Source organism: Medicago sativa, chromosome 6, assembly GCF_051527215.1.
Source record: "Medicago sativa cultivar Bolivia chromosome 6, Bolivia_mono, whole genome shotgun sequence".
NCBI classification, from domain to species: Eukaryota; Viridiplantae; Streptophyta; class Magnoliopsida; order Fabales; family Fabaceae; genus Medicago; species Medicago sativa.
The window spans coordinates 19,223,328-19,295,416 of NC_140754.1; the positions used below are offsets into that span (position 1 = coordinate 19,223,328).

At 32.2% G+C, this 72,089-nt stretch overlaps 2 protein-coding genes, 1 long non-coding RNA gene and 2 pseudogenes across 4 annotated transcripts; 2 read left to right on the forward strand and 3 right to left on the reverse strand.

The window, feature by feature from the left end:
• The first annotated feature begins 5,271 nt into the window (after positions 1-5,271).
• On the forward strand, positions 5,272-6,210 carry LOC146913472 (uncharacterized; annotated as a pseudogene). Its single transcript, XR_015016560.1, has 4 exons — positions 5,272-5,380; positions 5,435-5,520; positions 5,604-5,702; positions 5,800-6,210. The product of XR_015016560.1 is annotated as an uncharacterized LOC146913472 (transcript).
• Positions 6,211-27,814: 21,604 nt separating this feature from the next.
• On the reverse strand, positions 27,815-28,267 carry LOC146913473 (putative defensin-like protein 243). The gene is made up of 2 exons (XM_085719818.1): positions 28,191-28,267; positions 27,815-28,090 (listed from the first exon to the last, which is right to left on the reverse strand). Exons 1-2 carry the CDS (start codon positions 28,261-28,263, stop codon positions 27,849-27,851), a joined length of 315 nt encoding a protein of 104 aa, XP_085575944.1. The 5' UTR covers positions 28,264-28,267; the 3' UTR covers positions 27,815-27,848.
• A 7,459-nt stretch (positions 28,268-35,726) lies between these two features.
• On the reverse strand, positions 35,727-36,742 carry LOC146913474 (uncharacterized). Its single transcript, XR_015013599.1, has 2 exons — positions 36,392-36,742; positions 35,727-36,249 (listed from the first exon to the last, which is right to left on the reverse strand). It is a non-coding gene; the product is annotated as an uncharacterized LOC146913474 (long non-coding RNA).
• Positions 36,743-42,593: 5,851 nt separating this feature from the next.
• On the forward strand, positions 42,594-48,024 carry LOC146913475 (FAD-dependent oxidoreductase family protein). Its single transcript, XM_085716694.1, has 5 exons — positions 42,594-43,256; positions 44,342-44,623; positions 45,103-45,539; positions 46,481-46,640; positions 47,720-48,024. Exons 1-5 carry the CDS (start codon positions 42,873-42,875, stop codon positions 47,828-47,830), a joined length of 1,374 nt encoding a protein of 457 aa, XP_085572820.1. The 5' UTR covers positions 42,594-42,872; the 3' UTR covers positions 47,831-48,024.
• A 13,658-nt stretch (positions 48,025-61,682) lies between these two features.
• LOC146913476 (uncharacterized) lies at positions 61,683-67,907 on the reverse strand (annotated as a pseudogene).
• Positions 67,908-72,089: the final 4,182 nt, after the last annotated feature.

The window sequence follows — 72,089 nt, forward strand, 5'->3', positions numbered from 1 at the left end:
TTTAGTTATCAATATGGGCGATATGGAAATCCAACGACAATAGTTTTAGAGGAGAAGATGAGGTTTGTCTTTGCTTTCGTCCTTCATAAATATTTAATTGTTCTTTACGTAAAAGAAAGAACTTCGTTTCTCATATTGAACCTAGGAATTTCTCATTCAAAATAAACGTTTAACAACCATAATTGGACGAGCTTCACAAATTTTTCATATACATCTACACATCTTATCATAGTATAAACTGATTTTATAAATAATACTAAGATGTGAAATCTACTTAGGAAGTTTTAAGAAGAGGGTATTGTAGGTTCTAATTTGTGTCATAACATATCAAATGTATTTGCACTCATTTACGATTTGAGCTTTACATGACACGATTTTTATTGCTAATATAAACATTTTAACTTGGGTAAAAAAAAAAAATTAACTTTAATTTTTACACATCTTCTTTGGATTGGGTAATATGTAAAATAGTTTTGATAGAAATATTATTTTACAATAATATTAAATAAGTTAGCCCACATGTTTTTCCAAAAAAATAAAAAAAATAGCACAAATTTATAGTTGTTTATATTTTTACCAATGTGATTTTATATATTATAAATATATTCATGCTACAAATGTTTTTTTGTTTAAAGTCAGTGCATTGGAGAGTGATGAGTCAAGTCCATTTCTTGCATCTGGGATGTGTACTAGCTGTCATGTTCTTGGCACTAGTTCCAACTGGGGGACATATTGTTACCACTTCAGATTGCTATAGGAGGACTAGAATATATGGCTCCTTTTTTTTCATTAACTTGAGGATTTTTGCCTCCACTTTTGTTCCTAACACGTGTCAAATTCCTATTCGGATTTGGGACTTTGTAGTGTCATCAATATGCACATGTGTAAATCTATCACAAGGCCCGCTTTTTTGAAACCTTCATAGTCATAATTCAAAACAAGCCCTAACGCATTGACAGTGACTTCTGAAGTCATTGATTCCAAATCAATTTCAACGCATATTCGAGCAAAAAATGCATGTTTATGATATTCCCTCATGTAAAGTGAACCCCAAAGTTCTTCAAAAAAGTGAACCAGAAAGTGACCATGGTGCACACCAAGATTAAACTCATTTGCTGAGTTTAATATCCGGTAATCCATTCTTCTCAACTTTTTGGCTACCTAAGCCGACATCAAGTTCAAAGATTGTTGAACCTGTGACACGGACGCAGACACAGAACACAACACCGACACTCTAATACCGATGATAGTTTGAGAAAATGACATAATTCAGTATAATTATAGATGTTGGTGTCCATGTCGATGTCGGACATTGACGCATGTCTAACACCAAGGTCCACATCAAGATTAAACTCACATTTGGTGACTTTAATATCCCCGGTCATCCATTCTTCTCGATTTTTTGGCTACATATGCCAACATTCATGTTCAAAGATTGGTGAACCTACAATACGGACACAGACACATAACACGACCCCGACACTCTGATATCAATGATAATTTGAGAAAATGATATAATTTAGTGTAAATATAGGTGTTGGTGTCCATGTCGGTGTCGGAAACGAACGTATGTCTGACACCTGGACGCACCTACTCCAAAGATTGTCTGTGCTTCATACACATCACCAAGAAAAGCTCCCTCAATATCTTTGTATTGCATTCCTTCCACCTCCAACAGCTTATCCATATAGGATACACCTCTTGTACGTCGCCTATAACGTTTACCCCTCCCAAGGTCTTATTTTAACTTTCTTGGTACTCCTAGCCTCATTGTCGTCCTCATCCATGGAAACCCTAGCAGAGTTGTTTTCCATGCCCTTAGTTTTTCTTGATTTTTCAAATTTTGTTAAAATCCTAAAATCGTGATTCCATGTAGGATAGTTACAGTAAAATGAGCTAATCTTTCAATTATGGCAAGCAAATTGATCATGTAACCAACTGGGTTGAAGATGAGGTTTAAAAAATATATAAATATAACTAAAAACAACGATTTCAAGTCACAAAGGTGTAGAAACCAAATGACCTATAGGTTGCATGTTTGCTTTGGCACTACATTGCACTTGTCTTTTATAAAACTGAGGCACTTTGATATATTTCTTGCTTATTTACGGGTTTTAATTTATGATATGTATCCTTCTTGTGATTTTAATTGCCTAATTGTGTAGATGTTGAAGATAATATTTATGACATTCATTGTTAATTGACTGTATCGAAGAATGAAGATAGTAGTAATTCTTATTTTTTTTAATATAAAAAATATGAAATGCTAAGAGCAACTCCAATGCATGTTCTACACTATGTTCTTAAGAGACAAGAACAGAGAATTTTGTTCTAGCTATTGGAGAAGAATGACATGGAAGTACAAACTGGAGAACTGTTCTCCTAGAGGAACACGTTCTTGCACTGTTCTGTCAGAGAAAACAAAAGCAAGGAGAGAGAAGAGGAAAGGAAATGAATATATAATACTATGTGAAGTTCATGGTGGACCCCATATAAAACAAACTAAGAACTTAAATGCATTGGAGTGAAAATGATAAAAGTTCTTGAATTCTATGTGGCAATTATTGGCCCACAAAAATTACCTTGAGAACATCAATATTGTTCTACCGCTGGAGATGCTCTAACAAGTACCCGACACATGTTAGTATACTGAACATAAAAATTATTTATCGAAAATTGTGTTAATTTATTTTTCAAAATTTTAAAAAAAAAAATCTTCAAAAAATACTTACTAGCTAGTTGTAGATTTCTTAACATATGCCTCACGTGTTAACATGACCCATATAAAATTTATGGTAAGGATGGTCCCGGGTTAAAAGTAAGAAAGACAATAAGGTTTAAAGAGCATTTAGAAAAGTATTTACATTACTTACAATTGTATTTATATTTACTTACAAATGTATTTATATTTACCTCAATCCAAATATCCAATGGCATTGACAGATCTCAAAACTAGGATCTCTCGAATTCAAGACTTCCTTTTTTTTACCACCAATCGTGCCTTTGGAGTAGAACTTAGTAACCTTTTAAGAAATTTTATTATTTTTGTATAATTTTTTTTAGGGGAACAACCTTATAACATTTCATTGGAAATCAAGGTACAAAATACATGATGGTACATCAACAAATAAGTGGGAGCAAGCATAAAATGATGATACCTTCGCTTAGGCTGAGCGACCCACTGACATGTCTCCGGTTAAACTCGACATGAGAGTTTTGAATACTAAAATTAAACAAATGTTCACAAACATTCATAATACTACCAAATTCAGTAATGTCTCTACTTCCTTCACGAAAATAATCTACAATCTTTTTCGACTCGAGAGTGAAATCCATATTATATACAGTAGAAACTCTTTAATTTAATACTCGGTAAATTACACTACTAGAAAAACGCAAATTAGAGACGGATTTTAGGGAAGGACAAAAATCCCTCACTAATTGTGACGGATTTAGAGACGGATTCTTCTGTTAACCACAAAAATTGAATTGCCAAATATTAGTGAGGGAATGGTTTAAACATCCCTCACAAAATATCCCTCACAAAATATCCGTCACTAAATCCATCCCTAAACTGATTAGCAGAATATTTGTTACGGACTTTGACACGGAATTGATCCTTCTCCAATGTTTCCCTCACTAAATCCATCACTAATGTCAACTAAATAGTTGGTGAGGAAATTAATCCCTCACAAACAATTTTCATAAATTAATTATTATCGATAATAATAATGAAAAACTGAATTATTCCCCCCAATTATTTCAGATTTTGGCTTTCGCTCCTCTCATACTAAAACATTCCCCCTCTTTTATTTTCTCACAAACCCTAAAATAAATTTTTCCCCCAAAAATTTGCCTCTGAACGCAGAACCCACGCAGAGTTGAATTTTCCCCCAAATTCACTGAACCCACAAATTGAACCCTTCCTTCAAAATTGAATCCTTCCTTCTAAAAACTTCAAATCGAATCTCAAAGATGAAAATTGAATCCTTCCTTAGTAACATTCTTCTCTGAACCTCTCTCAAATCAACTCGTAAACCACAAATCTTTGCTGAATCTCACTCCGAAAATCGAATCTTCACTGAATCCTTCCTTCTCCCAATATCGTTTCTTCAAATCTTCGCTGAATCTCAAATCTTCAGTGAAACTCAGAATTTCCTTCACTAAAATCTTTCCTTCTCATCGATGAACTCACAGTAACCTCTCTCTCTCTCTCAATCTAAGAATTTATATTTATTTATTAATTTTTTATATTTATTGTAATCTGATTTGGGTTTTGTGGGGGATACAGTGAACTCACTCTCCTTTCAGAATCCAAAAGTGAATCAGTGAACTTGCTCACTCACTTTCTCTGAAACAGGTGAATCCAAACTCTTCCTTCTGTTTGTTATTAATTTTGATTTTGATTTTCAATTTTGGATTTTGACTGATTGTTGAAGACTGGATTATATAACTTTTGATTTTGTTGAAGATTGGTAGTATGAGACTTGTTTTAGATTAGATTATTGTATAGGTCCTGCAATTTGGTTGTTTATAATGATATTTCATTGGATTTTTGTTTAAAAAAATGAAGAAAGTGTGTTTGAAAACCAATTGAAAGAGAAGAAACCATCTGATAATCTAATAAATTCTCAAACTAAAATTAGAGATAAATATTTCACATTCTATAGTCCATAGAGAAAAATGAAAATATAAACAATGGTCAAACTTTATAGTTATGTAAACAGACATTCAACAATCTCTGTGTGTGTCTGTATTGTATACTTATAGTTATGTATATAGATATATAGATTTTTTTTTGAGGAAATGATATATAGATATAAACAACTTAGCTTTGGTGGCTGAGTTTTGTAGGTGTGTGGCTGGTAGTTGTCTGTGCCTTGGCCTACGGTTTTTCTGGTGGGCAGCAGCATCTATTTTGGCAATCTGTCGCGGCTGTTGTCGCTGTTGGATGTTTGTTTGTGGTTGTCAGCCTTGTGTTGTTGCTGCAGTCTGCTTGTTGGTGCTCAGTTCTAGGTTTATTTCATTGTTTTTGTGCTGCGGCTGCTGTATGTTTAGTGTGTATCTATTCTGGTTTCTGAAATAATAATTGATGATTGCATGAAAAAGGGTTCTGAATATGTGAGGTAATTATGAATCTTGCGAAGCTTAGTTGGGGGTACCATTTTTTGCATATCCCAACTTGAACCTATCATCTGTAAGTCTATAACTCAGCATTGTCTCTCCTAGAGTCTTGTGTTCTTATCTGCATTTGAGCTCTTATTTTGATGTATTCAGGAAAAATGGAGCCCACTGCACTCTCTTGCCTTATCATTTCAGATTTTTAGTATGGACAAGCTTCTTGAAAGTGGTCATGATATTGATTTCCTGAATAAGATGCGTTTTTTTATATTATATGTATGTCAATTTTTACATAATATTTGCCTAGCTGTAGATAAGATAATTTGATCGACAGGAAGGTCTCACTGCACTTATAGCCATCTTTTTCCGAAAGGTGCAAGTCCTCATGTCAAGGATAAGGTGTGGATAAATTACTTATGTACATATACTGTTGACTGCGTTCTGCAAGTGTGAGTATGTGTTTATATTTATTGATATGGCAGGATGGAGCTACTCCACTTCATTATGCAGTTCAAATTGGTGCAAAGCAAACTATGAAATTATTGATCAAATACAACGTTGGTGTCAATGTGGCAGATAATGTGAGCGTTTTTATAAACACAAGCATTTTCTAACTATAAATAAGTTCTTCAGTTTTACTTGTTGTATATTGGTTATTTACTATTAATAATCTCTCAGGAAGGTTGGACCCCATAGCACGTTGCCGTTCAAAGCCAGAATAGAGATATAGCAAAAATTGTTAGTCAATGGCGCAGATAGGTTGATAAAAAATAAGGTATTTCTTTGTACATTCCACTACAGAGCTCAATAATTTATATGCAACATGGTGAACATGTATAATTAATTGATGATGATTTTTTTTATTCTTGTGTTAGATCTCTTATTAGAAAGAAAAAAAAACATTAGATGAGGGCCAGGCCCAATAGGGCGAATTAATTAGACAATCAAAATTGAATTAATATTGCAGTTAATCATTTGGATGAATTGTAGTCGGTGCAGAACATTTTTTCACGTAGAGCTATCAGTAGTGGTTATTGTGGCAGAGAGGCTAAGATCAGTAATCCATTCTAACCAGTTTGAATGTGTGAATTCTGTTTTCTTAGGGAGGAAATGACTAAATTGGAAATGGTCTCTCAACGTCATCTACATCCACATCCATCTACTTGATATATAGATATATAATATGTATAATATATGGTTATTTTGATAGCTTGGTTGCTACTTGTAGTACCATTAAAAATGTTGGAAGTGTTTCTTATGAAACTTATTTTGAGAGGTTCCTTATGACTCATGTATTTTGAGAGTGTTGAACAATGGTTGTAAACGGTGATGAATGTATGTGATGGGCATGAAGACAATTTATCAAGTGTTTTTAATTGTATTTCATATGGTTTAATATAGTAAATGCATTTGCATTATTAATATAATTAATTAATGAAATCTGGTAGGAAATTGAATATTAAATCAATAATACAATTTTCTGTTTGAATTTCCTCACTAATTAGTTATGGAATCAAATTTGTTTGTAGTTTGTGAGGGAATTCAGTTTCATTACAATTAGTGATGAAATATACCCTCACAATTTGAGAGGGAAAACCAATCCATCATTAATTAGTGACGGAAATATTGGTAAAAAGGGTTGGAATGATCCCTCACTATTAGAGAGGGAACAAGAATCCCTCACTAATTACTGACGGATTTGTCCAAGTTTTAGAACATTTATAGTTCATATTTTAGTAACGGATTTATATAATTAGTGAGGGATTTTATCCGTGTCAATTAGGGACGGAAACCAAAATCCCTCACTAATATTTAGCAAGGCCAATATTCTTAAGGGATTACCGGTCGTCACTAAATCCGTCACTAAATTCATTAGTGAGGGAATAATGGTAGTTTAGTGACGGATTGCTACCCTCTCTAAAATCGATTTTTCTAGTAGTGTTAATAAACTCTCTAAAATAATAAATTTGTCCGGTCCCGACTTGGGCCAATGTAAAAAATTGAAAAACTCGATAAAATAATAAGATAATAATTTTTCGGAAGATCCCTTTATAATTTTCGGTCCCAAGAAAATCATAAATTAATAATTCATAGAAACTGGAAAAAAAAATATTAAGAATACATTGAACACATTTGTTCCTTTGTTTACATTTACTGTACTTCAAAAGTCATTATTGATTTCCAATGCATATGAACACAGTAGTTACTAATTTATGTTGAGTCCCAAGGTTCGCTGCAACGTAATTCTAAGAGGCATAGACTAATTTACCTTTTTGTTTGGTATGTACAATATAATTACTTAAAAACTCTTTAAATTAATAATTATTAATTTATCGATAAATTAATAACTCTCTAAATTAATAAATTTCTCCGGTCCTGACATTATTAATTTATAGAGTTTTAACTGTAGTTGAAGGTCAACTCCACTCTTCCTAACTGGTTGTTCACCACTCCACTACCTGTCTAAATCACATTCTTCATCCTCCAATCTTCTTCGAATGAATGAGCAGATCTTTCCAAAATCATGGAGCCCTGTGTAACCAAGATGATATGCTATTCTCTAATCTTGTTTGATTAACTTAACAAATTGTTCTGGAGCGTGTTTAGTACTAACCTCCTTTTTCTTCATTAGGTTTTTTTTAGTTACTTTTTCTTCACTAGGTTGTGATTGGACACTTTATAAACGTATTTAATGTGTTGTAAATTTTGGAATTTTTAACACCACTAAAGTTGCAATTTTTTTAAAGGCAAATGTTAACTTGTGCCCTCAAGGGCACATGTTAAGGAACTCATTATAGAAATATATGTATTAAAAGTCGTGCTGTCAACTTCTTAAAAGTTAAATTATCATGTTTTTCAATGCAAACTTGCTTATTTTAGGTTCCTTAACATGTGCCCGTAAGGCACAAGTTAACAAGATCTTTTTTTAAAAAAAAATTGTTAACTTGTATCCGAAAGACACATGTTCAGAAATTTAAAAGTAAAATTTAATATTAAAAAAATATTTTTATACTTTTAAAAATTTGAACACGAAACAAAATTACCACATACTACATTTGTTGCATATATTAATTCTTTCTCCTAAATGCATATTTTTTTCCCTTTCCCATTTGTTGCATTTTCACATGTGGAACGGTTTTGCCAGTGCTAGGATGTGTAAGGTTTGACTTTTCAACAGCTTCTTATTTATGTATTTTTTTAAGCCAAAGAAATTTTGGAGAATGTTTAATACTAACTCATTTTTTCATCATGAGGTTGTGATTGGCCACCTTATAAATGTGTATTGTAACTTTTGGGAATTTTTTACTTCATTTGTTGCCACTGCCAGCATGTGTAAGGTTTGACTTTTCAACTGTTTCTTTAATATCCTCACTTGTTGTGCTACTTCTACTTCATCAATTTCCTATTCTTAAGTGTAAACAGCATTATAGGTACATTATAATCTATTTTTTAACACAGTTCCTTCAACATAACAACCACCTATATTACAATGCAATGAAACGAAAAATGAAAACACCATTATAGTATATCATAAATAAATAAAATCACGATAAAATGATGGACACCACTTGTTACAGGACCAACAATTGTAACAACTTGTAAAATTTATATATATATATATATATATATATATATATATATATATATATATATATATAAAGGTATGGTAACAAGTTGCAATGATGAAAGGAATAGAGCATTTTTTCTTGGCTCTTTTTGGTTATGTAACAGTAATAAGGTAAAACATAAAGTAAGACTAAAACTTGATGTATACCTGGATATCTAAATAAATAAATAATTTGTATTCAATCACTCAATAAATAAATAAAGGCTAAAAGTAGAGGAAAATATAATTCATTGTGTGCAGGGAGAGTCTTTACAACCTGATGTCACTTGAATCCAGAATCCAGAATTAGAGATGCCAACACCATCAGGAAGGCATGAACTGTAGCGGTTACATTATACGTCAGTGACAACAGCCTCAGAGGTCCCATTATTAATGTATGAAATGAACCAGATTGTAAAGTTGAAATCTAAAAATAAATAGCATGCAGACGCATGTCTACGGAATTCTGATATAATTATTAAAATATGTAGCTCAAGTGAGAGATTGTTGGAATATTTTATTATTTAATTATATTCCAATATTATTTAATTATATTTTATTTAATTATTAAAGTTAACTATTTTGATATCAAATAATCATGTCACCATATATATATATATATATATATATATATATATATATATATATATATATATATATATATATATATATATATGTGGGTGTGTGCGCGCGCACGCGCTCTCACTTATTTATTGAAAATATATGGTAAAGTAAAAGTTTAGATATAATGAAAAATAAACTTTGGCTTTGTTATTAACATACACTCCCCTCAATCTTGTGATGTGTTCATAATTAGCATAAAAGAAAACTCACCTTATGTGATATAATTGCAGGTGAAGGAAATGAAAATGAAAGAAATTGTGCTAGTTAATATATTTACATGGTAATCATACAAATCAGCAGGGTGGTTTAGATATCTGGCTAATAAATTAGATATATAAACGTGCCTAGCTATAACACCAAGTAGCTAATAAATTATCTCACCATGCCCCAGAATCCAGAATTAGAGATGCCAGCACCATCAGGAAAGCATGAACTGGAGCAGTCACATTATACGTCATACAAATCAGCAGGGTGGCATCACAATTTGTATTGATTTAGATATCTGGCTAGGCACGTTTGATTGCATCATAGAACACATGGTAACTTTCTGGTCAATTCAAAATACAAAGACAACAAAGGGGTGAGTTTCGAGAACATATAACAGTATAAAAAATAATCATGTTAATAACAAGGAATTTGAATTAATTTTTGCTGATATCTGTACTAAACCATTAGTTGAGGATCGATTTAATTTCATTAAAAAAAATTACATATTATTCAAAATCCTTGCAAAAGCTTAAAATAAGAGAAATGATGTTTTCTAAGTTAACTGACTTTGCTGCGGAAAGAAAGTTGCATTTTATTTTCTGGAGGACTACATTCTAAAATGACTTTGGTTTTGTTTGTATCCACTTCTACTCTTTTTTCTTGTATCAAGAATATAAGAAATCTACATGCAAATACACAAGTATGTGATAAGATGTAAAAGTATATGTTATAGTCATCATCATAAATAAGCGAGCGTGCCTGCGCACGCGCGCACGCACACACTGATATATATATATATATATATATATATATATATATATATATATATATATATATATATATATATATATATATATATATATATATATATATATATATATAGGACATATCTTATGAGAATGTTATTCTTATATGAGAATGATGAGAATAGTTTTCAACCTTTAGATTAAAATAGACGGTTTGAATTAAAAGATTTATTTTAAGTAACACATGTGGATCTCCACACTCTATCCAATCTAGTGAACCATTCCAATTCTCATCTTCTCCAATCCAAACCGTCACTGCTGTTTCATCTTCTCCCGTCCACCATTTTTTTTCACTCTCTTCTCTAGAACACCTTCATCAGATTGTAAATCTCCAGAACACCTTCATCAGATTGTAAATATAACATCAATTTTTTTCTAATTCTCAAATTTCTCCAATCCAAAAAGAAATAAAATTGTTTTTTAAACTACTAAAATTGAATTGAAATTGTATGGATCTCAATGTCAATCTATCAATTGGTAAATTTGTGTATTTGATGAGAGTATTAGCCAAGCACTCAATTACTTCCCATATTCTATTTACGATGTCTAACAAGTGGAAAAGGAAGAAGAAAATAAAATCTCATGATTCCAATGTTTATTACAATGCCAAGGGACGATTCAGAGATGTTTGCAAGTCTTTGCGAAAGTGTGGAGAGCAGATGACGGTTTGGATGGAGAAGATGAGAATTGGAATGGTTCACAAGATTGGATAGAGTGTGGAGATCCACATGTGTTACTTAAAATAAATCTTTTAATCCAAACCGTCTATTTTAATCTAAAGGCTGAAAACTATTCTCATCATTCTCATATAAGAATAGCATTCTCATAAGATATGTCCTATATATATATATATATATATATATATATATATATATATATATATATAGTCAGGACCAGATGTCAACGAATTCGTTGACACTAAATCCCAACCATTGCTTTTTTTAATCTAAAGGCTTGTAATTATGAGTCACGTACTCTCTCAGTTCTCTTAACCTGAACACTAATTTTTGTTTTTCTGCTCGATACATGACCACAACAGAAGTTCATCTGTACATTGATAATTGACTACCAATTCAATTTAATTTAAAGGATCTTGTATTTTACCAAAACCACAAAATTGATTTATATACCCACATGTCTTGCATACAGATATGAAATTGCTTGTAATGATTTAACAACTAACATGTCCAATCAATTTCCAACGATAATAGTATTGTTTTGGAGTATTTTGATTATTCAAACTTGGCCAAATTCTAAATGGACGGATTTAACAACTAACATGTCCAATCAATTTCCAACGATAATAGTATTGTTTTGGAGTATTTTGATTATTCAAACTTGGCCAAATTCTAAATGGACGGCATCAATCCAAAACACCCCTAGGATCGATGCCATCCTCTAATTGTGATCGATTTCTTAGATTGTACAAAAATAATTGTATGATTAGGTTTTGATTAATGTAAGAAATTTTTTGAGGGGGACGAAGTGTAGAAATAAGGATGACGAGTGGATGCTCACAAAGGCACTGTTTGGTAAGGCCACATAACTAGCTTATAGCTTATAGCTTATAAGCTCGTTTGACAAAATAAGTTCTGTTTGGTAACATTTTTTACAACGAGCTTATAGCTTATTTCACGAATTTCAATGAGCTTATAAGCTATTTTTCAGAAGCTACTTCAAGTAGCGTTTGAGCTTATAGCTTATAGCTTTTCATGTTTTATTCCATTTATACCCTTACCACTTTAACTAAAACCCATGTTTACCCTTTGTAATAAATAGCTATTTTAAAAAAAAGACATGTTATGTACTTATGTTTAATTAAATTTCAGATTTCATTGGCTGATAATAATTTTTTTTTAAGAAAAGGCTGATAATAAAATTACATGCTCACGTTATGTTTTGGTTACAAAATATAGACTTGCTTTTACATAACATTTCCCTTAAAAAAAATGTTACTTTTTAGTTAAAAAAATTACGCTATGTTTTAAAAAAAAATTGTTGTCGCAATTAACTTTTTTTTAAGAGGGTCACAAGTAACTTTTGTTTAATTTTTTTTGAAAGGTTTTGCTTAATTTTTTTTTATATAAAGTATAAAAACTAAAATAAAATAAACAGTTATTAAATTTAAAATATTTAAATTATCAAATATCTTAAATATTAATTTATAGTAGTATAAATTTTATATGAATTAATAATGTCCTTTTATGTAATTTTACATTTATCAGCTAGTTCAACCGCTATTTTTACCAAACACTTTAATTAGCTTATCAGCTATAAGCTATCAGCTAGCTTATCAGCTAAAAGCTATCAGCTAGCTTATCAGCTAGCTTATAAGCTATCCGCTATTTTTACCAAACAGAGCCAAAATAGAACCTCGGTAACTTAATATTAGCCTTTGATTTTTAAAATATCAATGGTTGAGACTTGGTGTCAACGAATTCGTTGACACCTGGTGTCAATGAATCCTAAATCATATATGGGATAAGATCAAATGACACCAAGGTGTCAAATTAAATTTGACACCAAATCATAACCATTAATCCAACTTTAATCCGACGTCTCTCATCAATTCATTAAATGCTCACATACTTGATCAAATTATCTAAATTTTAATTTTAGAAACAATTTATTCTTTCTTTTTTGATTAATTATTTACCAAAAATTCTCCAATGGTATTATTATGGTTTGTTCACCAAAAATTATTCACCGTCATTCTTTTTTTTTTAAGGACTTATCATCCTTATTTCTTTATTCCTATTAACCTTTTTTATTTTTATTTATCTTAGAAGAACCCAAAGAAAATTGATTTATAAAGAGCACCAGAACGATTGCACCAAAAAATTAAAAAGAACTTATGCTACTAAACGAAAGCAAAACACAAATGCTAGAACATCCGATACAAGATCTTAATGTGGACATTCAATATTTTATATCTCACTTTTAAGACTATTTATTATGTTTTTTTTTCGTTTCTTCCATTTATCATCCATGATGTTTCCATCATTTGCCATTGTTGGAGGTAAACATTTCATGATTCTTAAATTTTTAGTTTGTAGAACTAGCAAAAATTATCATTAAAATAGTTAGGTTCCCAAATTGTGGCATACGATTTGTCAACTTAGTTTCAAGGTTTATGTTAAAAAAATTCAAATGCTAACTAATGCTTGATTCATGTGGATAAACATAAAACAATTGAACAACCATGAATCGATTCTTTAGTTAGGTTACTAAATTGTGGCATACGATGTGTCAAACTCAGATTCAAGGTTTATGTTTAAAAAATTTAAATGCTAACTAATGCTTGATTCATGTCAAGGATAAACATAAAACAATTAAACAACCATGAACCAATTCTTTTGTAAGATAATATGATTCTGGTACAAGATGTATCATTGAGAAGAAGACAAGTCCCATTTAGGAAATAAGAGGATTTGTAGGAAAGGAGATATGAAATACTTAATGTCTGATGACGGTGCATCAACATTAGTTTTTTAGTCGCATTTATGCCTTTATTATAGCGTTTAGAGAGTCAACTGCATGAAATTCATGGTGAAATCAAACCAAATCAGGAACAAGAGCTCAAATTAGCGCGCCCTGTAAATTTTCTAAAAATGCCCTTCTGCAATTCGGATTTTAAAATCCGAATTCATGTTTCACTAATTCGGATTTTATAATTCGAACTATGCTTAGGTATAATCAGCAACCAGAATCTCTCACATTTCATCAGCTTTGAATTTTGCTTTTAAAGACAACAAAAAACAAAGTAAAAAAATGCTAAAAACCTGTCAAATAAAATCATAAAAATATAAAAATACCACTACAAAATTTTAAAAATCAAATAAAACTAATGCAAAAAAATTCAGATTTTTATGAGAATATGAAAAATTTAAAATAGGTCTAAACGATGGCATTTTGGATTTTGAGGGGCGGTATCCCGTTTACGGGTGTCTTGATCCTTGATTTTTTTTTATTCTGATTTTATGGGGAAGTTTCGGAGCAATCCGATCAAGTAGCCCAAAAACCCGATTTTTGACTAAAAATAGCTAACAATGACCCAAAACAGAAGGATGAGAGTTAGGAAGATCAATATTGTCCATAAAATGACAATTCATGTTACAAACAGGTTTAGAATTTATGCTGATACAGTTCGGATTATATAATCCGAACTGTTTCCCCTTGAAAAATAGTGTTTAAGGGGTGTTTGGATTATATAATCCCAAAAAAGCAAGTAGCGCGCCCTATTTTTTGAAGTTTTTGGATTATATAATCCGAAAAAAATCCGAGTTGGTGAAGAACTCATTTTTTCACCCCATAACAAAGGAAAAACATAATTCGGATTACAAAATCCGAATTGCTTAAGGGGATTTTCGAAAAATTTATAGGGCACACTAGTAAGGGATAAAGTGGAAAAAGTAATAGTCAAAATATTAAAACACTCCCACCTCTTCCCCCCCAAAATGGACCTTAAGACCACAAGTGTGGAGCCTTGTGATCCAGAGGCTCAAGTCAATGGATTCAAACTCTCCATCAATTATAAACACCATAATTTTCTTTGTTCCCTCCTATGTGGGACTTCATAAAATTTAATAATAGTAAAACAAAATTAAAACTTGTGCTAAAATTATTTTGGACAAAGACTAAGAGATTTCCTAAAGGCACTTTTAAAGAATCAAAACTAGAATGATTTTCTATTATAAATCGTAGTTTTTGAAGTTACTATCCTATTGAATGCTATGCTTATCAATTGATAATATAAACAAGTTTTTGCTTCAATATTTTTTTCTTCACATCTTACTTCATCATATTACCACTTCATACTTGTTTTCCAAATATATGCAAATGACTTACATCACGGTGTCCAGCAATGTATTTTGTTGCAGAGTTGACTACAAGATCAGCTCCAAGGGAAAGTGCTTTTTGGTTAATAGGTGTAGAAAATGTACCATCAATGCAAACCAAAGCTCCTTTTCCATGACAAAGCTCTGAAACTAGCTTAATATCAACATTCAACACATCTTTGGAATGGATTGGTTGGAGTCTCAGTAAAGAAGAGTGAAACCTATATACTCCCTCCGGTCACATTTATAAGCAAAAAACTACTTTTTAGGTTCATTCAACACCTAATGTATTTGATCCATAATATATACCAAATACATTAAGTATTCAATGAATCTAAAAAATGGTTTTTTGCTTATAAATGTGACCGGAGGGAGTATGTGTATACTAGACAAATTTAATATATTGCATTAATTATAAAGAAATAAAAGGAAAACTTTACGAACAAAAAAATCAATTACTCTAATATTAACACTCACTTTGTTATTTTCCAATGCAGCTTCTAAGAGCATCTCCAATGGGGGGTCCTTACTTAACAAGGACCACTCCCCGTTAAGGACCCTCCATTGGAGGAAGAAAAATTGAGTCCCTGTTAAGGAACGGACAACTATATAAGAACCCTCTCTCTCCAGAGTAACTAACGGGTCCCACGTTTAAAAAATTAATAAAATGTGTACTACTTGATCCCACTTGCATAAAGAATTAATAAAATGTGTACTACTTGGTCCCACTTGCATAAAGAAGTAATAAAATGTGTACTACTTGGTCCCACTTGTAAAAATGAGTAATAGATAAATTATTTTTGTTTAATATGTAAAGATAGTGGGACATATTTAAATACTTTTCATTGGAGTTCTTATCAGTGTATTGCCATTGGAGTCATTGAGTCCTTAATAGGTACTTTTATTAAAAAATTATAAATAAGTGATGTGTCACGTGGGGTCTATTTAAGGAGTCCTTGTTAGGGAACTACCATTGTGGATGCTCTAAGGCATCAACATCAGCAGGATCAATTATGGTGGCCTGCTCAATGAAATGAATTTTTTTAATGTGACTTTAACTAGACAAATTGCAAATACTCTTTGTTTTGTTTAGGAAAAAAAAAATGAAAATTGTAACTTTTTGAATGTAGGAGTTGCTTAATTTATTATAATCCCATTCTAAAAGTGATTCTATTTTCAAATCCAAATAAAATAAACTAGTAAACCCCTAAATTTGTTCATGACTTTATACGGAACTTTCAAATAGTTTATTGTGATTATGAAAATTTTAAAATGGTCTCCGACTCTATCAAATTTTACTCGTATTAGTTTACGCGCGAGTATGTTAGGGGTTAAATTGGTATTAAGTGGTTAAATATGAAGACTAACTTGAAAACTTAATATAGTCAACTACCTTATTGAAATATTCATAATCTGAAATATTCATAATCTAAAGGATCTTTTTGAGTATCCTACAAAGTCATGAACTAATTTGATGATTCACTCTAAAATAAATTCTTCTAAAGTAAATTTTGAACCAAATATAGTTAATCTCTTAGATAAATTCAACATCATTTCTACTTTGCATTTGTTACACAAAATGCTCTTTATTTATAAAAATATACTACAATATCTCATGTTTTATAAACATGTCACTTTAAAGTCTAATTTTATTTATGTTGCTCCTGATAGTGTTGTTTATCAATAGTAAATTACCATTTTCTATATGAAATTGATTAATATACATATAAGTGTATATAGGGTTAAATATGCTTTTGATCCCTATAAAATTGTGAACTTCTACGTTTAGTCCTTATTTAATTTTAATAGTTTTTTTAGTCCCTACAAAAAAAATTTACTTATAATTTTAGTCCCTGCTAAAACAAATTTTGTTAAATTATCATTAAACTCTTAAATTTTTGAACGATTTTTTTGAGACAAGCTTATGGCACTATGAAAGGTTCATTTACTAAAATTTAGAATTTTCTAACATGAAACGACTTAAATATGAATTTTTAAAACGACAAAAGTTAAAGATAAAAAGTCACAAAATCAAGATGTAGAAATCAAATTTTGTGATAATTTTTTGCGGAGGAACTTTTAGTAATGTTCTAAACACATCTACAAAAAATTGTTCAAAAATTTAAGAGTTTAAGCATAAATTAAACAAATTTGAATTGAGTAGGGACTAATACTCAGTGCAGAAAAAAAAATTAGGGACTAAAAGAACTATTAAAATTAAGTAAGGACTGAACTTAAAAGATCTCAATTTTACAGGGACTAAAAACAAATATATATATATATATATATATATGTATATGTATATGTATATATATATGTGTGTGTGTGTGTGTGTGTGTGTGTGTGTGTATATATGAGTAAATTACCCTCCCCTCCCCTCAAAGATGCTTGAATTACTCTCCCCTCCCCTCTTATGTTAAAATATACACTCCCCTCCCCTCTTATTCAAAACTTATTAGAAATTTTTTCACTCCCCTCCCCTAAGAGAAGCTTGAATTACATTCATCTCCCCTCTTATGTTAAAATCTACACTTTACTCCCTCAATATTAATTTTTTTATTTCTAATAATCTTGAAAAAAAATAATAATCTAACACACTTCAAAAAAATATAGTATTGTAGGTCTATTTTAATATAATAAAAATTGAATACATATTTTTCGCTATTTTTTATTCACAATTTCATTAACATGAAGTTTTAAACTCTGTTATAAAATATGAAACAACCCAAAATAAAAATAAAATATGTGAAAAATTACTAAAGACAATTTAAAAGTTAATTTTATAATCTAAATTACAAAATCAGTAGCAAGACATTTAAATTGAATTATCATTGACATTTAAATTATAAAGAAATGAATTAATTTTTCTTAAATGGTGGTTAAAAATTAATATATATCATGAAAATATTTATTTATGTTAAAATAGATTAAAGTGTAGTGCATATTTAATTATTAAGGGAGGGGTTGTAATTCAAGCATCTATAATAAGGGAGTGGAATATAAATTTTATTTTTCAAGGGAGGAAAGTGTATATTTTAACATAAGAGGGGAGGGGAGTGTAATTTACTCTATATATATATATATATATATATATATATATATATATATATATATATATATATATATATCCTTATTTATTAATTTTGTTACGTCTGTAGCAATTTAACCTAATTTTTTCCCGCTCATTTGCTTTATTAGGTTTGCAATTATTTAACCTAACAAATTTCATCTAAAAAAATGCATTGCACACCAATTTCATTCCTATCCTCTTGCTTTTTTTTTTTAAGAATTTTTATTTATTTTTTTGAAGAAAATATTTGAAGTGGATAAAACAGTCACAAGAAGGGGGGGGGGGGGGGGGGGGGGGGTTTGAATTGTGACCCTTTAAAAATTAACCTGCAACTTAAAAGTGATTCTCAAGTAGTTTACTTGGAATAGTTAAGTTAGCTTTCTGACTTCAGAACGTTCTGATGTTCTTGTGCAGATTATGCAGAAACTGATTTAATCAAGTAACTGTGTTGTATGCGTATAGTGTATACTGAATTTAAAAGAGTAAAGGGAAGAGAAAGAACACACAGAGATTTATAGTAGTTCACCCAATGTGGGCTAGTCTACTCCTAACAGTTTTGTGAGATTTTCCACTATGATGCTTGAGATAACCTCTCAAATCCTGCACCTTACAATCTGTGTTCACCTGAACACTTACAACTCTGTATTCTCTAAGCCTCAGCAGGCTTGCACCTTGTTGCTAAGTTAACCACTTAGACTTTTACAACATTTGCTCAAACTAACACTTTAGTACCCCTAAAGCTAGATGAGACTTTCTTTTCTTCTTGCTAAGTTACCCACTTAGACTTTTGCACCTCCAGCTCAAACTAACACTTTAGTACCCCTAAAGCTAGATGAGACTTTACAAGATGTTTGGAGTTTGAATGTTTGAGAAACAAACAGAGGAGGGAGAAGAAGAAGTTATCTTTAAAAGAGATAACAAAGAGAATTGATTTACACTACAAAGAAGGTATAAAGACCCTTCAGTGATGATCAATTCAGAGAAGAAAGGAAGGAGAACTTATCTTTAACAAGATAAGAAAGAATTGGTTTACACTACAAAGAAGGTAGAAAGAGCCTTCAGTGATGACCAATTCGAATGCTAAAGCTTCAAACATATTTAAGATGTTTTCTTGTATGCTTTGCATTGGTGCAAGTAATGCTGAGCCTTTGATCTGTATTTATAGAGTCTTTGGGCTCAAATAGCCGTTGTAGGGTGTCCAATGGTGTTATGCCACGTGTCCTGGGCCCCACAAGCTTTTACTTGAAAATCTGGATGAACATTCTGACCATCAGAATGTTGTTGAGTTCCCAGGATGAACATCAGAATGTTGCTGTGTTCTTCATCAGAATGTTGATATTCATGATGTTCTTCATCTGGGTTCATCAAAGATGAATGTGTGATGAGTTTCTGGGCTTGTTCAAGGCGTGACATGAGATTTGTTGGGCTTTATTCACCAAAAGGTAGCTTCTCCATATGCATCAGAAGTTGCTGGAAAAGTAGGATAAAGCTTGATTCAAATCTGCCTTGGATATTGTGCAGGAAAGAGAGGATAATGGGTCTGCAGCTTCAGGCCCATGCTTCTAGGAGATTTGCTTGATTTTGTTCAGAGTACAAGTTATCTCTGATGCAAGATCTCCTTTTGCTACCTTTTTCATCTTTCCACCAACTACACTGTTCATAGCTGGAAGCATGTGCAGAAGTGAACATTCTGACCATCAGAATGTTTCATTTGCTCTTACTTTAGGATGATTTGTAAGACTACTTTTGATGTAATCAATCCTAATAGTAGAGACATAACTGAAGTGCAGTAAAATAACCTCTAGGACAATATCCTCTTTGGAATATTCCTAGAACTTCAAGTGTTCATAGTCTTGAATGAACCTTGAAGACCTTTTTGACACTTTTGCTTGTCCAAGCCTTTATTGCTGATACATCCATGCAGTTGTACTTTTCTGGACCTTTTATTCATGTCAAGTATACTTGCATGTTCTTCACGTTCTTGATGAATCTGGGTTTGGTTATGAACAACCTTCTGAACTATCATCAGAATGTTCAGATCAACTCACTGATCAACATTCTGAACTAACTTTCTGAACTCCAGAATTAGTTCATGAATTCAAATGTCCTTTGATTTCTTGTGTCTTGGCATGATTTAAACTTTGTTTGTGTCTTGGTTAATCACTCAAGAATGCACAAATACCAAGAACTATCAAAGTCCATTAATCCTTTAATCACCATAGATGCCTTTAATGATTTCTTGATCCAAAGTCAAAATCATTGTCTGCATAAGATATGTTCATGTCACATCTGTTCTTGCATGTTCTTGGTGTGGACATTGATTTATGGGTTTGCTCTAATGAACCTTTTGAGCAACCTTCTGAACAACCTTCTGAACTCCTTCTGGGTTCATATATATGAACTTCAGAATGTTTCTTCTGGGCTCCTTCCTTTTTGACGGTTGTACTTTGTGCTGGACATTCTGATGTCCTTCAACACTTTGAACCTTATGAAGGTTGTTTATTTATTTCCTTCAAAAACTACTTGAAGCATATAAATGAAAGATCATTTGTTTTGACAAACAAGATGATTCTTTCTTTGAAGTCCAAAAGAATATTTCTTTGCATCTAGTTCATTATTGCATGTAACTGATGACTTTAAATAATCTTGTTTATCCATGAAATAATCCTTTATTATTTCTGGATATATTCAGGGTTAATGTTCATGATTAACTCCATTCACATGAACATTCTGATCTCTGTTCATATGAACATTCTGATCTCTGTTCATATGAACATTCTGAACTCTGAACTTCTTATCTTCAGAAGCTTTGGAAGTGTGATACTTTGAGGAGGTTCTGAGAATCTTCCTAACTTGTATGCATATTTCCTTTTATCTTCTTTACCCATGGTGGATCTTCAAATCATATAACATAAAACTCAATGTGAGTTTTGTCACATAACTTCAAGCACATTCTTGTGCAGCTTGTGATGTAAGTTCTTCCAGCATGATTAAAGTTCTTCCATCATGATTCTTGAGCTATGAATCTTCATGGAGATATGATCTTGTTGTTTCAACTGATGATATACTCATTCTTTCAATATTGAGTAGATATGATGCACTTATCAATGTGGGTGGCTTCTAGCTTATCCACTTATGTGATTCCTGTTCTTTTAACAAAAACTCAAGTGCAAACATCAGTAGATCACCATTCATAAAACTTATCATTTATTCCACGAGGTTTGTTATCATTAAAATATTCATCAAAAAGATTTTTTGCTTCAACAATATTTTCTACCATATCAATTATTCTTATTTATTAATTTTGTTAAGTCTGCAGCAACTTAACCTAATTTTTTTCCCTCCACTAATCCCTTATTAGGTTTGCAACAACTCAATCCTAAAAATTTGGCTCTAAATTTGCATCATTAAATGCTAATCCTCAACCCTAAAATTTTGGATCTAAATTTGCATCATTAATTTGTGATTATCCATGCTACCTCAACAAAAACCCTAATATTTTTCTCTTTTTTTTTCTTTACCTATCCATGACCCTGGTGAGCATATCCTGAGCTCAACTAAACTTTTTGTAACCAATTTTTTTAATAAATAATAATTTACTTTTTAAATCGTAAATTGATTGAGAAAATTTTAAATAATTATTTGGTTATTTATTTTAATCAATATTATATTTGGGGAAATAATTGTTTTTCTTACATGTGCCCTCTTTATTTATTCTAAACGCATTTCTTGATTATTATTACAACTTACTCAACTAAAGTATATTAATTTTATATTTTAGATAGATGTTAGTAGTTTATTTGATAAATTGTGGGTTATAATGAGTAATGGTTTTTCTTATTATCTATAAGATATATAAATTTTGAATAAATATTATAATACAACCCAAAGAGAAATATTATATATGCAACCCGGGCAACGCCGGGTAAATAATCTAGTATATATATATGTTCATGGGGGAGGACCCTAAACTTTTCCACATACAAAATACAATCAACCAAACTATCAAACTATAAAATACATGATTATACCGTGATTCCCATTTTTGGAAGCATATTGGCAATGAATATTGAGTATCCATTGCTATATCAAGTAAAGACAAATAAGTTCAACTAGATACACATCAGCATGTATGTTCAACATAAATCTAAGGATGTGGGGTCTACACATTATATTAGAAAGGAAGCTAACACTAGTGAAAGGAAAGTTACATATATTGCTACAAAAGAAATGTTTCATAGTATGAACTATGAAAATATTAATTAGAGAAGCAAAATGCTAAGAAGACTGTTGATGGAAGATCTTAATAAACCTGAGGACATTATAACGGTCTTTGGCCTTATTAATCTTTAATTTTTGCAGGGAGAGGACATTCCAAGGGTACTTGGTCTTATTAATCTTTACATGGTTTATCATCCAGCTTTGCAATTGTAGATTTTGTTTCTACTAAATTTTAGTGCTCATTCATAGCCATGCAGCTTGGAACTTGACAATACTTGACATCAACAAAAGCTATATTGTTATTTTTTTTATTATGCATATAGAGAAAAAAGTTTTTAGCTACAAGCTATTTCAATTAGTTTATCAAAATACAAAAAAACCACTAAAAATAAGTTATAAACTCGTGAGAAAATGATAGGTTGAAAAATAATCTTTTTAGTCATACAAATTTATAATCTCATAAATATGTATCGTCACCCATATCAAAAGAGACACACCGGGTGAGTATTACTATCCTAGACATATACTCCCTCCGTTTCAAAATGAGTGTCGTTTTAAGTGTTTATACACATATTAAGAAATGCAATGATTAAGAGAAAGAGAATGGTTATTTTACCAAATTATCCTTATTAACTATTGGTTAGTTTTAAAAGTAATACTTTGGAAGTAATGTGCATAATATTAATTGGAGGATACAATTGAAAAGAAGAAGTTATTATTGCATTGAAAACTGAAAGCGACACTCATTTTTTTGGCTAAAGCGACGCTCATTTTAAAACGGAGGGAGTATTAATTACACTTCATAATCACTCTAGAATAAGAGACGGGGTGCGTAGATTATATGGAGAGGTATGTTTCCTCTTCCTTTCTAGAATTCATTTTTTGACAAGATCACTCTAGAATTCAATATTATTCGATCAAAATGTAAATAAAAAAAAGTACTTGAAAATATAAATTCAAAACAGGTGCCCTAAACATAACAACTCGTATATTAGAATATTGAGGAATTATTACTCAACAGAAAATTGAACAAAATAAGGTACTATTAAATTTCATTAATAATTAATTGAGGAATAAGATTTCTAGACACTCAAACCACTTACTTACATCATGATATATATAAACAAGACGAGATAGATGTGCTACAATAGTGATGCAATAAGAAGAGAGATGAAGAGAAAATAAAATATTATATGTGGTGGTTGAAAAGTGGCGTGTAGATGAAAAGCGTAATCTACACATGATCCTACTCCTTCCTTATCAAAAAAAGTATTCATTAATTACTTGCTACATCTATCTGGTACATAATAATGACTTTGGCGTATACCCAAAGTATCACTTAATAAGTTGGCCTCAACACCACAGTTGATACAACATGCGCAACTAGCTTATTTTCCGAAAGTTCTTGACATTCACAATCGTGAGCCATGGTCCATGATTCTATTCCATACATGAATTCATCATAACAATAATTTCGTCCATCAGTTGTACTACAATTTCCATCTCTTAGTAATTTCTCTAAGACAATATTTAGTTTCATAGGGAATAAATAAAATAAAACAATAAAACAATTCAAACTTCTCTCTCTAGAAATTTTTCTCTGACTTCTCTCTAGGCTTTCAAACCTTCTCCTCCCTGTATCCAAAACCGGCCGCCGATCTCAATGTAGATCTCCGGAGTGGTGGTGCGATGAGACCTCGTCTCCGCACCACCGTCCTCTTCCCCCTGTTTTGGCCCTGTTGTGTCCGTTTTTTCTCTATTCCGGCTCCGTTGTTTTGTGCTTGTTTCGTCATTTTCCTGGCTTCTGTTTAGATCTGTTTTAGATCTAGGTGGCGAGGGTCTGTTGGCAACAAGTCTACCACTCTGTCTGACTGTTTCATCATCCTTTTGACCCATTTCGGCCAGTTAACTATGAAGATCTTCACCTTTTGCGGTCCATCTTTGTTGGTGGTGTGAGGCTTCGTGGTGGCGGATCGGTCACGGATCTGTTTGTAGGTTTTTGAGGGGTGGTGGTGGAGGGTTTACCAGCTGCTGTAGTGTCTGTTTGAAGGTGTTTTTGGGTTCTGGTCCGTGACTGTTAGGGGATGGGCGAGTTTTGTTGGACCTCGTGAAGGTGGTGGTGGTGATGGGCTTTTGTAGTGGTGGTGGTGATTCAGTTGTGTGTGTTGTTTGTCCGCGGTGTGGTGTGGTGTGGTTGTGGTGATGTGTGGTGTTGTGGTGGTGGTGTGTGGTGGTGGTGGTACCTTTCCTTGTCACCGGCGGTCGCCATAATTCGATTTGGGTTGTGTTCTCCGCTTCAAACCGGCGTTGCTGCCCGGGTTTTGTTGTTCGGTTTCATCTAGCTCTAAATATGTGTTTGTGTGGCCGTTTGTGTCTTGGTGAGGCGGTTTGAAGGGGGTAGTTTTGGTGGTGGTGGTGGTGGGGGGGGGGGGGCGGGGGGGCAGCAATGAGGTGTGGTCGTGGTGGTGATTCCGTTTGTGTGGGTGTATTTGGGGTTTTCTTGGTGAGATTAGGTTGGGTGGTGTGGATCTGTTGTCGGAACTCTTGGCGGACGGGCGCTTTTTCAGGGGTAGGTTGGTGTTGCTTGGTTAAGAGGAGGGTGTTTATGTTTTTGGGGAGATTTTTCTTGGAGGCAGCTTTTGTTACACGGGTCCATGTTCGTCGTCACTAGCTCTTTATGTGTTATTTGGGTGGTTTATTTGTCTAGGGTGTTTGTAGGGGGCATGTCCCATTTTGAGGAGCATTTTTTCCTTTTGATTTGTTTGTTGTTTATATTTCGCATGCCATGTCTTTCGTCTTCATATTGTGTGCTGGTTTTCGGTGGGCCGGTTCATTTGGCTTCGAGATCAGAAGTCAGGGTCTAGCTGCAATCTTTGCTTGACTTGGTTTGGTTTTTCTCTGGTGTACCGGGGGCGAGGGGTGCCCTGCTATTTTAGTTCTATAGTCTGGTGGGCCGATCACTTTTGATTCGAGATCTGGAGTCAGTTCTTTGACCTTTGTTGGTTTTTGGGCTTTGTGTTGTGCTCTTTCGTTGGATCGGAGGTCGCGAGGTTTGTGATAGCTGCATGATCATTTGGTTAGGCGCTCTTTGAAATGTGGCTCGGCTTGGGAGTTGGGATCGGGGAGTTTTATGTTGAGGGTGATCTTTGTGGGTGAGTAGTGACGATGGGCGGCGGTGGATACCGTGTTTACAATGTTTGTTGTTTTTTTGGAGTCTGTTTTAGGCGGTGATGTATTTGGTGGGTTTATCTCCAGGGGTGTTTTTTAGGTGGTTATGGTGTTCCGTCTATATGCGGCACCATTTGTATCTTGTTTCGTCAATTCCTTGCGTCTTGCGGGGATGACGTTTAATAATATTTTCCGATTAAAAAAAAAGTTTCATAGGCCTGCACCTCTACAACATTATTATCGACAGTTAGAAAATATAATATCAAATATTTAAAAAATTAGAATATATTACTATTCTTAAATCATAGTACTACTATTTTTAAAAATAATAATAATCATAGGCTGTGATATATAGCTAGCATACCATATTTGGGGGTGAGGGTGAAGAGAACAAACAAAGTCCTGCCATTAGTAGAAGAGTGCTTCCTAACTTCATTGTCATTCTTGCTCTCAACTTCCACAATATTATCAATTATCAAATGCAAAATATTGGTATGATTGCAATTGAGAGAAAATGACATGTATATATACACATAATCGATGCTAAAAAGTTTAAATATATTTAATGATGTTAATTTGACTGAAATTCTATTTCCTTTAAATGGAAAAATTTCTGATAAGGAAGGAGAAGGATCATGTGTAGATTACACTTTAGATGAGGAAATTCATGAAGTAGCACAACAAGTGAGAATATTAAATTTCTCAAAAAGAAAGTGAGTATATTAAAGAAACCTTACACATGCTAGCACCATCAAAATCATTCCACATGGACAATTGCAGCAAACGAAGTACTCCCTCCATTTTTTTATAGGAGTAGTTTATAAAAAATACGAATATTAAAAAAAGTTGTTGGAGAAAAAAGACATCACTTATAAAGTGGCTAATCATAACCTCACGAAGAAAAAAATCTCATGAAGAAAAAAGATAATTCCATGATTTTTTACGATTGACTAGTTGAGGGCTACCATATATAGCAGAGCAAAACCACATACAATCAACCTTTTTAATACAAATGGTGACTGCTTGAAAGTAGACATATATCTCAGTAATATCATAATCGCAACATTTACTTTTCAGCAGGCAAATACCTCCTGAATGACCAAACGCTTATGAGAGAGCACATATCTCATAACCTAGACGAATCCAAAATAGTGATGCTTTTGAGAAAGGACAATGAGTTTCCATTATAAAAATAAAGAAATGATGATGTTTTCTTACCAATTCCTTAGCATGTCGGCGACCCTCAAGACTAAGAGCACCTCTAATGTTCCAGCTCAAAATAGTATGATCTTCAAAATCCATGAAAAAACATATATTGTAGCGTGATCACAACAGTGTCCTCTCACAATGAGGAGAGAAAAATCAAACCTCTCACAACCAGGAGAGAAAAATCAAAACTCTCACAACCAGGAGAAAAACAGTATTTAATAAAAGCAATCTGAGTCCTAATAGTATTATCCTTGCAATAACCTTAATAATTCAAAGAGAATTGGTCAAAGAAAGGTCACTGCAGCATAACTACATGCCACCGATCATAAGAAACGTAAACAGTCCCTATTACTGAACAAACCACCAAATCAACAATTATAGGCAGCAAGCAAATCAAGCAGAAGCATCCAATGCATGGAGAAAGTCAATCGAATAGTAAAAGTCATAATCAAGCGAAGGAGAGACACTCACCAAGGTAACACTAACGGCGCTAAATTATTCATGAACGGAAAGGTAAAACATCAATAAAGGAGATGTGAGTCAATGGAGCCGGAAAAACCACGGATTACAAAGTATAGGCCTCACCGTTGGTGTCTAGGTCATGCGGCTCCTTCAACGTAAGCAATGGAAGAAGGAAATTGCAGCAATTGAATTTAAAAAAGGGGTAATCTGTGATATCGCTCACGATTATAATCCTCAATCAATTTGAAAGTGACAAGTAAAGTGAAACAAAATTATTCTCCAAAATGGACGCGTATTGTGAAATGGAGGGAGTATGAATATTAGAAAGACGTATGTAGCTATAGAAAAAACCAATGCAAAAAGCTTTGAATTGGAATCGTAATCGCTTTCCAATGAATCTTTAAAAGCAAGCTTAGTGATATGAGTTTGAGATTAGTGTAAAGTAGCTTCTATGCTTGAAAAAAGCTTGACAAAATGAAGCTTACGAAGTATTATTAAATTTTATTAATTATTAATTACTTGCTACATCTATCATGTGTATCGTCAAGAAAAGCTTCACTTAACAATTTGCCTTTGTAATCACAATTGACACAACATTGACAACGACGCTTATTTTGTGCAAGTTGTTGACATTGACAATCTTTAGCCATGGTCCATGATCCTACTCCATACATGAATTCACCGTAACAATCCCATTTTGGTGGCTGATCTTTGCATGTTCCATCTGCTATAATTTCTCTGAGACAGTAGTCCACACCTACAACATTATAATTGACAAAATTATCAAAATATAGTACTCTTATAGTATGCAGCATAGTACTAACATTTAAATCATAGTTTGTGATATATATCCATACCATCTCCATAGGTGAGGGCGAAGAGAGCAAAAAAAGCTGAAACCATTAGAAGGAGAATGCTTCCTAACTTCATTGTTATCCTTGCACAGTATTACCAATTATCAAATGAAAAATATTGGGATTATTTCAAATGTTAAAATAGGAGGGTCGATAAAGCGACGTAATATGAAATGTACAAAATATTATTTTCTTTAATATGACACTCTTTACCATTTACCTTTTTTAGGTAAATGGTAACAAGATTTCTATATTAGTTTCTTTAATATGATACTCTTTACCATTTACCTTTATTATTGGTAACTAATTTTAAAACAAATTATTAAACATTTATAATATGAAATGTACAAAATATGTTATATTATTAAATCATTTCTGATCATAGACATTCAAACCTGGATCTTAGGGGAATAACTTTTTTGACTAAAAACCGTTAGAAAAAGAAAAAAAAATTGTTTTGATTAATCAATGTATACTAGTTAAATATAGTTACAAATACTTTTAGAAAAATAGTTATTACAGATGAATAAGAATATTTTTTTAATAAGAAATTAGTTACCTTTTTTCAAATATGTTTAAATATAAGTCATTTAAACATTATTTAACAAGTATTCAAACAAAATAAATTATCTTATTTTCCTCGCACTATACTCTTTTGTCTTTTGGTTATTTTTCAGCTGATTAGGCTATAATTTTGTCCTTTTGTCGTTTTCTCTCGCGGCACTATTTTTCTCTCGTAATTTTTTTAACGAGTCAATATCTTATCAATTTCTCGATTATTTTCTTTGATTTAGCTTAATCTCTAAACTCTCTTGTTAATTTTATTTTTAATTAATAATGTTTATTGGGATGTTACAAATGCCGGGCGACCAGCAATATAATTAATTTGATTAATTTTTTTTTTAGGGAAATTAATTTGATTAATATTAACATTTTATATCACATATTATAATTTTTACTCATCAACTTTTTCACTAGTTGAGTTACTGAAAAAATTAATCAATCTTGTGAATGTAATTAAATATTATTTTTGTGTTGATTCATTTTGAAAAAAACAATCTCAGATTAAAAATGACTTTAGAGGACCTCACTTAAAATTTTGCCTTAGCTAGGCCTCCAAATTGAGATTTTTTGGATGATTGCAATTGTTGAGATAATATGAGCACACGTATATAAATACACATAATCGACGTTAAAGACTTTAAATATATTTGAAGATATTTATTTGACTAAAATTCTATTTTGCCTTTATATGGAAAAATTTCTGATGTGAGAGAGGAGAAGGATCACATTCACGTGTGGTTTACACTTTAGAAAAGGAAATTGATGAAGTAGCACAACAAGTGAGGATATTAAAGAAACAGTTCCACATTGATCAGCTTGCATTATGTGTAAGGTTTAGCACAACATGTGGAACTGTTCTTGATGTGGAACATTATGTGCAAAAGGATAATTTGCACATAATGTTCTTGATGTAGAAAACTGTTCCACATGTGCAAGAGCAACGAATGAATTGTAAAAAATTCTCAAAAGTTAATTACAACACGCACTTTTTTTTTAGGGAGTTACAACACACACTTCTAAAGTTAGCCAATCAAACCTCACGAAGAAAAAATGAGTTAACTTCACTCCAAAAATTATTTGGCTTAAAAATAAATAAATAAGAATCGCTTGAAAAATTAAACGTTACACATGAACGGACTAAAAAAACTGTTCCACATGTGAAAATGCAAAAAATGGGTAAGAAAAAAAAATACTAACATGAACTCTTAGGATATACATTAAGCAACTTTTTGTTTCATAAGTTGTTTGTTCAAATTTTTAAAAGTATAGAAATTATTTTTTCAATATTAAAATTCTATTTTTAAGTTTCTTAACATGTGTCTTTAACTTACAAGTTAACAAACCTTAAAAAAAAAAAAAATCACAACTTTAGTGGTGGTAAAAATTCCCAAAATTGTTAAGTTAATCAAACAAGACTAGACAAGAGCATACCATTGTTACACAGAGCCCCATGAATTTTGAAAGAGCTGCCCATTTATTCGAAAATTGGAAGATGGCTAATGTGATTTAGACAGGTAGCACTAGTGGAGCGACGAACAACCATCATGGCGAGTAAAGTTGGTGTCTAGAGGTGGTATAAACTGAAATGCCTGACAAGTATAAGTGTAATTTTGACGCATCTTTATATTTCTATCTCAATAGGGTGGAGATTGGTACGTGCATTTGTGATCAAAATGAATGTTTTGTTCTTGATAAGATTGTTTACCTCACCCGAATATGCTTTGTGGATACGGAGGAGGTGTCAGGCCTCTAATGCTCTAGTCTAGGTGGCTGACCTTCAACTAGATAATATGGATTTTACTCTCGACTCGAAAAAGGTTGTAGATTATTATCGTGAAAGGAGCAGAGACATTACTGAATTTGGTAGCATTACGGACGTTTGTGAATAGTTATTAAATGTTAGTTTTAAAAACTTTCATGTCGAGTTTAACCAGATGCAAGATAGTGGGGTCACTCCATCTTAACCAAGGTATCCTCGTTTTATGCTAGCTCTCATTTGTTTATTGATGTATGATCATGTATCCGTGTTTTTTTTAATGTATTTGTACCTTGATATGCATCCTGGCCTATAGGTCATTTGGTTTCTACACCGGTGTCACTTGAAATTGTTGTTTTTAGTTATTATTATTTTTTGGTACAGTTTTTAGTTATATTTATTTTCTTTTAAAAATTCATCTTCAACCCAAGTTGTTACATGATCATTTTACTCTCCATAATTGGAAGGAATCACGATTTAATGATTCTAACTAAATTTGAAAACTCGAGGAAAACAAAGAGTATGGAAAACAACTCTGCGTTGAAATTGATTTGGAATCAATTGATTTCACAAGTCACTGTCAATGCGTTAGGGCATATTGATGACACCACAAAGTTCCAAATCCCAATAGGAATTAGACACGTGTTAATTAGGAACGAAAATGGAGGCAAAAATCCTCAAGTTAGAGAAAGAAGGAAAAAAAAAGGAACCATTGCTATATCAAGTAAAGACAAATCGGTTCAACTAGAGACACATCAGCATGCATGTTCCAACTTATATGGGAAAGCAAGCTAACACTAGTGAAAGGAAAGGTCCATATCTTGCTACATAAGAAATGCTTCTTAGTATGAAAATATCAGAGAAGTAAAATGCTACGAAGATTGTTGATGGCATATCTTAATAAAATCTGAGGACATTATAAAGGTCTTTGGACTTTAATAAATCTGAAGATTTTAATATTATATGTGTTTCACATGAGATAATTGGTTTGACTTGGATCCCTTCTGTATTCTAGTACGAACATGTTTCGTGATATGATTTAGAATTGTAGTCTAATTGATTTGGGTTTTTTAAGGAGATTATTTCACTTGGCATTGTGGTCGCTTAAAATAAAGTTTAGATCGAATATGTTAATCATGATGAATTGGCGTTTGACAATTCATGAAGCCACTCCTATTTACACTACAAATTCATGAAATAGGACAACAAATGAAGTGAAAAAATTCCCAAAAGTTACAATACACATTTATAAGGTGGTCAATCACAACCTCCTGATGAAAAAATGAGTTAGTACTAAACACTCTCCAAAATTTCCTTGGCTTAAAAAAAAAACAAGTATTGAATTCGAGATGTCCCGGATTTAAACCATGTCAATGTCTTTGGAGATAGATAAATGTAAATATATTTGTTAATAATGTAAATACGTTTTAAATACTCTTTGAACCCAAATGTTTTTTTTTTTTTTTTTACTTTTGACCGGGGACCATCCTTACCATAAATTGTATATGGGTCATGCTAATATGTGGAACACATGTTGAAAATTCCACAACTAGTAAGTATTTATGGAGAAAACATAATTTTGAAAATTTTGAAAAATAAATTAGCACAATTTTCAATAAATAATTTTAATCTCTGGTATACATGTTAACATTTCCCATTTTTTTATATTAGAAAAATAATTTAAAAAATAAGATTAAATCTTCGATATATAGAGTCAATTGCCATCAATGTCACAAGGATATTGCTAGTTATAGGGACAACTTTTATCCCGAGAAAAAAACGATAGTTGAAAGTGTATTATTAACAGGATTTTTATCATTTCCATCAAAACATGTATTCCAAATAATACAAGATCTAACGCCTGCGCTTTCTACGTGATAAGTTCGTGATTGATTTTTTCGGACAAAATAGAATTATCACTCATGTCATAAATATGGAGTATCTTCAACATCTACACAATTAGGCGATTAAAATCACAAGAATGATACCTATCATAAATTACAACTGGTAAATAAGCAAGAAATACAATCAGAGTGCCTCATTTTTAAAAAAGACAGGTGCAACCTAGTGCCAAAGCAATAAACATGCAACCTATAGGTCATTTGGTTTCTACACCAGTGTCACTTGAAATCGTTGTTTTTAGTTATATTTATATTATTGTTAAACTTCATCTTCAACCCAGTTGGTTACATGATCATGCTTGCCATGATTGAAAGATTAGCTCATTTTACTGTAACTATAAAATCTAGAAAAACAAAGAGTATGGAAAACAACTCTGCTAGGGTTTCCATGGACAATGTGGTTATGATTACCAAGAAAGTTAAAACAAGACCTACGGAGGAGCAACCGTTACAAGCGACAAGAGGTGTATCCTATATGGATAAGTTGTTGGAGGTGGAAGGTATGCAAGACAAAGAGATAATTGACGGAGCTTTTCTTGGTGATGTGTATGAAGTACTGATACGACACAAACATTTATTTATTTTTTTTTTGACAAACGACACAAACATTTATAATTACATTAAATTATGTCATTTTCATAAATTATTATCGGTATCAGAGTGTCGGTGTCTCTGTCGTGATTGGTGTTTGTGTCTGTGTGACTGTGTCTGTGCTTCATAGGTTCGGCAATTTTTGAACATGATGTCGGCGTAGGTAGCCAAAAAGTTGAGAAGAATGGATGACCGGGGATATTAAACTCATCAACTATATATGAGTTTAATCTTGGTGTGGACCTCGGAAGAATGTATTACTAGTGCACTTTCTTGGAAAAAAAATTGGTGGCAGATTCCTTTGAAACAAGATTAATAAAGTTTATTGGGCTAAGGTTGGGGATATCCGTCTTGTTGATCTTCAGCATATGGTCACTTTGTGGTTCACTTTAATTACATGAGAGGAAGATTATAAACATGCATTGTTTGCTATAATATGCGTTGAAATTGATTTCACAAGTCGCTGTCAATGCGTTAGGGCTTGTTTTAAATTTGGAAATTCTGGCTAATAGGAATTTGACACGTGTTAGGAACAAAAGTGGAGACAAAAATCCTCAACTCAAGTTAGTGATAAAAAGAAGCCATTGCTATATCAAGTAAAGACAAATGGGTTCAACTAGAGACACATCAGCATGCATGTTACAACATATAAATCTACTATAAGGATGTGGGGTCTACAAATTATATGAGAAAGGAAGCTAACACTAGTGAAAGGAAAGGTCCATATCTTGCTACAAAAGAAATGCTTCTTAGTGTGTGTTTGGTTCAGCTTTGAATATAATTGATTCTGACAGAATTGATTCTGATAGAATTGATTCTGACAGAATTGATTCTGAGAGAATTGATTTATGTTTGGATACAATTATGTAGAATTGATTAAACAAACTGATTTGTGTTTGGATACAATTATGTAGAATTGCTTTTGAATGTATAATTACTAAAATAGACATAGCTAAAGGAGAATTGATAAAGAAGGAGAATTGATAAAGGGCAATAAAGGAAAATAATAGGTTGTAATAATAAAATATAATATTTACTGTTTATAATTGATTCTAGAAAAGCTAGAAGCTAGGATTTGTAGCTTCATGAAGAATTGCTTTTGGAGGATAAAAGCAATTCTGAAAAGCCAAACCAAACACGTTTTTAGCTAGAATTGCTTTTGGCACTGTAGAGAATTGCTTTTGGCTGGGCAGAAGCTGAACCAAACAGGCCCTTAGTATGAAAATATTAGAGAAGCATACTAAGAAGATTGTTGACGCAAGTTAATCAACATGAATTGGCGTTTGACAATTCTTGAAGGCTGAAGCCACTTTATTTCATTTGCCTTTCTTCAAGTTCCACCATTGAGTTTGGCTAGCTAGTTTTTGAAGAGAAAATGGTCATAACTTGCGAAGGAGACCTTTATGATTTCAAGGAGTTTGGCATATACAGGAAGATTTTCATAATTTTTATGAGTCATTATTGGGATAAGAGATAAGAGTGGAATGATTAACTTCCTAATTTTAAGAGTGCTCTTCAAGATTGGAATGATAATGAGTTTCGAATTTGAGCTAAATGTACATTAGAAGACTTATGATTCGGAAATGTGTTTATAAGGGGGAGACATTTCTCACCTTACAAATCGATTTTGTAAAGTTGAGTTAGACACAACCCAGATTAATTAAACTATAAGACGGAATTATCTACGTAAATTGGGGGAGCAATGTGTTAGGAGACAATGTGTTAGGAGATTTTATCATGCATTGGAAGTTAAGATGAATTTATCATTGAACATTTGGGCTATTGGTGTAATTGGGGTCAATTGATGTTATAGGTAGCAATCAGGGTTATATTTCATACTTTCTTTAGATTTTCAGAATTGAATTGTTGTAACAAATTACCTTGGTTAGGACTTTTGCAAGGAGTATGTTTTTGCAATAATTGATATTGCATAAATATGTGGTTTTTTTTTTTGTTTTGAAAGCATAAATATGTGGTTGATGCGCCAATAATTGCAGTCGTGATGTATTAGCAACAAAATTTAAGATGATTACAAGGAATAAAAACATATTTAATCCTTATCAATATAAGGGAAAATTGTATTAGAAACACCTGAAATTTAACACATGCTTTAGTGCTCTTCCTATTTATTTGAATCCAAACAACTCATTAGTATGAATTTCCAATGTGAGTGAAGGGTGCAGTATCATATTTTTTTTTTCTTTATACAACTTCTATAATAATTTATTTAAAAATTAATCTTTCTCGAATTGATTCAACTGGTTTATCATCATCCAGCTTTGGAATTGTAGATTTTGTTTCTACTAAATTTTAGTGCTCATTCATAGCCATGCAGCTTGGAACTTGTACATACTTGACATCAACAAAAGCCATATTGTTATTTTTTTTTTTTTTGTGATCATGCATATTGTTATTGTAAATGTTACGGTTAACTAGCTTATGAATATGAAAATACAGTATAAAACAATATATAGTTATTTAATATTTAATTTTTTCAATTAATATTCCAGGTAAAGTTGTGAGAAATTTTTTTTTAGCCACAAGCTATTTGAATTAGTTTATCAAAATGTGCGATAAATTACTAAAAACAAGTTATAAATTCGTGAGTAAATGATGATTACGAAAAACAACCCTTAGAATTTTTTTCTTTTCAAGATCACTCTGGAATTCAATATTATTCGATCAAAATGTAAAAAAAAACAGTAATTGAAAATAAAAATTCAAAACTGATGCCCAAAACATAACAACTCATATATTAGAATATTGAGGTATTATTACTCAACAGAAAATTGAACAAAATAAGGTACTATTGAATTTCATTAATAATTAATTGAGGAATAAGATTTCTAGACACCCCAAACCACTTATTTACACCATGATATATATGTGATAGATATGATAAAATAGTGATACAATAAGAAAAGAGATAAAGAGAAAATGAAATATTAAATATATGTGGTTGAAAAATATGGGGTGTCTAGGTATAAGTATTTATTAATTACTTGCTACATCTATCTGGTTGTATATAATAATGACTTTGCCGTATACCCAAAGCTTCACTTAATAATTTGGCATGTGCAACTACGCTTATTTTCTGAAAGTTCTTGACATTCACAATCATGAGCCATGGTCCATGATCCTATTCCATACATGAATTCATCATAACAATAATTTCGTCCATCATTTGTAATACAATTTCCATCTTTCGTAATTTCTCGAAGACAATATTTAGTTTCATAGGCCTGCACCTCTGCAACATTATTATCGACAATTAGAAATATGATATCAAATCTTTTTAAAATTAGAATATATTACTATTCTTAAATCATAGTACTATTATTTTAAAAATATATTAATAATCATAGATTGTGATGTATATATAGATGGCATACCATATTCGAGGGTGATGATGAAGAGAACAAACAAAGTCACCACCATTGGTAGAAGAGTGCTTCCTAACTTCATTGTCATTCTTGCTCTCAACTTCCACAATATCTTACCAATTATCAAATGGAAAAATTTTGGGATGATTGCAATTGAGAGAAAATGAGCACATGTATATATACACATATTCGATGTTAAAGAATTTAAATATATTTAATGATATTTAATTGACTAAAATTCTATTTTGCCTTTAAATGAAAAGTTTTCTGATGAGAAAGGAGAAGGATCATGTGTGGTTACACATTAGAAGAGAAAATTGATGAAGTAGCACAACAAATAAGTATATTAAAGAAACAGTTGAAAAGTCAAACCTTACACGTGCTGACAGTAGCAAAACCATTCCACATGTGCAAGTCCAACAAATGAAGTAAAAAATTCCCAAAAGTATATCACATCACATTAAATACATTAATAAAGTGGCCAATCATAACCTCATGAAGAAAAAAGGAGTTGGTCCTAAAACACTCTCCAGAACAAATTGTTAAGGCAATCAAATCCATGCAAGATTAGAGAAGAGATGGACATACCATCTTGGTTAATGGTTACACAGGTTTACAAGTCGATAAAGAGACCAAAGAGCTTGTCAAGATAAAATTTCCAATGAATACTTTGAAGTGGTGTTTTTTAGAACTAGAGTGGTGATCCTATCAAGGTATTATTGTATCACCGGTCAGATTAGAGATTATTGGGTAGCTCTTCGGTGACTTTGTCTCTATCTCTCTCCTAACCAATAATTCTCTCTATTATTAGTCAAATTGTGTGATTGTTAGTCCGATCCATATTTAAAGAACCTAAAAAATTCTTAATAAATAAATTTCATGCTTAGAAAATATGTCTTGCAAAATTTAATTTATTTATTAATCATGACAATCAAAATAAATAAATTAAATTTATTTATTATTTATGAATATTTTAACATCTATATTTTATCTTTAACTAATTTTCTACTGCTATTATATTATCAAAATTAACAGTGGGTATACATAGGATGTTTTTTTTTAAAAAACTAATGTATCTTCCGCATGCTAGTGGAAAATTATGGACCAAATAGTTAAGCGATTCATGTATCTATCATTTGTGGCATATAAGTTTATGATACGAGGTTTTTATTATTATAAAAGAGGTGGCGAGGATGGTGTTCATAATATACATTGGTGTTCATGTAACAAAAACGCATATAGTTTTATAATTTGATTTGTAAGTTCAAATATTGGGATTTTCTTAACGATGTAAAACAAATATTAAGAATATCATAAGATGTTGGTAAATTTGGATCCTCATATTCAATTCAACATTGTATGTATTAGCCATTGTTTTCTTGTCACCGTCACCACTTGTTTTATCCTAAAAAACATTAAATAAACAAAAAACTATCTTTTTTTTTTGTGAGCATCAAAACAAGAAGAGCAACAAGTGAAAAAGAAGAACAACTATACCATGTTTAGAGGATTAGGTGTTGATATGGGTTGTTGAGAAGTAAGGATCGTGTGTTGTTGTTGGAGAAGACAAAGATTTGGAACAAAAACTATGTTTCGATAAACTTATATTGGTAGGATCCTACCAAGGTTTGGAACTATAATTACACCACCAAATATAGTATGACATATGTCCGCTTTTTTATTGTGCTAACGTGTGTAATTATAAACAATATTTTTTTTTGTGAAATATATATTTTGGCTAAATGTAACGCGTCTATCCGGATGTTATTATGTTGGTTAAAATGTACTTTTGATCCCACTATTTTAAAAAAAAAATATAAGAAGTTTTGATCCTCCTATTTTAAAAATGAGTTTTTTTTCCCCTTATAGTTATCTTTTTTTCTAAATTTCGGTCCTCCATTTCATTTTTTGACATTTTATTTTGTTAAAACATCTTTTTTTCATGTACTAATAAGTAATAACTTTGTTGCTTTTGTATATCTTATTAATACATGTGAAAACGGTTGTAAGAGATTTTTTCAAGTTATGTCTAGACAAAGAATAGTGTATGCAAGTAACAAGAGGGGAAATACAAGAGTTAATACATGCATTATATCTTCATGTGAAAAGATCATGTTGCAACACCTTTCTCATTAATACTTGCATGAGACTTGGACTAATGCTACTAAACAGCATAGTGCCGTATTGTAAATTATTCTTCACTTTTAACAAGTTAGTTTCTATGCAAAATTGCAATTATGTCCCTCTAGTATGTGTAATTTTTTGTCTCTTCAGTTCTGTGTTTTTATATTGATTAATATTGGTTATCTCTTGTAATCAGATATACAACGAATGCGTATGATATATTTTGTACTATAAAGTGGGATGAAGTGATACCACAAGATAAAATGCAGAAAAAATATTAGGATTTCCTTCACGATATAAAGCACACATTGTGAACATTAAGTTATTTTGAACAAGATATTGATATGAACTCAAATTAATGATTATATATTATGGTATACATTTCCTTTGCAGTTAGATTGCCAATGATCGAGGAAAAACTCTAGTTAGACATGATAGTTTCTTTTTTCACAAAATATATCAATATGGATAAATAAGTTATTGTATTTTTATTACTGCAGTTGTGTTGCGACAACAACAATACTTAGTTTTGTATATAGTTTCATAAAAGCTCCAGGTGATCTTTGCATCTAATATTTATGACGATGTGTTCCTTATCATATACGTAGTTACGTTCCTTGTCACATACGTAGTTACATGTTTTTATAAAAATGATTTTATTGTTGACCTGTGGTCATGTAATAAAGTATACTCAAAGATTAACATTTCGTTGTTATGTCCTCCCTCTGGAGATGGGAGCTATGTTTTCATCCGAGATTCGTTATCTAATACTTAAGGGGATTCAACTTTGTATTTGTTAGTCATTGTCTTGATGTTTTCAGTGAGAGATAGCTAATGAAGATATTTGTTGTTGTTTGTGGAAGATAAAGATTTGATTAAATTGATTGTTGATTTAGAACTCACCAATATTGTGTTTCAGTTTAAGTGGCACTTTGATAGATTAAAAGTACACTTTTGTCAACTATTTTCTTTCTCAATTAATTCTTTTCTTTTTTACTTTCTTTTTTCTCTTTTTTGGTAAACAAAAAAAATTAATTCTTTTTTTTGGTACAACTTTCTCAATCAATTCTACTTACTCATTTTCAATAAAACTTATTAATACTATCTATTTGAAAAATGAATGTTTATTTTTTTTTTAAATAAAGTTTGTTTTTTGTTATCTACAAGTTCAAACTTCCTTGACACAAAATTTTGTTACCTATAATAATGACTTCATTAAGAGTTGAAATTCTATAAGTAATTTAAGAAACATTGTTAAAAATTTCAAGTGCAAAATGGAAGAATAATTTTGAGAAAAAATAAAAAATAAAAGACTTCATGAATTTGCTAGCTGGAGAGATTTAGAGTAATCAACAATTGTTTGTTATGAGAGAAAAATAACACATCAAATTTATTGGAAACAAAGAGGGTGTGCAAAAAATAGAAATTTAATGAGGATTAACATAGGGTATAATAGGAAGAAAAAAACTGCAAAAATTCACTTCCTTAATTTGAGTTTATAATTCTAAAAGGGCAATTAAAAAGAAACAGAGGGAGTAGTACATAAATAAAATATTTATCCAAACAAGACCTATATAATGACTTGCGTTAAAATTTAAAATTCCCTTCAAAATAAAAAATATGATGTATGTTACAAATAAATTTTGTTGCCAATTGTGTTCCAAAAAAATTTGTTGCAAAACTTGAAAAAAAAATGTCGTAAATCATCCTTAAATTAGTATTCTCCAGTGAAGTCTGAATATGGGTGCAAAAAGACACGAACATGATCTCTTTTAAAATTCAAGATATGACACAACATAGATACATCAATTGAATTTATTAAAAAAAACATATATAGATGCAGAGTATTTGTAAAGAAATAAACTTTAATAATTTATCATTAATATATCTATTCTATCTATACCTATATATAGAGGGCATACACGATTTTAGAGTGACTTTTACACTTTCAATGTTATCTTTATGTTGACACAACAAAAATAGGTAGTTGAATCACATATTTTCCATTTAACTGAAGGGGGGGTGATTTTGGCTATCATTTGCATTTTGATCAGCTGATATTGGAATCAATTGATGTTGAATCAGATGACATCTAATGTTGAATCGACTAACAACTATTGTTGAATAATATGCAACCAATGTTGAATCAGGTGAAAGCTGAATCGACTATTGGCTGACGATTAAGCATGGCTACCAAGTTAAAATGGTTTTGGAGGCTATTATTAGGTCTTATTAGGGCCGATGTCATGTTTAATGGTACTCCAAGAGGCTGCAACATAAATTTGACCAAGTCCAAAGGCTATGCAACCACTTTCCTACATTTGTGACATGATAAAGAAAGTGGTTAAAGGGAGAGAAAAGGAGAAAAAATGATCCAGTTGAATGGCAAAATACGGTCAAACATCTACTACCTCAAAACATGGGAGGCAGAAAACATGGATACATGTCAACCGAGTAGCCAGTTGTACAACTATAATTTTGTCCTTAACTCAATCATATGAACAAGATATTAGTTCATTAAATCCAAAACATGCATGAAGAGATATTTGTTTAATAATAAAGTGATGGATGACATGGATAACTGGTACAACTCAGCCAATAAGGTGGCTTTTGGTTACACCCTACATGATAGTTACTTACATTAGTGATGTTAGCCTTGACTCACATGATGTAATACGGTAGATAGCGGGACAATAACGTGACAAGAAATGTTAGTGTATCTTTCTTGGTTATTCTAAGTCTATAAGTACCTCATTGTAAAGATTTGTCAAGACAAACACCAAATCAAACAAATCTTTACATATCTTTTTATATTTTTTTTTATTGTTTTCCTTTACTTTATTTTTATGTCTTCTTAGGTAATAGTTCATCCTTCAACACTAGACGCTCTTTGGAGCGATTTAAGAACCTGCAACTGAGAAATAAAGTTACTTTCTCAGTGTAATCACTTGATATAAAAATGGTTCATTGTCTTAAATACAAAATCAGCTTACATATCATCTTATCAATCGAAAAACTTATAAATAAACCAAGTTATCATAACCTTGACTAATCATACATTCACTCGACTGATCATCAAATTTTGCACGACGACAACATCTTCATTTAAATTGTTATATTTAAAATTTTGTCCCTTTTACTTTAAGTTTTAAATTATTAAGTGAAAAAATGTTATCTCCCATTTAAAATAGGAGCAAGACCATATAATTCAAAAGCAACGTAAGATACATTATAGTTCATCTTTCACTCAGCTCATGCATCGTCTTTACATGCATCAACTTACTTGGCTCAGTGACAGATGTACAATGGATGCATTTGTGTTTGCCCTAACTTAATCTAGGGAAAGTTCTTGATAAAAAAATCAGCTTATTGTTAGTGAAGAAAACAATGAGGAGCTTTTCAAGAAGTTATAACTATACAAAGCTTTTACTACAATTATGCAAAGCTTTTTCCATTGACTCTCAGTTTGATTTCTATTGATGGCTGTAGTCTAATTAAAAAAATATATCTCACTACCAAAAAAAAAATACTGAAAAACACTAAAAAAAAAAAAAAATTAACTACATTATATCTTTGGGTCTTGCTAAACCCCGTGGTCTTAGGGTAAATGATTAAGGAATCTACAAATAGAAATTTTGTATTGGAAATATAAGATGTTACTTTTGATAAGGTAATGATTACACAATTTTTTTGATTAAAACTTACTTGTTTTATATGCTTAACCATTGCTCTTAAGAATCTCGTTAACATTCTCCATCATTTTTTAGGAAACAATATATTATTATGTTTAGTTTTTTTAAGTTTATATTCATATGTTCAGTTAAAAAATACAATATCAAAACTATGTACTCCCTCTTTTTACATCTATAAATAAAGTAATTTTTTAACTTCAATAAATAACTAATATATTTTGTGTGAGTGTATATATATATATATATATATATATATATATATATATATATATATATATATACCATATACATTAATTATTCGACTTTAACTAAGATATCTTTATTTCAAAAAAAAAAAAACCAAAATTACTTCAAAATCAAAATAAATAGACTCAAGTAGTTTTTTTTAAGAAAAATAGACTCAAGTAGTTAACGACCTCTACCAAAAACAAATTATTCAAGAGATCTTATTTATGGTTCGACCATACTCTTGATTACCAGAACATTTTCTCCTGATTACTAGAGGGTTACATTAAAAAAAATGGCCCAAAAAAATTAGAAAACAACCGTGACCAAACAGCTCCTAAAAGTTAAAACCGCATTTTTGTGAATGGTAAAATTGAAATTAAGCAATAATTAGGCGAGGTAACAAATTCATCATAATTCTCTATCAACAAACAACAAGGTGAGTTAAAATGTTGAAGAAAACAATTCAAACATTTGAACAATTCAAATCATCATCATCAACAAGAACATGTGATCATGTTCATATGAAATTGAAAAACTTTTTCAACAATTGGGTCAGAAACATTAGCATCAGTACTCAAAATGACACCAACAAAACAACCTCGTACCCTGTCTCAAATGAGACAACAACCTCGTACAGTGTCCCAAGAGAGAAAGTGGACTGTGTAGTGATTGGAGCTGGTGTGGTTGGAATAGCAGTGGCAAGAGCATTGGCATTGAAGGGTAGAGATGTAATTGTGATTGAATCAGCATCTAGTTTTGGTACTGGTACTAGTTCAAGGAACAGTGAAGTTGTTCATGCTGGAATTTATTATCCTCGTAATTCTCTTAAGGTTCGTTTGTTTCTTATTCTTGTTGTTGTTAAAGTTTTTGTTTTTATGAAACCCCGTTAGAGAAAGTTCTTGTTTTTATCTTGATATATCATGTTAGTTTGTGAGAAAATGAAATTGATTATTGGTATTGTGACCTGATTGCTTTAACCTCAAATGATTGAGTTGAAATGTATATGATTATTGATTATTGATTATTGTTTAGGCATAAATTATATATCATGTAAGTAGATATAGTATCTCTGATATTTATTTTGTATTTATTGATTTGTTGGGTCACCTGGTATCGGCCGCTCGTGTCATGCTTCAGATATTTGGGCACGGGCGGTGTGTTGAGAGTTCTACATTGGATGAGATATAATATGAAAATGTGTTTATAAGTGCGAAATATCTCGTGTCCGGCACTGACACGACACTAACACAAATGATCACAATGAGTTATGTCATTTTCTCAAATTATTATTATCTGTGTCGACGTGTTTGTGTCCGGTGTCCATGTCTGAGTATGTGTTTTATAGGTTAGGTCCAATCTAAAAAGGAATGATCATTGAAAATTAGGGAGCAATGTGTTAGGAGATTTTATTAAGCATTGGGAGTTGAGGTGAATGCACCATTGAGCACTTGGGCAATTGGTGTAGTTAGGTCAATTAAGTTATATGATAGCAAACATGGTTATATTCAATGCTTTCTTTAGATTTCAGAACCGAACTGTTGATGTATGGTACCTGGTTAGGACTTTCTGTAGCCACAGTCATGTTTTTGCGATCACTGATATTGCATAAAATTGTAGCCGTTGCACCAATAATTATAGTGGTGATGTAGTCGCAGACACATCAAAAACCTCGGTGTTACGACTCTAGCTATGGTTGCTGACAATGATTGAGAACCTTGGGATATTATCTCTGCTTGCTAAATGAAAATAACGGATAGTTTTCTAAATTTACGATAACTATGACATACTAGTATGTTTTCACATACTTGTGTATTTTTTTATTTGCTTTAGTCTTTTTTCCATGCAATTAACCAAAACAGGACTGGAACTTTTTCCCTCATTTTTGTTTAGAATGTGATTCAGTCTGCTTTTGCAGGCGATTTTTTGTGTAAAAGGCAGAGAAATGTTATACGAGTATTGCTCAAAGCATGATATACCACATGAACAAACTGGTAAACTTATAGTGGCTACTCGATCCTCTGAGATTCCAAAGCTAAACGATATTTTAGATCGTGGTATTCAGAACGGGGTTGATGGTTTGAAGATGATGGATGGTGTTGATGCCATGAAAATGGAACCTGAATTGCAATGCGTGAAAGCAATACTATCATCTCGCTCAGGGATTGTTGATTCTCATTCTTTAATGCTTTCTTTAGTGGTATGCATTTCTAGCTTCTTTTAACCATGTTGTAAAAATGGATTTGGATTTGGTGTTGTAACTGCATCACACAATTTCAATCTCAACAGCTCGATTTCAAATTAATGGTTGAGATCTTTTTAAACTTATATTGTTATTGCGTAATCTATACCACATGATATTAGATTAAACGGACGAGATCGAAAACTGTGTGCAACTACGTCTTTTGTTTACTGCTTCAGATCCTAGTCCTGTAAAGAAGGACTAACATATCCTATGAAGCACTGGCACAAACACGGACACGGAACATGTTGACACCTACCATACTTTGAATGTAATCACATGTATTCGTGTCCAACACCAACACGTGTCAGACACCAAAGACACCTACAAATTTGAATGACATATTATTTTTTTGCAACCAATTTTTAACCAACCATTGTGGTTATGTGGAGTTCAAGTTGCATATTGACAGGAATATAAACCCAATGTTGGTTCAGGGGGAAGCTGAAAATCACGGAACAACCTTCACATACAATTCCACTGTCATTGGTGGCCATATAGAAGGAAATGAGATTTGTCTCCATGTATCAGAAACAAAGAGTCTTAAAGAATGGAATGGAAAATCAAGTTTGCAACCAGAACTAGTGCTTATTCCTAAACTTGTAGTAAACTCTGCAGGCCTAAGTGCCCTTGCCCTTGCAAAAAGATTTACCGGCCTAGAAAACGAAGTTATTCCTCCTGCCTATTATGCGCGTGGTTGCTACTTCACGCTGTCGAATACTAAAGCATCCCCGTTTAGACATTTGATATATCCTATACCAGAGGATGGTGGCCTTGGAGTGCATGTTACTTTAGACTTGAATGGTCAGGTCAAATTTGGTCCGGATGTTGAATGGATCGATGGTGTTGATGATATCTCAAGCTTTCAAAATAAGTAATTTCTTATGCCTCTTCATTTGCACGCTTTTGAATTCCTTTTGTGTATCTGGTTATATGCCATGTCTCGCCTGCTTCATATAATTCATAGCAACATTTGGGCATGCTTGAAATAGTTAAACTCCTTGGTTTGCATTTCATTTTTTATAGTTGATGTTCAAGCATGCCCTATGATTATGACTATCACAAGCACGAACACATACATGGATACCGGACTCAATACTGACATCAACATGTTTACAACAGCAATACTTTTAGAAAGTGAAATATTTGACTGTAACCACATGTGTCTGCATGGTGTAGGACACTGGCATGTGTTAGACACGGCCATGTCTTCAATTTGAAGTGTTTGTGCTATATAATGTCATTTTACAACATTCTTTTAGGACTGTGGTACACACTTTCACCATGTCATGGTTCAACGGATCTTATCTTTGTTCTTTCTGTTAGTCGTTTGAATCTATAGTGAAATCATTTTCTTGTTTCTTAGCATTCGGAAGGGTGGCATATAAGAATAGACACTGCCACCTAGGTAAACTAGTCTGCTGCATGGATTTGTTATGCAGATTTTGTGTCAATGTTTCAAAATGATATTGCTCTATAAAGTAGTCCTTGTAAGAGGCTTGGGCAATCCTCACCCGTTGAACTATTTTTTCGAGTTGAGTTAGTCCTAATTCAAATTCTAAGACGGTATTAGAGTTTAGCTTACATTTTATATCAGGCAATCTGCATTGACTAGAGATATGGCCGAAGTAGTCCTTGTAAGTAAGGCTTCAGCAATTCTCACTTATTCAACTAACTAAGATATTGTGATATCATTTTAAAATTTAAGGCAATTACTAGAGTTATTTCATCTAGATTTTGATTTGAATAATTTGTTATTTCTAAAAGAAAACTGATTCTGAAAGTCGTTTGTTCATATTTTATCTTGTATGCTAGGTTTGACTACTCAGTACAAGCAAATCGTGCTGAGAAGTTTTATCCAGAGATAAGAAAGTACTATCCAAATCTAAAGGATGGATCTTTGGAACCAGGATATTCAGGGATCCGACCGAAACTTTCAGGACCCTATCAGTCACCTGTTGATTTTGTAATACAGGTTATTTCTCTCACTCTCTCAATACAGTTCTACCTTTTCTTTTGACAGTTTTGTGTAAGATGTTAGATTTCAATGCTACATTTGTTTCAATTAATTTATGTACCAATTCCTATTTTGACTTGCGGTCTATGAAGCACGGATATGGACACGGACACTGCTAATAAGTTGAGAAAATCACATATTTCCGTGTAATTATGTGTCGGTGTCATGTCGTGTCCGACACCGGGACACGGCTAATCCAAGGAGTACCCGTGCTTCATAGCTTGCGGTCATTTAATTGTTGGTATATGCTGCTATATGTTCTGTTTTTATAAACTAAAGTTTGTTTTGTACAATTTTGTTACAAAAGAAATTGAATTGCATTGGTGTCTTAAACCATTCTCGTGTCTTTATTACATATCGGCTTAATCTCCTAAGGCAGCGTCCTGTCTATAGTCAAAGCCCTGTTTGGATAAACAGTTTAAGTAAGCGCTTATAGCATAAACACTTATTATATAAGTGCTTATCTATAAGCTATTTCTAAAATAGAAGATGAAATAAAGTCGAAACTGTGTTCATATAGGTTCTAAGCTGGTTTCATAAGCTATCCTAGAAGAGCTTATGAAAATAAACTGAAAACAACTTATGGACATCTATAAATTATTTCCATAAGCTCTTTCAAACAGACTTGCACGTGCTTATGTCAGTAGATAAGCTCAATAAGTCTATCTAAACAAGCTCCAACTTATCTAGAATTTGACCCTTGCTTCCCAGTTCTTATCAAACGGATGGCATGATTTTCTTTTATCATCAAAATCTAATGATCTCTTTTATGATATAATCTCTCTCCCTCTCGCTGTCACATACACAAAATCTGAGATGATTATAGGGAGTAAAACGTATTTAAACCGTATCAGTATAGTATAAGGAAAAGTTGTATTACCAACACTCGAGATTAAGACGTGCATGATTACTTTCCTCTTTATGTGAATCCAAACAACTCATTAGTGTGAGGTTCCAAAGTGAGTTAAGGGTGTGTAGTAACATTTCTTTACATTATAGCTATAAACTTTGGTCTAACTGCAATTTCAATTATGCAGGGAGAGGACATTCATGGGGTACCTGGTCTTATTAATCTTTTTGGAATTGAATCACCTGGTTTAACATCCAGCTTGGCAATTGCAGATTTCATTTCTACTAAATTTTTGTGATGATACATAGGCATACAGCTTTGAACTTGTATATACTTGTTATTGTTATTGTACATAAATTTCTCTTGCAATTATAAGCTAATAAATGTAGTATAAGATGGTTGAAACCATAACAATAACGCAATTTCGCGAAAATACAGCAAATATTGTACGTTACTGCCTTCACTTCTATTATGTAAATAATATTTGTCTTATCACTAGTATCTCACTACCATCAGCTCTGCTTATCCTACTCAACCGCTGCTTGGGAAGCCTGGTCTGGTTTTCAGCCGCACGTGTCTCCATGTGGTACGTGCGGCCAACCTTTGGACATATATCTTTTTCTTTGTTTTTCGACGAAACCTACCATATGGCAAAACTTTCCCCAACACCTTGTTCATACAATACATGCGGCTGTCATTTCTCATGGTTTCCAACGGGATCTCCTTAGACTCTGATTGTGGTCTTCAAGGTCATGGCCCCCGGAGACCACTTGATCAAATAAGTGCAGGATATCCCTACCAAATGGAAGCAAACTGATACCTCTCTTAATACAATGTGTAGCTTTTGTAAATTCATCGTGGCTCACCATTATTTCTACAAACTTATCGTAATACCAAGCGTACACTTATTAGTCTACCACAGGAGCTTGATTAATATTTAATAGTAAATGTTATCAAGATCTCTATCTATTCCTCTGTGTCTTTGGTTACATTTTTTTTTTTCCAATGACACAACTCTAGGTAAAGATAAAATCTTCCTCAAATCTAAAAACAATTGGGACTTTTTATCTTCAATTGTATATAAATCTTTTTTTTTTTTTAAGAATATATAAATCATTGTTGACATCACCTTCTATGAGACTTGTACATTCTTGTCCATTTGTGTTGTACTTGATGTAAACTTTCACTATGGCTCTTCTGATCGTTCCACTTATTGTTTCAGAAATAGGAATAACAATTGGTATCCACAAACATGGATAGTAATTATCTCGTTGAACAAATATGATATCCGTATTCATCTTATATTTTTGTTGAATATCTGGTAGGTGAATATTAGCAAATTTTAACGTATCCGAATATATTTGCATATACTCTCATCTTTTGATAACACAAAAGTGTATTATCAAATAATATTTTGGTGACTTTACTAACTTATTAACACATATGCATACCCACCCCACATAGACAAATATCATTATCTCTGTCTTCTTATCTATTAACTAATGACCACAATATCCGTTTATTTTATCCATAAATATTTATCAAACTACATGTCTCATGCCCACGATAAATTTAACATGCTAATACAGATTTTGTTTTCATCTCTATTCTTGTGCTCCATCCCCTTTTATATATAATGGGGGATAGATTTTCCCATGGTGCTTCCTCCACTAAAAGTGATGTGATCCCACTTCAACAAGTTCTGATTTCCCAAGTCAAAGAAAAAAAAATCTGAAATAAGTATCATTTATATATTTAATATAACATCCAATATTTTATTCTAATTCCCTTTTTCCAGCACAATATTTTATTCTAATTTTTTTTCTTTCTATAAACGAAGTGACATACACTACCAAAAATTCCCCAACACAATAATATTAGGTGTTGAGGTTGAATCCAGACTATTTTATTCTAATTCTATCTATATATATTGCTTTGATAAGCAATATATTTGATTCTAATATTACTCCAGTAACAGGATGGAAAAAAAATCGTGAATCAAAGTGAGAAATTAGATAAAAGGAAAATTAACGGAAATTAGGAAAAATAAAACGGTAGATTAAAAATGAAAACAATTAAAAGAAACAAATAAAGATGAAATATGTTAATATTGTGAGAGAAGGAAGGTGTCAGTCCTCGTGAGCTTAGCTCAGTTGGTATGGACAATACATAATATGCAAGGTCCAGGGTTCAAAGTCTGGCCACCACCAAAAAAGAAGGAAGGTGTCACAATTTAATTAAGAAAATTGATAAGAGAAATAACCACAATCTAAAAAAATCCCTTATAAGATTGAAGCAAGTTTAATCAAGTACACAAAATAAAATCTAACTAACTCACATATCTTAGAGATATTGTACTAATTCATTTTATTTTATTTTATCTTAGAGATATTGTACTAATTCATTTTATTTTATTTTTGAGGCAAAGATAACTTATTTTATTTCATCAACAATACGAGTTGCATTACAAACAAGAGAGAATAAAGTGGTAAAAGTGAGGGTTATATTCTATGGAAATGCTAAAGAGGGTCCCTAGGCATTGGTTAAGAAAATAAAAATAGAAAAATTGTATTGAAAAATGGTGAAAATCGATATATTTGATTTTGTAAAAGTTAAAAAATTGTGGAATTCAATGCAAACTTACTACTTTAGATTTTCTTAACAAGTGTCATAGAGACACTTGTTAACATAACCCTATTTTCTAATATCGATGGTCTAACTAAAATATGGTCAACTCTGTTAATTTAATACACCTATTTGAAGTTTTTTTAAGTTTCAAATAAGTCCTTGAAAAGATAACAGTGTATTAAATTAACAACTTAAATGATCTATTTGAAACTTAAAAAAACTTAAAGAACTAATCTGATATTTTTGTCAAACTTAAATGATCAAAAAGGTATTTGGCCTAATATTTACTACGATCTCTTTGAATTTTTTATTTAATTCTCTTATTGAATTATTTTTTATTTAATTTTTATACTATATAAAATAGAACGTTTAATTAAATACTTTTTTTTTTCAATGAAAATATACGATATCAATCCCTCAAAACTACAACTTTTTGAAATCAAATAAATGAAAATATATGATATCAATCCCTCAAAAGAAAATATATTTTTTTTTGGTGAAAATATATGATATCAAATAATTTTTTTGAATTAATTTCTTTAAATTAAATTTTTTTAATATCTTTAGTCAACACTTTATGCGATCATGCATCACTTTATGCGATCATGCATTGTTATATTCTATTCGAGGAGTGCTAGCAACACTCTCTTTTCAACACCATCTCCAACACTCACTTTCTAATTGGCTTAAAACATGGTAGGTCTCACACTTTGGAAATGGGTTCCACTTAAAGTGGTGGGTCATACATTAGTTTTATCCAATAAGAGAATGAGTGTTGAAGAGAGTGTTGAAAAGAGAGTGTCCCTAATCAACTATATACTTAAGAAAATAACTAAATTACCAAACTACCCCAATTTTATTAACTCACATATCAGTAAAATTAGGAATAATTTTATCAAAATAACTAAACTATTTTAAACTTCCTATTTCTATTCCACAGATTTTTTTATTTTTTTTAACAAACCAAAATAGAATTAACATTAATAAGAATTTTTTCCAGCACAATATATATACGTTTCACATCCAAAAACTATTCACATCCACACAAAAAATTAATTGAAGGTGTCATGTCTCTATTTACTCAAAGTTTGCTAGTGCTATGTGTGTTGACATTTTTTTCAATGCAAAATGTTCTTGGAGTCCATCAAGTAAATGTTCATAACACATTAGAAGGGAATTTAGACATGACTCTTCATTGTCAATCTGGGAATGATGATCTTGGAGTTCATCTTCTTCATCCTAATGAGCAGTTTGGTTGGCATTTTGGAATAAGTATTTTTTATACCACATTGTTCTATTGTTCTGTTCAATGGAATGATGAAATACATCGTTTTGATGCATTCATAGCTAATAGAGATCGCCATAGATTTGTGCTAGATTGGTATATAAAGAAAGCACAACCATGTGTGGTATCAGTAGGGGGGAAAGACGATTGTTATGCTTGGAAATAGTAATGTAATACATTTATAATAATAAATAATAAGTCTTATGCTCGGGTGTATTGCGAACTTAATGTTTTATCTATCTTAATACTTGTTGAAATTGTTATATGAGGAGTGATATGGATACACTCTTTCTGATACTTAATCTGATATCTATGTTCTTATTAGATAAAATTCATGTGAGTACCACAAATTGAAAATAGATCTCGTATAAAGTGTTGAAACTCAAACGGATTTCACCCAATTGAAGAATGAGTGTTACAGATAATGTTCATAGCATTTCTTTTGTTATATATCGACTTTTATATTTATGTATTTCAGTATTTTTTTAGCGTGAATTTTTTTAGTTTTAAATCATAATGACCAACTACGCATACAACTTTTTATCCCGAATCACTCATGTGTATAGTTTTGTTTATGTAACAGCCCGATTTTTGCTAGTTTTATTTTATTATTTATTTATGTGTGGTATATGTGCTCTTACGTGATTATTTGCCTCTGTGAGTATTTTTGGTGGGGAATTGTAGAATTCAGTGTAGAAGGGTATTTTAGTCATTTTGGACTTATAGGCATTTTGGTCATTTTGAGAGCAGGGGTAATTTTGTAATTTTGGATGAGGATTATTTTAGTGCTTAGTAAGAGTATTATCTTACCAAGTTACTAGAGAGAGGGTAGTAATTATTTTAATTACCATTAAGTGACCGTTAGTGTTATAAATTACCATTAAGTGAGTAGTGACATTTTGGGTGTTAGAATAGAAATGAGTTAGGCCCATTAAGGTTTGAGAGATAAGCCCAATTGAGTAGAGTAAGTATATAAACTCTAGTTGTTGGTAAAACTAGGTTTTACAAACATTATTCATTTCATTTCATTTCATTTCATTTGGGAAGAGAAGAGATAGAGACTAGAGGCAACAACAACAACAAGGGTTAGGAGGCAAAGAGGGGATTCAACATCTAGGAGCAAAATTGAAGCTTGGGTTAGAGAATCTTGGTGTTAGAGGTAAGAGGGTTAGATTTCAACCATAATTCACATCTTTTTCTCTTTACCCATTTTTGTGAAATTGTTGAATTGAACCTAATTGCTTTCAAATTCGTATTCATGTTTTGATGCAATGTTTGTGTATGTAATTTGAATGTTTATTGAGTTGTTAGTGATGAAATTACATGCTTAAGTGGTGGTTATATGTATACTTTGCATTTTGTCCAAAAATGGTGATATGAGATGTTGTTGTGATGAATTGTTGGTGAATTCATGATGTTTAGCTGTTGTTGTTGTTGATAGATGTTGTTGTTGATGATTAAAACATTGGGTAATCACAATTGGAGAGTTTGATATGACTTTGTGTTGTTTTTGAATATTTGATGAAAAATGGGTCAAATGATGATTTTTGTTAAGAGAATGTTTTGGGGCGAATTTTATATGGAATTGAGTGTCTTTTCATGTTTAGAAATGTTTAGACAAACTTTGGGATCAAATTTGGGCATTGGGAAGTCAAAATTGGGGTTTTGGGGGTGAAAATGGGGGTTTTCTCTAGAGGAACTGTCATAACTCGCAATGGCGAGTAAAGTTCACTCGCAATTGCGAGCACTCGCAATGGCGAGCAGACCTACTCGCAATTGCGAGCTGCACAGGTCAGTGCTCCCTGTTTTTACGTTTTCGTGTCTTTTCACTCGTTTTTGTTTTGAACTGGTTTTTGGTGCAAACATGAAAATTGTAGAGGATATTTTTATCTTTCCAAAGGCGTTGGTTTGACTTGAATACGATTTTTGGTTTGCAAGTTATGGGGAAATTACTCTTGAAACGTTTTATTGAAAAATCCCGCATAACTAGTTCCAAGTCGACCCAATCCTTGTGGAATGTTTTTAATCTTTGAAAACTTGATTTTTAAGGGTGCAAAAGAGGTGGTTAAGCTGTGATATAGCGAACTTACTTATTTTTGCTTCGAAATTGGGAAATTCTTTGAAAAATGATAATGGAGACGAACTTTGTGATTTTATGAATTCGTCGTATTTGGCCGATGAAATGCTTACGTAATCTCTACTGCACACATATGTGGACTGTGAGAATACAAGGCATAGGCTATTGAGCTTGTTTACTTGGTTTTGAATTAATTGTTCAATTAATTTTAAGTTATGACTTGGAGAGACGAACTTGACTAAAGATGACTTTTGAGAACCAATTGATTGTGAATCCTTATGGGGAGTTGTTATATGTTATGTGAAGATGATTGGTGGTGCAATTATGTGACAACCTTATGTTGTGTGATTTTGATGTTGTTGGTGATTGTATATGTGTTAATTGGTGATGAATTGTTGATGATTGCATATATACATGTATTGATGATGGTGAGGTGATTATTGTTTGTGTGAACATATGCATTTGTAGTTGAGTCATATGCTCATGCATTCATGACTGATGGTGGTGGATTTTATATCCAAGACTGATGGTGGCGGATTTTATATCCAATTGAGGTGAGTACGATGTTTTTGTTGCATCGAAGGTGACGACCTTGAGGTGATTTGGTACCACATGCATCTAGATGAGTCTAGAATCATTGCATAAACTGTTGGTGGATTGAATTGCATTTGCAATGTGTGTGATGATTGTTTTGCTAACTGTAATTGTGGATTGGATTATTGATTGTTAATTGTTGATTGATATGGTGATTTGAGATATGTGTATGATACACTTGTGGAGATGAACTTGGAATGATAGTATGTATAGGTTGTGACTACTTATGAATAATATGTATGAATTGTTATTCTTGAATATATTCTTTCACTTCCAATGTTCATGATAAATGTTTTTCGTGGATTATGATGATGTAATGCTAACCCTCAGTGGTTTACCACCTACCTTTCTGTATGGACGGGTAGATGGAGTGCAGGATGCTTAGTTGTTGCTTGTTGATGCCGAGGAGTGGAGTCCCTCTTTTTCATGCAAGTGTCTAGATTAGGGCTCTGATCTAGGATAGTCTTTGCATGTTGTTTATTTGACTTTGTATTTCGGAGTTGTTGAGATATTCTATTATTTGAGATTTGGAGGATACATTTGTATTTAGTTTGGAGATCCAGAGATGTTTATGAATTATATGTTGTTCCGCTGCTATGTTGTGTAACATGATCTTTATGCATGTATGATTTGTGGTTTACTCGGAGACGTAGCATCTATTTCTAGAATATTTCTGATGTATTCGCGCGTTTTACCGCTTAATAGAAATAGGGTGTTACAGTTTACCTCTTTTATCAAAATAAGCGATTTTTAATTAGATCTATTTTTCTTGTGTGATTTTGTCGTTTAAATATGAGGATGTTTTTTTTCAGAGGAAGTGTGATGATGTGTTGTTCATTAATTTAATGCGGCATTGTTTATTCATTCAAAAAAAAAACATAATGTCAATAACGCAAAACTAGTAACAATACTTTTTCTTTGTGTTAGAAAATTTAAAAAAACAAGTGTCAAGAAAGAAATATTATGCATATAAAAACAAAAATTCAAAAAAAAAAAACACACATGTCGTCAGCCTCTCAACTTGTATATATGTCCTCTTTTTTTATAAGTTAATTAGTTAAAGTGTAATTGAAGAAAAATTCAAAAAAAAAAATTCAGGGAGACATAAACCTAGCACAGGAAAACAAAAACAAAATAGATATGGTTCATAATAGTTACATTGATACATTGATTTGCTCAAAAATAGTTACATTGATGCAAAATAGTTCAAAAATGTCTATGACAATTATTAAAAGACAAAACAAAAAGAAAATAGTTATTTTGTAAAAAAAAAAAAAAAAATAGTTACGATACATTACGGAGTAATATGTCATCTTAATTGTAAAAGTTTATAACTTTGTGTCATCAATGGATATTGTTCAAATCTCACTTATAAAATATGATTATTGTCACCATTATCGATAATTGTTTTGAATTCGAACAAATAATCACACCAATAAATCTTTTATGTATGGAGTAAAGAAAATAGTAATCAATTAGTAAAGTAGCATCAAGTAGCAACAACAAACATACCTAGATCTAAGAGTGAAGGAACACCAAAATCATAATCAAAACAACTAAGATAAGAAAGAGGAAAAAGAAAATAACACACCAATATTTTTTGTTGAACCGGGCGAAATGAAATTATAATAACCAGAATCAATCCAGCACAAGGCTTGCCACAAAGATTACGAAAAGATACAATTAGTCCAAAATGACCTACTTTGGGAGAGAGAAAACAACTCTCCAATCCACTATGATAAGAGTGATACAAAGAGGTAACAAGAAATTACCTTAAAATCTCACAAAGAACAAATTTAATTTCAGCCCATTTTTCAAGTCACCCACACACACAATGAACCCTAAGAGAAAACACGAAAGGAAGCTTTTTGACCATTCCTCTAGTGAAATCTTACTACCCAAGGTGCTTACAAATATTTTCCAACCCAAGAAATAAACTCTCACTAAAGATACTCAACCCTAAAATTCCCTCCTTTGATTTCCCAAGTTTCTCTCTTTTGAAGCTCTCTCAAAACATGAAGAATGAAGCATTATATAGTGTCATGATATTTCCAGTGAATGAAGAATGAAGCTCTCCCAGTACATTACTACATTCTATCCGCTAGTCATCCCACAATTTCTATTGATCGTGCCATGATATTTCCAGTGGCAACCTCCCATAAAGTGAACCAAAATCGTGCCACTATCTCATTCTCCCGTGACACAATTTTTTCATAACTTCAACATCCAATTTTTAGCCAAATTTCAACATTTCTCCACCTTGACTCTAAATTTGTATTGATGTTAATTTAACCATCAAACCACCTTGACACTCTCTCCTATATGGAATTACTCTTCAACAAAATTGATTAAGTCTAAGCAATGCGTGCACCTTGATCTAGGCAATGACTTAGTGAACACATCTGTCGGATTTTTTTCCGATGCATCTTTCTCCACCACAATCTCTTTTGGTTCAATCACGTCTCTAACAAAGTGCATACGAATTAATGTACTTTTTCCTCTCATGTCACACATGATGATTCGCCAAATGGAAGGGACTTCAGTTATATGTATCTTCACACATACTTGAGTAACTCTTAACTGACCAATCATCCATTTCAACCATGTGTCTTCCTTCACCTCTTGAACAAGGGAAACGTACTCCACTTGATGAGTTGTAGATAGAGCTGCCACAAATTGTTGATTTGCCTTCCAATTAATAGTCGTGTCATAAGGAGTAAAACGCAAAAGCCGATAGAGATTTTCTAGTGTCCACATTGCTCACATAGTCTACATCTACATACCCCTCCTAAGCGTCTTCATCTAGAGTTGTTCTTGTGTACTTAAAACCGCCCTTCAAAGACCCAATCAAATATCTCAATATCCACTTCAATGTTTGCCAATGTACAATTCCTATATTTACCATAAACCGACTCACAATACTAACTGTATAAGCTAAGTTCGGTCTACTACAAACCATACCATACATGATGCTTCCAAAACCACTAGAATAGGGAGTACTCTCTGATTGAGGGTATTTTTTTATGGACAACTTTGTATTATAACCCAAAGAAGTGCTAACAATTTTAGAGTTTGATATTCTAAAATGATCCATCACCTTCTTCAAATAATAAGAAAAGTCCGTCCTTGTCACGGTTCCTCATGATATCAATTCCAATAACTGTCTTTGTCGGACCAAGATCCTTCATCTCAAACTCACCATTTAATTTTTCCTTGAATTTTCCGATATCATCCACATATAGTAGAAGGTAGAGAATGACTTTCTCCTCCTTTTTCAATATGCGAACATAAGAACCGTACCCGTTTCTCACGAAATCGGTCTTCAAAAGAAATTCAACAAACTGAAGATACCATTTCATTGAGCTTTGGTTCAACCCATACAAAGATTTCTTTAAAAGACACACCTTAGACTTTTCCTCCACAAAACCTTCTGGTTGCTCCATGTAGACAATCTTTTCAAGGTCACCATGCAATAACACGGTCTTCACATCCATTTGCTCCAACTTCAAGTTATATTGATTCACGATAACCATAAGCATCCTTATGGAACAATGCTTCACCGCAGGTGAGAAGATCTCATTGTAGTCAATCCCCAAAGTATGAGTGAAACCCTTTGCCACAAGTCTTGTTTTGTACCTCGAACCTTCAACACCCGGAATACCTTCCACTTTCTTGAAGTTCCACTTGCATCTAACTACCCTTTGATTTTTAGTTAGTTTCATAAGTTTCCAAGTCTAGTTATTCTCCCATGAATCCATTTCTTCATTCACCGCCTTCAACCATTACTTGGTCTCTTGCTCTCAAATGCCTCCTCAAAGCTCTTTTGTTCAAAGTCTTGCAATTATTCAGCCACATTTAAAGCATAACAAACCAAGTCAACATAACCATATCTTCTAGGTGCCACAATGGTCATCCTTTCCCTATCTCTAGCCAACTAATAATTAGGATCCACTATAGGTTTACTTCAACTTTAATCTGATGTCAGAGTCTGATCCTCCACATCTTTTTTCTCTTCATTGGGAAGCTGCACCTCAAACTGAGTTTCCTTTACCCTTGTTTCTGGTTCTAAAGTCTACAGATCTTTGCATTTCATCCACATACGGGTCTCATCAAAAGTAGCATCCATGTTTATCATGACTCTCGATCCACCTCTAAATTCCAACTTCTACACCTTGTAACTCTTCACACCTTCTGGATAGCCAATGAAGACACATTTCAAAGCTCTAGCCTCAAGCTTATCTTGCTTGATATGCGCATATACCAAAGCACTGAAAACCTTAATAGTTGAGTAGTTTGTCGGTTTCCCACTCCAAACCTCCATTGGTGTCTTGAAGTCTATTCCCGTTGATGGACATTTGTTGATCAAATATGCTTCAATTGTCGCAACTTCACCCCCATAAACTCTTTGGTAACCCAGCTCCTAGAAGCATGCACCTCACCCGCTCTAAAACAGTTATATTCATGCGTTCAGCAAGACCATTTGTTGTGGTGTTCTTGGTACGGTTTTGTGCCGCTCAATTCCCGTTAACCTGCAAGGCTCATTAAACTGCTATGTAACGAACTACATGCCATTGTCACTCCTTAAACCTTTCAATTTAGTTCCCATTTGATTTTCTATGAAGGTATGTCATTCTTTAAATTTTTCAAAGGTGTTACTTTTGTTTTTCATATCAAAGACGTATGCCCTCCTAGAATAATCATCAATGATATATGAGAAATAGGAACTTTCCCCATGAGTAAGTGTCTTAGAAGGACGCCAAAGTTTCGAATGCACATACTCAAAAGGCTTACTAGAATAATGCATGCCACTTCCAAACTTCACTCTATGTTGTTTTCCTAGTATGAAATTATCACAAAATTCTACCTTGTCCAATTTATTTTTTCCTAGAAAACCTTGTTTAGTAAGTTATACTAAACCTTTTTCACTAACATGCCCTAACCTTAAATTAAAGATGCATTACCAATTACAGTAGAACCATCTAAAATGTATAAACCATTTATCTTAGACCCTTTAACAGTAATTAATGCACCATGCAAAATTTTATAAACCTCACTCTCAATCCTAGTGCAATAACCTAGACCATCAAACATGCTTGTTGAAATTAAATTTCGCTTAAGTTTAGGAAAATACCTCACATCCCATATAAGGAATTCACGTCCATAACAAATCTTTAGATGAACGGTGTCCATGCCTTGGACTTTGCAAGCTTTGTTATTTTTGAGTCGAACAACTCCACCTTATTTTAGATCCAAAGTCTCAAAATATTCATTCCACAAACATATGTGATAAGAGCACCCTAAGTCCAAGTCCAAACTCTTCTTTAGTTCCCAACTTGTGACCGCTAATGTACCCACACTCTCATAACCATCTTCATAGAACTCCACTGCAACTGGAACAAAATAACTACAATGCCCCCCTTTTCAGGATAATCATTCTTGAAGTTAACGAGCTTATGACAAATTAAGCATCGATAATTTGATTTCTCAAATGCCTTGGACTTAGAATTAAACCTCGACTTCCCCTTTCCTTTTTCTCTATCCTCACTCCTTCCTTTTATAACATTAAAGCCTTCACCACCTTCATCAACCTTCATGTCCTTGAACTTTGTTAATTCCTTGGTTCTTAAAGCCGCTTGGAACTCCTCCAAAGTAATGGTTCCCTCCTTTCCATAAAGGTTGATATCCTTAAAATTCTCAAATGATTTCGGCAATGAACATAGAAACAACAAAAACTCATCTTCGTCTTCCACATTCACTTCAATTTTCGCCAAATCACAGGAATCTTCTTGAATTCCGTCAATTGTTTTGTGATAGGTTTAGACTCCACATCTTGAATGAGTAGAGTTGTTGTTTTGAAAGTTGCCTATGGGCCAAAGATTCCATCTTGTACAATGACTCCGACTTTTCCCACATTGATGTCGCGGAAGCTTCTATCGCGACATCCCTCAAAACCTTATTTCCGAGACATAAGACAATATCACTCTTTGCCTTGTCTATCATCAAACGCTTCTCTGCTTATTTAAAAGTAGTCGCCAACTCCGCTTCACCCATTAATGCTTCCTCACATTTTTGTTGTGCCAAAACTGCTTGCATCTTAACCTTCCACAACCTGAAATCATTACTTCCAATAAACTTCTCAATGTCCCACTTTGAACCCATGAGACACACTTTACCATTTTACTCCTACAACCCACGGTATGCATCAATCGTTGTGAATTCGATCAAATAATCACACCAATAAATCTTAGATATGTGGAGCAAATGAAGTAGTAATCAACAAGTAAAGTAGCCTCAAGCAGCAGCAACAACAACAACAACAAACATACCTAGATCTAAGTGTGAAGCAATCCCACAATTATAATCAAAACAACAAAGATAAAAAAGAAGAGAAAGAAAACAACACACGAATATTGTTTACCCAGTTCGGTCCAAAATAACATACGCCAATAAGTTAAATTTACTTTTTTTTTTCTATCTTCTAAATAAAAACGAGAATACATAAACTTTATTATAAAAAGATACAAAAGACAATATCTTTAATAAAAAGGTTTTTTTTTATTCTAAGTTAATAAAAAATGTTATTGATTTAATAAGTTTTACAAGAAAGTGTATAATATATTCATTTATATCTTAATAATATTTTATAACACTTTTCTAGAACTTTCTTATATATTCATTTTGACCAAATAAATTTTCTTTCTTAATAAAAATATTAATAAACTTAATATATATTTTTATTCTTATTTTGTTTCTTAACGACCTATAAATATATGTTTCACATTTGACAATTATTGTAATATTCTTGTAAGAAAATTATTCACAATTGAAGGTGTAATGTCTCCATTTACCCAAAGTTTGCTAGTGATATGTGTGTTGACATTTTTGTCAATGCACAATGTTATTGGCGGAAGTACTACCGACCGCCAAATTGTTGTTCATAACTCTTTGGAAGGCAAGTTAAACTTGACTCTTCGTTGCCAATCTAAAGATGACGATCTTGGGTTTCATGATCTTCGACCTGATGAGCATTTTGATTGGAATTTTAATGTAAATATTTTTCATACCACATTGTACTTCTGTTCTGTTAAATGGAATAATGAATTCCATCATTTTGATGCATTTAGATATAGTAGAGATCGTTATAGATTTGTGCTATATTGGTATATAAAGGAAGCAGGACCCTGTGTCGTATCGACAGGGGGGAATAACGGTTGTTATCCTTGGAAATAGTAATTATTAATGTAATACATTTCTTTTTAGAAGATTAATGTAATACATTTATATTAATAATAATAATAATAATAATAATAATAATAATAATAATAAATAAATGTTATGCTCGGGTGTATTGTGAACATAGATCTGTTTTTCTTTTGTGCTTTTGTCGTTTAAGTGTGACGATGTTTTTTTGAGGAAGTGTTGCAATGTTTTGTTGATCATTTTTGCGTGGTATTATAACCAAGGTAATGAGAACCGGACCGGACATTAAACCAGTATAGGTAGGGGTTTAGGGCAGTGGCGTTGTCAGGACCCAGGGTCAGGAGGTTCAAAATTATAAACTTTAATTTATAATAAATATAATAATATATATCCAAAAAATTACATTGTATTCAATTTACAATGTACTCAAAAAACTTCATCCATTCTTTACAAATGTCCCCTACGCGGTGCCATGTTCTGAAATCGTTGAATAATCAACTCATCATCAATTTTGTCTGCCACATCTCTCTCAATATAAGTCACGAGACAATCATTCATCAAATCATCTCCCATTCGATTGCGCAATCTAGATTTCACAATCTTCATAGCAGAAAAGGCTCGTTCAACGGTTGATGTGGCAACAGTTAAAATCATTGCTAACTTCAAAAGTCCATAGACTAAAGGATAATCAATATGTTTTTTGAGTGCAACCATTTTTTTTTGAAAGATCACTTATTCCTTTCAAAGATGCAAATTCAACACTCCTACGCATATCAAAGATGTAAGTCTCAAGTTGACTATCAAGCAACTCCAATGAAGTTGGAGAAAATTCAATTGGATAAAACTTTGCAAATTCAATTAACTTTGCTATGTCAAATTTAGAGAACGAGTTGTTTGGGCACAAACACTCCATACAAATGAGCAACTGACTATTTGTCTCACTAAAACGATTATTAAGTTCTTGAAGTTGCATGTCCACAACCGTATAAAATAATTCAATGCGGTAATGATTCCCTATTGTGATAGATTCAGAATTACCTCCACGTTTTGACTTCCCACGGAAGAATATATCATCCATGCTAGGAATGTTAATGTCATGCTTATTGCAAAATAAAATTACCTCCTCCAATAAAGGTTCCCATCCATCATCTCTTAGAGCTTGTAATCGCTCCTTTGTGATGCTAACTAGGTTCATAGCATTGACGATGTCTTGATCTTTCCTTTGCAATGCTTGTGACAATTCATTTGAAATACCTAAGACCTTTTTCATCAAATGCAATGTGAGTGCAAAATCAAAAGTATTCACAAAGAATGTTGAGAACTAGATGGTATGTTGACATTTTGGGCCGCATTCCTGGATCCGATGGTAACTCTTCTAAATTACATGAAACATGTTGAGAACTAGATCCTTGCTCATGGGATGGTCTTGATCTTTTTAAAAAATTCTGCATAACTCCTACAACAACCAACACAATAAAAGAATTAGCCGCTAACCATTATACACTTTTGGAGGAACAAAAGAACATACACAGTAACAAAAGAATTAGCCGCTAACTACTATAATTACTATAATTGAAATGATTTATATAAAAAAGGACAGTAAGTAAGCCGCTAAGTGCTAACCATCCATTCCAATTCCAATTCTCAGTTCATATTATCACTTTCAACCAATTCTCCAATCAATTTCACAACACAAACATATCATTAGGACCCTCAATTGCATATTCAATCAAACAATTTATCAAAATTGAAGTTATGTAAAAAAATCCCAAATTTAAAAACCCTAAACCAAAGATTTATAATTGATTACCTTTGGTGGTAGATTCAATGTCTTTGAAGGCTTTTGAATGTCCCTTTGTAGTTGCACGACGACAGAGGACGACGAAATAAGCCGGAGAGAGTGGTGGTTCACGTTGCAACAGATTTTTGAGAAGGAGAGAGAGAACTCGATCGAGAATCCGAGATTGTAGATGGTTGGAGGGTAGGATCGCGAGACTGAAGGTGGAAGGGTTGGGTTGTGGCGCGGCGGAGTTTTGTGGTGGTGTTGTTGTTGCCGCCGGAGTGGTGGTAGTGGAGGAAGAGAAGTTCTCTAATTAGGAGTACGTACAGTTGTTAGTTAGAGAGAAGTTAGAGAGAGGTTAAATTGTGCAAGTGAGTAAAATGAAATTGGTTTGGGTATAGGGCAGCTGGTGCAAAAAAAAAATATGAGCAAGTTCAATGTGCAAAAAACATAGGGGTATATGTGAAAAAATTAAAATTTGAGGGTTGGCAAGTGCATCCCCTGAGCACTATGTAGACCCGCCACTGGTTTAGGGTTTAGAGGTTTGACCGGAGTTCAACTGGGGTCGGACCGGAACAGTTATTATTAAATAGTATATTTTTATCAATTTTTTAATATATTATACTATATCATATATAATATCGTACTAAAAAATATATCTACCATTTATTTTTTTTGTCAAAAATATCTACCAATTATATTCGGTTAATTTAAAGTAATAGAGTAGTAATATATTTTTAATTTTTAATGTGGAGCAATTTTCAAAACAAGACTTTAGCGATTCCAACAAAATTACAGTACTACACCTTGTCCAATGATGAATTTTTATCCAATTGGAATTGCATATATTTTTACCTTTCTCGTACTGTAGATCTACATTATCCCACTTTCTAGTTCAACCAGGCAACGTACTAATAAACCGATGTTGTCTGTGTGAAGGAGAACAAGGAAGCTTTCACGTCCGTCAACTCTGATACTCTTCTTCCTTAAAAAAAAAAAAAACTCTGATACTCTTCTTTTTCTGTCAAAAATAACAAAACTTGGTCCGACCGGCTGAACCCCATGAACCGCTGGTTTCATGGTTTTCCCCGGTTTTACTCCGGTTTATCGGTTTCTTATCCGGTTTTCTAACAGAGCGGTTTTAAGGGTAGATCGGACCGGACACAGCTCCGGTTCTCGGTTCAACCGGTCAGACCGGCCGGCCCGGTTTTGATTACCATGTAATACTATTATTTATTCATCCCAAAAAACATCATGTGAATAAAAATAAAAATAAAACTCATAACAATACGATCTATTTGTATTATAAAATTTACTATAAAACAATTTTCGGGATAGAAAGAAATATTATGAAACAAAAAATTGATAGGAATATTAGCAAAAACACACATTCCGTCTACCACTCAACTTATATCTATGTAATTTTTTTTATTGATACAAAATGTAGTTCTAAAATGTGACAATTATTAATACACAAAAAAAAAATTAGTTGCATTAATACTTTCCTGAGTAGCAATATTTTGTTTCACTCTTAATGGTAAAAGTTTGACTTTATATCATAAAATAAAAATAGATATGGTTCAAATCTCACTTATAAATATAATTATTATCACCGTTATTGATAATAATTTTCTCTTTCCCAATTTAATCTATCATAAAATAAAAAACCGTACCGTTCACTGAATCAACGATGATATCAATTTAAGGTATTTGTTAATTGTGGTTGACCCATTTTCTTAAAAAAAATTTGTGGTTGACCTATTAGTTAATTACATAGTTTATTTTAACTTTTGGTAAAGTGTATTTTATAAAGAAAAATATATATACATGAAAAAATATGCCAAAATTACATCTTTTTTCAAATCATTTAAATATAATTAATTAAAAAATATTATTTTCTTAAAGTAACGTTCAATTAAATACATCCTTACCTCTCTTTGATTTTATAATCAAATACTTCCTTCGGTCACTATTTTAAGCAAAAAAATCACTTTTTAAATTCATTCTATATAAATTAATTTATTCAATGAACCTAAAAAGTAATTAAAATATATGGTATGACGTGGACTTATGTAACAGTCCTTATGTAACAGTCCTTAAACTATAGAAGTAAAATAAGTTTCATAACCAAAGCATAAGTTTGAATGAGTACAATAAAAGAAGGAAAAATTAGAGAGAATCCTGAGAAGGAGAGAATAGGGATAGAAAAGAAGATGATTATGACATCACAATTTTCATGCCTTTTTCCCTTGGCTTTCTCTTATTTTATAAGAGTCCACATTTACATTTCCTATAATACCCATTTCAACTCTTTGACTCATTACAACTTAGTGTATAGTTATCTAACAACTCATACAACAATTGGTCATTTATTAGCAAGCAATAGCCGTTCACATGAAAAAGAAAAGAAAATTGTTTTTCTAACATCCAAAACTTCCTAATAACACATGAAAATGACCAAAAACACCCTAGCGGTAGTTAACTACTGCTGGATCATTTGGTCATTTCCATGTGTTATTAGGAAATTTTGGTTGTGAAAACAGCAATCTTCAAAAGAAAAAGGCGTAAAGTCACATGTAGGTCCAAAAATAGACTCAAATATATTTAAAGTGTTGCTTAAGTCATTTCAGACTCGCGTAAGTAGTTCGGCTGGTAAGTTAAGGGACACCAAAGGAGGTCTCGGGTTCAAACCCTTAAAACTAACATAACACTAACTTACTAACATTTGTCGATAAAATAAGTCATAATTCAGACATGATCCAAATATATAGATACAACAAAACTTTAGTGGAATAGAGCCTACTGTGGAGAATTGATTGCAATTTGCATCACAAACAGCTACCTCATGATAAATTATCTTCCAACTGTAAGGGAACTTGTTTGAGAGATGCATAATGCATATGAGAATTTTGTTGATATCATGAAAAATAATAAGGAACTCGTTGCAATGAAGATATCTCCTTCTCTATCTCCTGTAACAACAAAAATGTTACCGCGAGTAGAGATGAATTATCTTGAATGATATTTAATGGTGTTATCGAATAAGTACTCCATTACATTCATAGTATTTTCTTCAACAATGTAGAAATTCCAAAAACTGACTTACAATACTAACTCCGTAAGCTAACTTCGGTCTACTACAAACAATATCATACATGATGCTTCCAACACCACTAGCATAAGGAGCACTCTTGGATTGAGATATTGTTTTATGGACAACTTTGTGTGATGGCCCAAAGGAGTGCTAACAATTTGGGTGGCACTTTGGTGACATTAATGTCACCGTGCCATTGCATCTGGGCCATACATTGTCATTTCCATTGCATCTGGGCCACACAAAACATCTAATGTCACCCAATGTGTGGCCCAGATTTAATGTCACCGTGACATTAATGTCACACAAGTATTTCCCCAATTTTAGAGGCTGACATTCTAAAATGATCCATCACCTTCTTCAAATAACTCAATTGATATAAGAAAAGTTCGCCTTTGTCACGGTTCCTCATGATATCAATTCCAAGAACTCTCTTTGTCGGACCAAGATCCTTCCTCACAAACTCACCAATTAATTTTTTCTTGAGCTTTTCGATATCATCCTTGCTAGAATTTGCAATCAAGATATCATCGACATATAGTATAAGGTAGAGAATGACTTTCTCCTCCTTCTTCAATAGGTGAACACAAGAACCGTACCCGCTTCACACAAAATCGACCTTCAAAAGAAATTCATCAAACTGAAGATATCATTGCCTTGAGCTTTGTTTCAACCCATACAAAGATTTCTTTAAAAGACACAACTTAGACTTGTCCTCTGCAAAACCTTCTGGTTGCTCCATGTAGACAGTCTCTTCAAGATCACCATGAACGAACGCGGCCTTCGCATCCATTTGCTCCAACTTAAAATTTTATTGATTCATGATAACCATAAGTATCCTTATGGAAAAATTCTTCACCACGAGTGATAAGATCTCATTGAAGTCAATCCCCACAATATGAGTGAATCCCTTTTCCACAAGTCTTCTTTTGTACCTCGTGTATTCCACACTCGAAATACCTTCCTTTTAGTTAGTTTCACAAGTTTCCAAGTCTAGTTCTTCTCCCATGAATCCTTTTCTTCATTCACTGTCTTTAACCATTACTTGTTCTCTTTGATCTCAAATGCCTCCTTGAGGCTCTTTTGTTCGGAGACTTGCAATTCTTCAGCCACATTTAAAGCATAAAAAACCAAGTTAGGATAACAATATCTTCTAGGTACAACAATGGTGATCCTTTCCCTATATGTAGCCAATTAATAATTAGGATCCACTACAGGTTGACTTCTACTTTAATATGATGTCGGAGTCTGATCCTCCACATCTTCTTTCTCTTCATTTGGAAGTTGAAACTCAAACTGAGTTTCCTTTACCCTTGTTTCTAGTTCTAAAGTCTCCGGGTCATTTCACTTCATCCCCATGCAGGCTCATCAAAAGCAACATCCATGTTTATCATGACTCTCGATCAACCTATAGATTCCAACTTCCACAACTTGTAACCCTTCTCACCCTCTGGATAGCCAATGAAGATACATGTCACAACTCTAGCCTCAAGCTTATCTTGCTTGATATGCACATATGCCAAAGCCCCAAAAAAACCTTCAAAGTTGAGTAGTTTGTCGGTTTCCCACTCCATACCTCCATTGGTGTCTTGAAGTCTGTTCCCGTTGATGGACATTTGTTCATCAAATGCGCTTCAGTTGTCACAACTTCACCCCATAAACTCTTTGGTAAGCTAGCTCCTAGAAGCATGCACCTCAACCGCTCCAAAAGAGTCATATTTATGAGTTAAGCAAGACCATTTTGTTGCAGTGTTCTAGGTACGATTTGATGCCACTTAATTCCCTTTAACTTGTAAAACTGATTAAACTTCTATGTAACGATCTTCATAGAACTCCACTGCAACTGGAACAAAAGAACTACAATGCCCCCCTTTTCAGGATAATCATTCTTGAAGTTAACGAGCTTATGACAAATGAAGCATCGATAATTTGATTTCTCAAATGCCTTGGACTTAGAATTAAACCTCGACTTCCCCTTTCCTTTTTCTCTATCCTCACTCCTTCCTTTTATAACATTAAAGCCTTCACCACCTTCATCAACCTTCATGTCCTTGAACTTGGTTAATTCCTTGGTTCTTAAAGCCGCTTGGAACTCCTCCAAAGTAATGGTTCCCTCCTTTCCATAAAGGTTGATATCCTTAAAATTCTCAAATGATTTCGGCAATGAACATAGAAACAACAAAAACTCGTCTTCGTCTTCCACATTCACTTCAATTTTCGCCAAATCACAGGAATCTTCTTGAATTCCGTCAATTGTTTTGTGATAGGTTTAGACTCCACATCTTGAATGAGTAGAGTTGTTGTTTTGAAAGTTGCCTATGGGCCAAAGATTCCATCTTGTACAATGACTCCGACTTTTCCCACATTGATGTCGCGGAAGCTTCTATCGCGACATCCCTCAAAACCTTATTTCCGAGACATAAGACAATATCACTCTTTGCCTTGTCTATCATCAAACGCTTCTCTGCTTATTTAAAAGTAGTCGCCAACTCCGCTTCACCCATTAATGCTTCCTCACATTTTTGTTGTGCCAAAACTGCTTGCATCTTAACCTTCCACAACCTGAAATCATTACTTCCAGTAAACTTCTCAATGTCCCACTTTGAACCCATGAGACACACTTTACCATTTTACTCCTACAACCCACGGTATGCATCAATCGTTGTGAATTCGATCAAATAATCACACCAATAAATCTTAGATATGTGGAGCAAATGAAGTAGTAATCAACAAGTAAAGTAGCCTCAAGCAGCAGCAACAACAACAACAACAACAAACATACCTAGATCTAAGTGTGAAGCAATCCCACAATTATAATCAAAACAACAAAGATAAAAAAGAAGAGAAAGAAAACAACACACTAATATTGTTTACCCAGTTCGGTCCAAAATAACATACGCCAATAAGTTAAATTTACTATTTTTTTCTATCTTCTAAATAAAAACGAGAATACATAATCTTTATTATAAAAAGATACAAAAGACAATATCTTTAATAAAAAGGTTTTTTTTTTTATTCTAAGTTAATAAAAAATGTTATTGATTTAATAAGTTTTACAAGAAAGTGTATAATATATTCATTTATATCTTAATAATATTTTATAACACTTTTCTAGAACTTTCTTATATATTCATTTTGACCAAATAAATTTTCTTTCTTAATAAAAATATTAATAAACTTAATATATATTTTTATTCTTATTTTGTTTCTTAACGACCTATAAATATATGTTTCACATTTGACAATTATTGTAATATTCTTGTAAGAAAATTATTCACAATTGAAGGTGTAATGTCTCCATTTACCCAAAGTTTGCTAGTGATATGTGTGTTGACATTTTTGTCAATGCACAATGTTATTGGCGGAAGTACTACCGACCGCCAAATTGTTGTTCATAACTCTTTGGAAGGCAAGTTAAACTTGACTCTTCGTTGCCAATCTAAAGATGACGATCTTGGATTTCATGATCTTTGACCTGATGAGCATTTTGATTGGAATTTTAATGTAAATATTTTTCATACCACATTGTACTTCTGTTCTGTTAAATGGAATAATGAATTCCATCATTTTGATGCATTTAGATATAGTAGAGATCATTATAGATTTGTGCTATATTGGTATATAAAGGAAGCAGGACCCTGTGTCGTATCGACAGGGGGGAATAACGGTTGTTATCCTTGGAAATAGTAATTATTAATGTAATACATTTCTTTTTAGAAGATTAATGTAATACATTTATATTAATAATAATAATAATAATAATAATAATAATAATAATAATAATAATAATAATAAATAAATGTTATGCTCGGGTGTATTTGTTTTTCTTTTGTGCTTTTGTCGTTTAAGTGTGACGATGTTTTTTTGAGGAAGTGTTGCAATGTTTTGTTGATCATTTTTGCGTGGTATTATAACCAAGGTAATGAGAACCGGACCGGACATTAAACCAGTATAGGTAGGGGTTTAGGGTTTAGAGGTTTGACCGGAGTTCAACCGGGGTCGGACCGGAACAGTTATTATTAAATAGTATATTTTTATCAATTTTTTAATATATTATACTATATCATATATAATATCGTACTAAAAAATATATCTACCATTTATTTTTTTGTCAAAAATATCTACCAATTATATTCGGTTAATTTAAAGTAATAGAGTAGTAATATATTTTTAATTTTTAATGTGGAGCAATTTTCAAAACAAGACTTTAGCGATTCCAACAAAATTACAGTACTACACCTTGTCCAATGATGAATTTTTATCCAATTGGAATTGCATATATTTTTACCTTTCTCGTACTGTAGATCTACATTATCCCACTTTCTAGTTCAACCAGGCAACGTACTAATAAACCGATGTTGTCTGTGTGAAGGAGGACAAGGAAGCTTTCACGTCCGTCAACTCTGATACTCTTCTTCCTTAAAAAAAAAAAAACTCTGATACTCTTCTTTTTCTGTCAAAAATAACAAAACTTGGTCCGACCGGCTGAACCGCATGAACAGCTGGTTTCATGGTTTTCCCCGGTTTTACTCCGGTTTATCGGTTTCTTATCCGGTTTTCTAACAGAGCGGTTTTAAGGGTAGATCGGACCGGACACAGCTCCGGTTCTCGGTTCAACCGGTCAGACCGGCCGGCCCGGTTTTGATTACCATGTAATACTATTATTTATTCATCCCAAAAAACATCATGTGAATAAAAATAAAAATAAAACTCATAACAATACGATCTATTTGTATTATAAAATTTACTATAAAACAATTTTCGGGATAGAAAGAAATATTATGAAACAAAAAATTGATAGGAATATTAGCAAAAACACACATTCCATGTACCAAAAAAAAAAAAAAAAAAAACACACATTCCGTCTACCACTCAACTTATATCTATGTAATTTTTTTTATTGATACAAAATAGTTCTAAAATGTCTATGACAATTATTAATACACAAAAAAAAAAAATAGTTGCATTAATACTTTCCTGAGTAGCAATATTTTGTTTCACTCTTAATGGTAAAAGTTTGACTTTATATCATAAAATAAAAATAGATATGGTTCAAATCTCACTTATAAATATAATTATTATCACCGTTATTGATAATAATTTTCTCTTTCCCAAATTAATCTATCATAAAATAAAAAACTGTACCATTCACTGAATCAACGATGATATCAATTTAAGGTAATTGTTAATTGTGGTTGACCCATTTTCTTAAAAAAAAATTGTGGTTGACCCATTAGTTAATTACATAGTTTATTTTAACTTTTGGTAAAGTGTATTTTATAAAGAAAAATATACAGTTAAAACTCTATAAATTAATAATGTCGGGACCGGAGAAATTTATTAATTTAGAGAGTTATTAATTTATCGATAAATTAATAATTATTAATTTAAAGAGTTTTTAAGTAATTATACTGTACATACCACACAAAAAGGCAAATTAGTCTATGCCTCTTAGAATTACGTTGCAGCGAACCTTGAGACTCAACGTAAATTAGTAGCTACTGTGTTTATATGCATTGAAAATCAATAATGACTTTTGAAGTACAGTAAATGTAAACAAGAGGAACAAATGTGTTCAATGTATTCTTAATATATTTTTTTTTTCAGTTTCTATAAATTATTAATTTATGATTTTCTTGGGACCGAAAATTATAAAGGGATCTCCTGAAAAATTATTATCTTATTATTTTATCGAGTTTTTCAATTTTTTACATTGGCCCAAGTCAGGACCGGACAAATTTATTATTTTAGAGAGTTTATTAATTTACCGAGTATTAAATTAAAGAGTTTCTACTGTATATACATGAAAAAATATGCCAAAATTACATCTTTTTTCAAATCATTTAAATATAATTAATTAAAAAATATTATTTTCTTAAAGTAACGTTCAATTAAATAC

Bases quoted from the DNA above. Each gene is read 5' to 3' on its own strand.
- LOC146913475 (XM_085716694.1), top strand. From the start codon at position 42,873: ATGTTGAAGAAAACAATTCAAACATTTGAACAATTCAAATCATCATCA. The intron at 44,624-45,102 runs GTATGCATTTCT...ATGTTGGTTCAG, and splicing joins CTTTAATGCTTTCTTTAGTG to GGGGAAGCTGAAAATCACGG. The intron at 45,540-46,480 runs GTAATTTCTTAT...CTTGTATGCTAG, and splicing joins ATCTCAAGCTTTCAAAATAA to GTTTGACTACTCAGTACAAG.
- LOC146913473 (XM_085719818.1), bottom strand. From the start codon at position 28,263: ATGAAGTTAGGAAGCATTCTCCTTCTAATGGTTTCAGCTTTTTTTGCT. The intron at 28,091-28,190 runs GTATGGATATAT...ATAATGTTGTAG, and splicing joins CGCCCTCACCTATGGAGATG to GTGTGGACTACTGTCTCAGA.